The sequence below is a fragment of the Mirounga angustirostris genome, unplaced genomic scaffold (assembly GCF_029215605.1).
Source record: "Mirounga angustirostris isolate CCGP_5_RB_7025 unplaced genomic scaffold, mMirAng1.0.hap1 SCAF_7, whole genome shotgun sequence".
NCBI classification, from domain to species: Eukaryota; Metazoa; Chordata; class Mammalia; order Carnivora; family Phocidae; genus Mirounga; species Mirounga angustirostris.
The window spans coordinates 1,139,285-1,210,983 of NW_026991715.1; the positions used below are offsets into that span (position 1 = coordinate 1,139,285).

At 52.2% G+C, this 71,699-nt stretch overlaps 1 long non-coding RNA gene and 1 pseudogene across 1 annotated transcript; one reads left to right on the forward strand and one right to left on the reverse strand.

Annotated features, from left to right (window-relative positions):
* The first annotated feature begins 9,003 nt into the window (after nt 1-9,003).
* Nucleotides 9,004-10,081, forward strand: LOC135365283 (glyceraldehyde-3-phosphate dehydrogenase-like; annotated as a pseudogene).
* Nucleotides 10,082-36,045: 25,964 nt separating this feature from the next.
* Nucleotides 36,046-48,625, reverse strand: LOC135365230 (uncharacterized). Its single transcript, XR_010412867.1, has 3 exons — nt 48,521-48,625; nt 41,570-41,640; nt 36,046-36,124 (listed from the first exon to the last, which is right to left on the reverse strand). It is a non-coding gene; the product is annotated as an uncharacterized LOC135365230 (long non-coding RNA).
* Nucleotides 48,626-71,699: the final 23,074 nt, after the last annotated feature.

Below are 71,699 nucleotides of genomic sequence, written 5' to 3' on the forward strand. Positions count from 1 at the left end.
AATTTCTTACATACAGTGAAAGGTCTTTCTGGGCTTATTCAGATAGGTTTGCTTATTCTTCAGTATTATATTGTTTAAATTGCTTTTTTATTTAAAAAAAATGGTATTTGGTAATACTATTTCCTCCTAATTACTGTTCACCGAAAATTGTCTTTGTTTTTATCCTTTATTTATTCTTCCAAATGAACTTAAATTTTCTGGTCAAATGTCAAAAGAAACACTTCGGGATTCTGGCACAGTGAATATTAACCAATTTTGGAAGCATGCATATTTTTATTCTGCCATCCCATTCAGGATCATAGTATGACTTTCCATTAAAATTTTCTTTATCTTTCAGTAAAATTTTATATTTTTCTTCATTGATTAGCCTTATTTTTTTCATTAAAGTATTCTTTGATGCTACAGTAAATGGAGCACTAACCTTATCTTTTATCCAATGTCAACTTTCACATGAATTCATATCTATTCTAAGTTTTTCATTTTCTCTTTCATTTCTAGGTATAATCATCCCACCTGCAAATAATGGAAACTGTATCTATTTTTCCATAAATCCTGCTTCTAATTTCTGTTATGTTTCATTATGTTGTCTTGACCTTGGCAAAAACAAAACAAAAAGTGAACTAATGATGGTATTACTGAGGCTTTGTTTTATTCTATTTCTACAGAAATGTCTCAGGCATTTCAATACATAGCATAATGTTGGCTACTGGTTTGATAGAAATTCTTTTTTAAAATTTTTAACTAAAGTAATCTTCATCCTATTAAAGAATAAATACTGAGTTTTATCAAATTCTTTTGGCATTGGTTGAGATAATCATATAGTTTTTCATATTTGACCCCATATACACACACAATTTTTATTCAGTGGAGAAATTCTATCTGATTATGACATTATTCTTTTAATATCCTGTTGAATCTGATTTGCTAGAATTTCATATTGGCTTCCCATAACTGAACTAGGTCTGTAATAACTACTTTTTGGTGCTTTGTCAAATTTGATATTGGCACATAATGAACTGAATAGCTTTCCATATGTATATAGGTATACTATGAAACAGTTTAATATAGAAAATGATTTCCTGAAAAGCTTGGAAGAATGTGTCCATAAACCCGTTTAGTTTAGTTTTGTTTTGTTTGGACAAAATGGGTAATTCTCATAATGAAAGAAATGGAAAAGTTATTTGACCATACAGGTATTTATTCATCCAGCAAGTATTTATTAAGTACCCATCTATGCACTAGGCACTAGAGTTCCAACGCTGTGCCAAACAGCCATCAACGCTACCCTCGAAGAGACTACAGTCTCGTTGGGGGAAAAGAGACACAGATAATCACAATCATTGTTAACACATTAAGTATATGATGAGAAGGCACAGATATATATATAGATAGATAGATAGGTATAGAACTATGAAAACATATGACATAAATACCCAAACCAAGTCTGTAAAGATTAAGGGAGAGTTTCCCCATGGACACGAAATTTTGAATTAAAACCTAAAGATAGGAAGAAATTAACTGCTCAAAACAAGCGTTAACAGCATTCCAGGCAAAACAAGTAGGATGTACAAAAGTCCTGGAGTGAAAGAGGACAGTGTGTGCGAGACGAACAGAAAAATCGGTCTGGCTAGAGTGCAGGAAGCAAAGGAGTAAGGCCACAGGCCTGGAGAGGCAGGCAGAAGTCACACACGATTTGAAGAAAGAAGAAGGTAACTTACCTTGCGAACAATGGAAGCCAGCTAAGGGAATTTCACAGAGGAGTTGATTTTATCGTTTACCACATTTACCATATCTTCTTTATCCATTCATCTGTCGATGGACATCTGGGCTCTTTCCATAGTTTGGCTAATTGTGGATATTACTGCTATAAACATTCGGGTGCAGGTGCCCCTTTGGATCACTATATTTGTATCCTTTGGGTAAATACCTAGTAGTGCAATTGCTGGGTTGTAGGGTAGCTCTATTTTTAACTTTTTGAGGAAGCTCCATACTGTTTTCCAGAGTGGAGGGAAAGAGAGAATCTTAAGCAGGCTCCACACCCAGCATGGAGCCCAACACAGGGCTCAGTCTCACAACCCTGAGATCATGACCTGAGCTGAAATCAAGGGTCAGACATTTAACTGACTGAGCCACCCAGGCGCCTCCCCTGGTATTCCTTTTTAGATTTGTAAATTCATTTCCTTCTCTTTTTCTCTATTAGATTTGCTATGGGTTCCTGTATCCATTCTGGCCACTACTTTTATTTGCTTAATAATGAATAATCAAAGTAAAAATTCCTGCTATATTCTTTGGGGGTAGTGAGGAAAAAAACTCTTTTCGTGTACCAGAGTAAAACTTCCTCACTGAATTTTTCTCATCTTGCGTTTTCTTTTGTCCTATTTTTTTTTTGTTTCTCCCTCATCTTACATTAACCTCCTTACTTTTTGGTCTGTGCCATTTTGCTGAATTGGCACCTCACCCTAGAGGTTGTATAATCCTATGTAAAGCAACAGAGGAAAAAAATATATAACTACAGTGTTTGTGACTCTCCTTGTCACTATAAAATATTAAAGCAGTACTTCTAAGAGATTGTCCTGTATCAGAAGTCACTGCAAAAGGCTTTGGTATACTCTTAAAGATTAAAGAAAAAAGAGAATACCTTTATTGTTGAGGTAAAACTCACAGTACCGCATTTGCATCCTAATGTCTCTTAACAGTATATAAAAAGAGGTCAAATCATTAAAAAATAACATTTTTAGAGGACAATGAGATTTCAGTGCGTGTGTATGTGTATGCACAGAAGCTAAACCAGTATAATTAACGCATCAGTACTTGGATAAATCTCATGTCCTAATGGAATAGTTACGAGAGATCTTTCGGAGAGGTCATCAATCCTCAAAACAGATTTCAAATTAAAATTTTGCAATAAGCCAGTCAATTGTCTCAAAACTCCAAAATGAACTAATGCCAAATGACTTCACTGCACTTTAATTCCCAGATAGAATCCCTTATGGCTACATACTTTGACTACCTAAAAATTGCACACCAGATCTCCAGGATTGACACATTATTGCAGTCAGTACTAACTATACTCAGTTTACCTCCTCTCTTATTCCTCCCTCTTCCTGAAAGGGGCAGTTGGGAGAAGTAAGCAAGGTCCTCTCTTTGCAGGAGAAAGAGAAGTCAACAGTTTACACTTCTGCTCAGGAAAGAAAGACACTGTGATCTCTCTCTCCTCTCTGTAAGCAAAGACCATCCTTCCAGGAGCAAAAAAATGATGATTTCAGTATGTCTATAATTGGCTACTTTATGAAATGGAATACTTCAGAATCCCTGTTGTGAGCTAAGAAAGCAATCATGAAGAAACATTCATTATGCACCCATCCTCATTTTTGCTTAACCAGTCGGGGGACTGACAATGGGGGATGGGCAGAGAGGAAAAACTACTGTGTACAGACCCACTGCCCTGGCAGTTAAGATCACGTTTATTTCTACTACGTGTTTATTTTCTTTGTAGAAAATGAACCAAAATAGAGAAGAAAATGTTACAGAATTAAAACTACCCACAATCCCACTATACAGAGGAAACAATATTTAGGAGGATTTTCTAGTTAAACATTGTTCTTGTAGTGATCTTCATCATGACACTTTCAGGAAGACTGGTATCAAAAAGTGAGCCTTATGGAACATCATAAATGAAAGAGTGATATAACTGCATATATGGGAAATTTTTTTTAAGTCTATAATACCGGGACGCCTGGTGGCTCAGTCAGTTGAGTGTCTGCCTTCGGCTGGGTCATGATCCCAGGGTCCTGGGATGGAGTCCCATTCAGCTCCCTGCTCAGCGGGGAGCGCCTACTTCCCTCTCTCCCTCTGCCTGCCGCTCCCCCTGCTTGTGCTCTCTCTGTCAAACAAATAAATAAAATCTTAAAAAAAAAGTCTATAATACTGTATACAAATTTATTTTAAAGATTTAAAAATCTACAGAGTTTTGGCTCTAGGAAAACATACGTTACAAAAAGTATTTCAAGAAGACAAAGACCATCTGAAGAGACTCAAAGCCAGAGACTGGAATAAACAGTCACTTATCTATATACCCTCAAAGTCATTTAGGATGAGTTCATTTTTAGAAGTTAAAGCCTAAAATAATACATAATCCTTATATAAAGTTAATCAGCTCATTCTATAGACTGACCTAATCCTGATAACAAAATTTAAGAAGAGCCTGCCTAAATACAAAGGCCAAACCAATTTCACTTATGCAGATACATTTTTCTTCTAAAAAACAATCAGCAAATTGAGTACAGATATTAACTGAACTGACTGAAAGAAATAATATATTTGCAGAGAATCTCCCCAGAATTTCCAAGTTATTCTGGATGGAAATCCTTCCAACTGTTTAGAAATTATAACCCTAAAATGTTACAATGACGAAACATGTAGCTCCAACCCCCGAATCTTCTAGACAGGTTATCTTGTCTTTTCTTAACATTGTATGACTTAAGGATGGAAGCCTACACACACACCCCAAATGTAATACAACACTTACAAAGAATTCATTACCTGCCCTAACATGAGCCTGAATGAGGGAAACTCAGGACTCACGCCTCCTCTGCCATGCCACTGTGATGTCACTCTCATCCTCAAGCACGATCAGCTCCTCCTTATCTATTTTATTTGGCCTAGGCACCTATGTTAGCACGGATCCTTTACCATCCAGTATGTCACATTACTGCCATCTGCCCCTGCAAATGTTCTTTTCTTTTAAGCAACTAATGTAACATTAAAAAAATGCATTTGGATTGGGGCACCTGGCTGGCTCAGTCAGTAGAGCATGTGACTCTTGACCTTGGGGTTGTGAGTTTGAGCCCCATGTTGAGCACAGAGATTACTTAATGAAAAAAAGAAAACTTCTTAATGCATTTGGATAATACCATAAACCATTACTTTATTTTTTTGAAGATTTTATGTATTTATTTGAGAGAGAGAGAGTGTGCGCAGGAGCAGGGGGGAAGGGCAGAGGGAGAGGGTGAAGCAGACTCCCTGCTGAGCAGGGAGCCTGACACGGGGCTCAATCCCAGGACCCTGAGATCATGACCTGAGCCAAAGGCAGTCGCTTAACCAACTGAGCCAACCAGACACCCTGTAAATCATTACTTTAAAAGAAACGAGGTTTATCTATATGAAGAAATATCACTATTATTCCGAGCAGACATGTCTTAGTAACCTAAGAGCTATAAGATTAGTTTGCAGGACATCATACCTACTAACAAATAAGGAAAAGAATATAGATGTACTACCACACACAGATTATTTATCAATTAAAACAACTTTTCCTACCCATTATGTAAGAGAATACCGACAATTATGCTCTTACAACCTTAGGAACACTGGTGATTAGTACTATTAAAGGAGAGGCATGGATTGAGGTCTACTTAACTCCCAATCAGCAGCTTGGGTAAAGAAAGGCTCTTTACTACAGTAATCATGTTACCCCATGCACAAGGCCTATTCTAATATTAAAACTTAATCCTTATTCTTACATACATCCTCAAAAAATATTTGAGAAAATTAGTCAAATTAGCTGTATATGCTGCCCCCCCCAAAAAAAAAACCAAAAAAAACAAATCAACAAAAAGCCCAAGTATGACTTTTAGCACAGAGAACCATTCAAAGTACTCTAATTGCCTTCTCTCTCACTAACTGCCTTTAAAGAAGCTTCTTGGCGCTATCTCGGTCCAATTGAAGAAAATGATTAAAAGCATTATTTGCTCATTCTTTACTAGTATTTGTCTACTTAAAATACAGTGAATACTACCAAAACTAGCACAAGACATTTCTTATTATAGCTTATTTTCCTTTCATTAAAGTTGCCTTACCCATTTATGTGAACCTACTAAAATGCAACATTTGCATATTTTTAAAAGGAAAGACTTAAAATGCTATTTTCAATTACACTTCTAATCCTATTTGAATCACAATGTGAATATATTGACAAAAGAATTGTTCTTTCACAATCAACATGAACAATGAAAGAAAAAGCAAGTGTTCTGTGAGCTTAAGCACTTATGCCTTAAGTGTATAAAAATAGTAGTTCTCACATGTATTTAGGTGATGGAGTACCAGAAACATTTATGAAACATTTACATGGGCAACTTTTTATTTTTTTTTTAATTTATCTTTTTTTTTTAAGATTTTATTTATTTGTTTGACAGAGAAAGATACAGCGAGAGAGGGAACACAAACAGGGAGTGGGAGAGGGAGAGGGAGAAGCAGACTCCCCGCCGAGCAGGGAGCCCGATGCGGGACTCGATCCCGGGACTCTAGGATCACGACCTGAGCCGAAGGCAGTCGCTTAACCAACTGAGCCACCCAGGCGCCCATGGGCAACTTTTTAAAGAACATTTAATTTTATGTATCTGGAGCTGGTATAATTAATAGGTTTCAATTATTTAATAATTATAGAAGAAAATGTAAATTGAGTTAGTTTTCTGCAAACTGGAAAATAATTATTGCCTTCATTAATTTAATACTATGTTATAAGGAAACTCACTTATCTTAGATCATTTCTCCCCCACTAGAATGGCTATCATCAAAAAGACATATAATACCAAGTGTTGGTGAGGATATGGAAGAATTGGACTCCTCATACACTACACCACTGGTGGGAATGCAAGATATCGCAGCCACTTTGGAAAACAGTCTGGCATGTTCTCAAATGGCTAAATACAGACTTACCACATTACTCAGCAGTTCTGCTGCTAGGATTATATCCAAGAGAAAGAGAACCTATATTCACATAAAAACTTGTGTACAAATGTTCATAATGACATTATTTGTAATAGTCAAAAAGTGGAAACTCCCAATGTCCATCAACTGATGAATGGATGACCACAATGTGGTAAAGCCATACAATGGAGCAGGATTCCACTATAAAAAGGAATGAAGAACTAATACATGCTATGACATTGATAAACCTTGGAAACATGCTAAGTGAAAGAAACCCAGACACAAAAGGCCACATATTGTGTAAATCCATATGAAATGTCCAGAATAGGCAAATCAATAGGGACAGGGGCTGGCCAGAGACATGAAAGGAAGTGCCTGCTAATGGGCATTGGTTTCTTTGTGGGGTGGTAAAAAAAATCTCCTGGAATTATAGATAGGTGATGGCTATACAGCTCTGTGGATATACTAACAGCCACTGAATTGCACACTGTAAAAGGGTAAATTTTACTGTTTGTGAATTATACCTCGATTTTTAAAAGTCATGAATAAACACACAAAAAATACAGTTATTGACACTTATGGAGATATTAAATGAAGCCTATTTTAAATATTTTATCTATCATGAAAACTTACCCACCTATACATCTGTTAAGAAACTTTTTATGATGTAAACATTTCTATTAAAAAAAGTCACAACTGGCAGCCAATAACTTTTACCATGTTTCAATGTATCTGCCAAAAGTTTAGATTTAAAAAGACTTAAAAAGACGTGTTGCAAATTAAAACAAAACCAAGTATAGGATTACACCAGTTATCTGCATTATCTCTAGGGGTGGTTCATGAATCATTGGTACATTTTGAATACCGTAAAAGATCCTGATTACAGACTTACTTACACAAAGTAAATAACATAAATTTTTGACTCAATCAGATTTCTACCAAGAAGTCAATGACTGTTAATTTTTATTCTGTACCACAATAAATGTCCAAAACCTAATGTGTAAGCTTTTGTTATGTCTCAATTCTGTTAATTCCCTTCTGGAAAAAAGAATTCTACAGGAACTCAGAACAACTGTAGGTAATAACTTGAAATCTGATTAATTCAAATTAATATTACTGGAGGACTATATGAATTATTACTACATGAAAATAATAATGTGTGAATTATTAATATACTAAAATAACCTTACTATAGCTACTACAGAGAGTAATTCATTTTAATTCTAGCAAAGTATTTTCTGAATTGCCAAGCTAAGAACCTGCCTAGGTCTACCTCATTAAGTCAACAACCATTCTCTAAGCAGTTATGTCCACAATATTGCAAGGAATACAAAGATATTAGCCCCCAGACTCAAGGAGTCTGCAGTATAATACAAGATGAAAGTGAGCAGGTAATATAAACTGGGGACAGACTACAAATGTTGAGAATCTTATAATTTAACCTATAGGTAGTAAGGAAAGCATTAAATGATCTGAATCATCTACTCCTATGTTAGGCAAGGAGAGAAGAGGTACAGGAAGACCAAACGGGAGACTCACACAATAGTCTGGATGATGAGGATGAAGAATCTAAATTAAAGTAAGGGCAAGGGAAGGACAGATGAGGAAAGGCTCTCAAGTCTTATTTACGAGGTAGAATCAACAGGACTTGGGAGCTGCATAGAGAGAAGGCAATATCACCTAGAAATTAAGGCTTGCATATGCTTTGAAAACACTCCTGGGTGAGAGGTTTGGCTTCGACTCATTTCAGCTGTGTATGCTGGGCAATGACTTCATCTCTACGGGTTTCCGTTTCCTCTGTAAAATGGAGGTAATAATAGTGCTGACATATCATAGGGTTGTCATGAGGCTGAATTAGAAAAGAATGCATGTAAAGCACTTAGCACTGAGCCTGCTACATAGGATGACAAGGTTAACAGTAATCCCACTGACCAGGATAGGAAATACAGGAAGAACTGTAAATAGGGATAAGCGTGGAGATTAGCTAAGCATACTACATTTCTGCTTCCGGCCCAATCTGTAAGTCTAGAGAATGGTGAATACTACAACAGGATTTGTGAAAGTAAATTAAAATATAACTAAAGATTTCTAGCTATGAAAGGCCTTGAACACCTTGCTATCGGATTTGGACTGAATAAAAAATCTACTGTCTCCTAAATACAAAGTTTAGAGCTCATATAATATATGATGCCATTTATTTTCCAGGTGAGAAAATGAAGACCCACAAAATGAAGAAACATCCCAAAAGTCACACCAGTCATTGATATACATAGTGTGAGCACATTAATAAATTAAATGCTGGCTCTCTCCTCCTCCACATTCGACACACAGTTGCATCTTCTGGTGCAGTGCCAGCCGAGTCCCCAAGACACGACAGTGGAGTTTGGAGCAAATGGATTTGGCCATTTTGAGTGCCTGGTCACCAGGGCTGCTTTTAACTCTGGCAAAGTGGATACTGTCACCATCAATGAGCCCTTCATTGACCTCAACTACATGGTCTACATGTTCCAGGATGATTCCACCCATGGCAAATTCAACAGCACAGTCAAGGCTGAGAAAGGGAAATTTGGTTTTTCTTCGATGGAAAACCCATCTCCATCTTCCAGGAGTGATGTCCGGCCAACAACAAATGGGGTGATGCTGGTACTGAGTATATTGCAGAGTCCACTGGGGTCCTCACCACCATGGAGAAGGCTGGGGCTCACTTGAAGGGTGGGGCCAAGAGGGTCATCATCTCTGCCCCTCCTACTGATGCCACCATGTTTGTGATGGGCATGAACCATGAGAAGTATGGCAACTCCCTCAAGATTGTCAGTAATGCCTCCTGCACCACCAACTGCTTGACCCCTCTGGCCAAGGTCATCCTTGACAACTTTGCATCATGGAGGGACTCAAGACTTATGACTCCATGCCATCACTGCCACCCAGAAGACAGTGGACAGTCCCTCTGGGAAGCTGTGGCATGATGATCAAGAGGCTGCCCAGAACATCATCCCTGCTTCTACTGGTGCCACCAAGGCTGTAGGAAAGGTCATCCCTGAGCTGAAGAGAAAGCTCACTGGTATGGCCTTCTGTGTCCCCACCTGCAATGTGTCAGGCATGGATCTGCATAGAGAAAGCTGCCAAATACAATGACATTAAGAAGGTGGTGAAAGAGGCACTGGAGGGCCCCGTCAAGGGCATCCTGGACTACACTGAGGACCAGGTTGTCTCTTGCAATTTTAACAGTGACACCCACTCTTCCACTTTCAGTGCCAGGGCCGGCATTGCCCTCAATGACCACTTTTTCAAGCTCATTCCCTGGTATGAAAATGAATTTGGCTACAGCAACCAAGTAGTGGACATTATGGTCCTAATGGCCTCCAAGGAGTAAGAGACCCCCCTGGAACACCAGCCCCAGCAAGAGCAAGAGGAAGAGAGAGGCTGTCAGATGCTGGGGAGTTCTTGCCCCAACTCACCCCCTAACTGAGAATCCCCTGACCTCCACAGTTTCCAGTTTCTATCCCAGATTCCTAAAGAAGGGGAGGGGCTTGGGGAGTCCTACCTTGCCATGTACCATCAATAAAGTATCCTGGGGGCGCCTGGGTGGCTCAGTTGGTTAAGCAACTGCCTTCGGCTCAGGTCGTGATCCTGGAGTCCCGGGATCGAGTCCCACATCGGGCTCCCTGCTCGGCGGGGAGTCTGCTTCTCCCTCTGACCCTCCCCCTTCTCATGTGCTCTCTCATTCTTTCTCTCTCTCAAATAAATAAATAAAATCTTTAAAAATAAAAAAAATAAATAAAGTATACTGTACCCAGCCAAAAAATAAAAAAATAAATGCTATTCATACTCTTCATTTGCTTAACAAAACTGAGTCCTTATATAAAACTTCCTTCTATCCCCATCCTTGTGATACAGAAAATTTGAAATTCCTGGGATAAAAATTAAAAGGATTTAATGTAATGTAGTGGTGATAGTTATAAACAGGTTTTCAACAAATATTATTAAAACTCTTCTTTAGGGGCAACAGTCGGTTAAGTGTCTGACTCTTGGTTCGGGTCAGGTCATGATCTCAGGGTTGTGAGATCGAGCCCCATGTCAGGCTCGGGAGTCTGCTTGAGATTCTCTCTCCCTCTCCCTTTGCCCCTCCCACTCCCGTGCACACACACTCTCTCTCTCTAAAATAAATAAATAAATCTTTAACAAATAAAACTCTTCTTTAAAAAATAAGTAACTACAGAACTTTAGGAAAACTCAAATTATTTTAATGATGATATAATTTTTATTTATATTTTTTGAAATTAAAAGAGTACAACTGACATGACAAATTTTAAATATGAAAATTTCTCTTTAATGATAATTTAAAAATTGTTTTTAATCAAGTAAATATATTGTCACTGAAATTTAACATTTATTTTGTTCATTTTGAGAAATAAATTATAGAGACAGTAACAATTATAAGAAGCTTTTTTTATATATGTTTTTCTAAGATTTATTTATTTGAGAGAGAGAGGGAGAGCGTGCAAGAGTGAGCACGAGCAGGGGGAGGGGCAGAGGGAGAAGGAGACTCCCCAATGAGCAAGGGAGCCTGACACAGGGCTCGATCCCAGGACACTGGGATCATGACCTGAGCTGAAGGCACACACTTAACTGACTGAGCCACCCAGGCACCCCAGAAGCTTTCTTTCTATAGTTCTCTGTAAGACCCCAGTTCACAAAGACACTGTATGAATTAATGGAGTATCTCAAAGACCCTGTAGTAAATCTCTAAATGCCAATAATGACCACTACTTTCCCCCTCTTTCCTTTTTCTTTTTATAATTCACTCCTTTGACTGCATGCAGCCTTCTCTGTCCATGTCCAATCTCAGCTTCATATGGTACTACCAGAATGATGTTTAACCAAAACAAAGTTTCTCTCTCAGTACTCAACAATGCAAACATTACCACATTCTGTGCATAAAACATTTCAACTCCAATCAAAAGCAAAGCTATATAGGCAAAAACAAGACCAACCAATGAGCAAAAGTTTTTGTAGATATCATAACCAGAACAATATTATAAATTATGTGGGCTGCCAAGGCCCTCATAATCCTAGCTTTTCGTTTAAAAATAAGTTATATATTGGGGCTCCTGGGTGGCTCAGTCAGTTAAGCATCTAATCTCGGTTTTGGCTCAGGTCATGATCTCAGGGTCATGAGATCAAGCCCTGCATTGAGCTCTGCGCTCAGTGAAAAGTCTGCTTAAGACTCTCTCTCCCTCTCCCCACCCCAACTCTCTCTCTCTCTAAAATAAATAAATAAGTCTTTTAAAAAAATAAGTTCTATATAAAGAAACTTTAATGCTTTAATGAAAGAATCTCCTTCCGGACCCATAGTATTAGAAGAACTATCTTCATTTAGTTCTTGAATCAAAGAAAAATATGTTTTCAAGTTATTGCACACCATTAATATAAGAATATGAATACCAAAGCTTATTAATTTTTGTGCAGCCTAATTTCACCACACCCACACATTAATAAATGTTTGATTATACTTTTTGTTTTCCCTTCAGACAAATTATATCAGCCTCGATTTCTATAAAGTTTTAAGGTATTTCATTTTACTTCTAAGAAAAATCCCATGTTGTGGTTTGCAACATCTCTAATTACTGAGGAAGAAAATTGCTGAGCCAAAAGAAACTAATTACAAAGAGCTGATGTAGTATATAGAAATAATCTATGAGTATAAATTTTCAATTTTTGGTCCTGTAAGAGAAAATGGAACAAGATTATTTTAAGTACTAAAGAGTGAACTTTTAGCTTAAGTAGGCCATCCTACAGACTACCATCTATTCAGTCAAAGGAGGAGGACTTTTAGGATGAGAAAACCCTGCCCTTTCTTACCCGAAGACCATGACAGGAAGGGTCAGTGGCACTTTCCTTTGTATTTAAATGGTTATACATCTAAATTGGGCCGAGAAGCATTTTGATAGAAAATTTTAAAATAACTGATAGATTTGACCTGAAAAAATTCAAACAAGAACTGAACAAGAACAAAACAAACAAAAAAACTGTTTCATAACAGACATACAGAAGTGCCAATATAAAATTATTTAGATTTATATGCACCCAAGTGAAATTTACTTTACTGATATAACATTTTTCACTAATTGAAAGTGCCAAGACACGTGATGCTAATTTGAGAATGAAGACTCTATGGGTTAACCAATTTTTTTTTTTGGAAGTGACCTTGGTATGACTTACCCACAACAAAATCAACTTTTCAGTAACACAGATGGTAGACTAGACACTGCCAATGTTTTAAGCTTAGAAAATGCTTTTAATTTTTTTTTTATTTCCCCATGCTGTGCTTACTGCTTTACATATGTCTCTGACTGCCAAAGAATTGTTAACTAATTGGCATGAGATTCATTTTGTTAGTACACAGCTGGGTACTTTAGTCATACAACATCTGCTTCTCAACATATCTTCTGCCTTTTGTTCATTCTACCTCAAAACAGTTTCTAAAAGTTTTCACAGTAAAGCATATATGCTTCTCAATATTTGGAAGCTGAACTTGATCACCATCATTATGTTTATTATTATTTTACAAAATTATCAGTGGCTTCTGAATAACTAAAAACCATTCAGTGAATCTAAGTTGTAGAAAATCTGGCATTAACATCAATTTGTAAAACATAGTTGAGCCAAAGCATGAAACTATATCTGAGTCATGCAATAATCGGACACTATTCTTTACATATATATCTCTAAGCTGAGTGATGCTCTAATGGAAAAATAACTGAACTCCAAAATACGAATACTAAAAAGAAAAAACTGTATGAAGTATACACAGGAAAGAATCTAGCACATTCTGCATCCAAGACTCAGATTTTCTGTGCCCTTTGCTTTTTCTTATACAGGGACTAATTAACCAGTCTACGAGTTTTCCATTTCCTTAGCTTCTCCTGCTCTTTCACTTTGGACAAGTGTTACTACAGCCTTCTACCAACATGCAGAAAGGTGAAGCTCAAACATAGGCCATTCAACTCATGTTACACACTGTTCCAAGTGTTTGCTTTCAAACTGGTTGGAAATCACAGACTATTTCTGAATAGGAATAACGGATAATGGCAGTTAGATCTCATGTCAGTATATATGGTAACAGTCACCTTACAGGCAATACAATGGCACTAAATTCCTATCTTTCAATAGTTACCCTGAATGTAAATGGGCTAAACGCCCCAATCAAAAGACACAGGCTAACAGACTGGATTCAAAAACAAGACCCATAGATATGCTGTCTGCAAGAGACTCATTTTAGAACCAAAGACACCCCCAGATTGAAAGTGAGGGGGTGGAAAACCATTTACCATGCTAATGGACACCAAAAGAAAGCTGGAGTGGCAATCCTTATATCAGAAAAATTAGATTTTAAATCAAAGACTGTAATAAGAGATGAGGAAGGACACTATATCATACTTAAAGGATCTATCCAACAAGAAGATCTAACAATTGTAAATATCTATGCCCCTAACATGGGAGCAGCCAATTACATAAGGCAATTAATAACAAAAGCAAAGAAACACATCGACAACAATACAATAATAGTGGGGGACTTTAACACCCCCCTCACTGAAATGGACAGATCGTGTAAGCAAAAGATCAACAAGGAAATAAAGACTTTAAATGACACACTGGCCCAAGTGGACTTCACAGACATATTCAGAACATTCCACCCCAAAGCAACGGAATACACATTCTTCTCTATTGCCCATGGAACATTCTCCAGAATAGATCACATCCTAGGTCATAAATCAGGTCTCAACCGGTACCAAAAGATTCGGATCATTCCCTGCCTATTTTCAGACCACAATGCTTTGAAACTAGAACTCAATCACAAGAGGAAAGTCGGAAAGAACTCAAATACATGGAGGCTAAGGAGCATCCTACTGAAGAATGAATGGGTCAACCAGGAAATTAAAGAAGAATTAAAAAAATACATGGAAACCAATGAAAATGAAAACACAACTGTTCAAAATCTTTGGGATGCAGCAAAGGCAGTCCTAAGAGGAAAGTATATAGCAATACAAGCCTTTCTCAAGAAACAAGAAAGGTCTCAAGTACACAACCTAACCCTACACCTAAAGGAGCTGGAGAAAGAACAGCAAATAAAGCCTAAACCCAGCAGGAGAAGAGAAATCATAAAGATCAGAGCAGAAATCAATGAAATAGAAACCAAAAGAACAGTAGAACAGATCAACGAAACTAGGAGCTGGTTCTTTGAAAGAATTAACAAGATTGATAAACCCCTGGCCAGACTTATCAAAAAGAGAAGAGAAATGACCCAAATCAACAAAATCATGAATGAAAGAGGAGAGATCACAACCGACACCAAAGAAATACAAACAATTATAAGAACATATTATGAGCAACTCTATGCCAGCAAATTAGATAACCTGGAAGAGATGGATGCATTCCTAGAGATGTATCAACTACCAAAACTGAACCAGGATGAAATAGAAAACCTGAACAGACCTATAACCACTAAGGAAATGGAAGCAGTCATCAAAAATCTCCCAAAAAACAAAAGCCCAGGGCCAGATGGCTTCCCAGGGGAATTTTACCAAACATTTCAAGAAGAATTAATACCTATTCTTCTGAAACTGTTCCAAAAAATAGAAACGGAAGGAAAACTTCCAAACTCATTTTATGAGGCCAGCATTACCTTGATCCCAAAACCAGAAAGACCCCATCAAAAAGGAGAATTACAGACCAATATCCCTGATGAACATGGATGCAAAAATTCTCACCAAAATACTAGCCAATAGGATCCAACAGTATATTAAAAGGATTATTCACCATGACCAAGTGGGACTTATCCCTGGGCTGCAAGGTTGGTTCAACATCCGCAAATCAATCAATGTGATACAATACATTAACAAAAGAACGAACAAGAATCATATGATCCTCTCAATAGATGCAGAAAAAGCTTTTGACAAAGTACAGCATCCTTTCTTGATCAAAACTCTTCAGAGTATAGGGATAGAGGGTACATACCTCAATATTATAAAAGGCACCTATGAAAAACCTACAGCAAATATTATTCTCAATGGGGAAAAACTGAGAGCTTTCCCCCTAAGGTCAGGAATGCGGCAGGGATGTCCACTATCACCACTGCTATTCAACATAATATTGGAAGTCCTAGCCACAGCAATCAGACAACAAAAAGAAATCAAAGGCATCCAAATTGGCAAAGAAGAAGTCAAACTCTCACTCTTTGCAGATGATATGATACTTTATGTGGAAAACCCAAAAGACTCCACCCCAAAACTGCTAGAACTCATACAGGAATTCAGTAAAGTGGCAGGATATAAAATTAATGCACAAAAGTCAGTGGCTTTCCTATACACCAACAACAAGACAGAAGAAAGAGAAATTAAGGAATCCATCCCATTTACAATTGCACCCAAATCCATAAGATACCTAGGAATAAATCTAACCAAAGACACAAAGGATCTATACTCAGAAAACTATAAAATAATCATGAAAGAAATTGAGGAAGACACAAAGAAATGGAAAAACGTTCCATGCTCATGGATTGGAAGAACAAATATTGTGAAGATGTCAATGCTACCTAGAGCAATCTACACATTCAATGCAATCCCCATCAAAATACCATCCACTTTTTTCAAAGAAATGGAACAAATAATCCTAAAATTTGTATGGAACCAGAAAAGACCCCGCATAGCCAGAGGAATATTGAAAAAGAAAAGCAAAGCCGGCGGCATCACAATTCCGGACTTCCAGCTGTATTACAAAGCTGTCATCATCAAGACAGCATGGTACTGGCACAAAAACAGACACATAGATCAATGGAACAGAATAGAGAGCCCAGAAATGGACCCTCAACTCTATGGTCAACTAATCTTCGACAAAGCAGGAAAGACTATCCAGTGGAACAAAGACAGTCTCTTCAACAAATGGTGTTGGGAAAATTGGATAGCCACATGCAGAAGAATGAAACTGGACCATTTCCTTACACCACACACAAAAATAGACTCCAAATTGTTGAAAGACCTCAATGTAAGACAGGAGTCCATCAAAATCCTAAAGGAGAACACAGGCAGCAACCTCTTTGACCTCAGCCGAAGCAACTTCTTCCTAGAAACATCGCCAAAGGCAAGGGAAGCAAGGGCAAAAATGAACTATTGGGAATTCATCAAGATAAAAGCTTTTGCAAAGCAAAGGAAACAGTCAACAAAACCAAAAGACAACCGACAGAATGGGAGAAGATATTTGCAAATGACATATCAGATAAAGGGCTAGTATCCAAAATCTATAAAGAACTCATCAAACTCAACACCCAAAGAACAAAGAATCCAATCAAGAAATGGGCAGAAGACATGAACAGACATTTTTCCAAAGAAGACATCCAAATGGCCAACAGACACATGAAAAAGTGCTCAATATCGCTCGGCATCAGGGAAATCCAAATCAAAACCTCAATGAGATACCACCTCACACCAGTCAGAATGGCTAAAATTAACAAGTCAGGAAACGACAGATGTTGGCGGGGATGCGGAGAAAGGGGAACCCTCCTACAGTGTTGGTGGGAATGCAAGCTGGTGCAGCCACTCTGGAAAACTGTATGGAGATTCCTCAAAAAGTTGAAAATAGAGCTACCATATGATCCAGCAATTGCACTACTGGGTATTTACCCCAAAGATACAAAAGTAGGGATCTGAAGGGGTACGTGCACCCCGATGTTTATAGCAGCAATGTCCACAATAGCCAAACTGTGGAAAGAGCCAAGATGTCCATCGACAGATGAATGGATGAAGAAGAGGTGGTATATATATACAATGGAATATTATGCAGCCATCAAAAGGAATGAGATCTTGCCATTTGCCACGACGTGGATGGAACTGGAGGGTATTATGTTGAGTGAAATAAGTCAAAAAGAGAAAGACATGTATCATATGATTTCACTGATATGAGGAATTCTTAATCGCAGGAATCAAACTGAGGGTTGTTGGAGTGGGGGATGGGGTGGGAGGGATGGGGTGACTGGGTGATAGACACTGGGGAGGGTATGTGCTCTGGTAAGCACTGTGAATTGTGCAAGACTGTTGAATCTCAGATCTGTACCTCTGAAACAAATAATGCAATATATGTTAAGAAAAAAAAAAAGAAGAAGAAGAAGAAGGTAGCAGGAGGGGAAGAATGAAGCGGGGGAAATCGGAGGGGTAGACAAACCATGAGAGACGATGGACTTTGAAAAACAAACTGAGGATTCTAGAGGGGAGGGGGGTGGGAGGATGGGTTAGCCTGGTGGTGGGTATTGAGGAGGGCACATTCTGCATGGAGCACTGGGTGTTGTGCACAAACAATGAATCATGGAACACTTCATCTAAAACTAATGATGTAATGTATGGGGATTAACATAAGAATAAAAAAAAATAATAATCAGCGAGGTGACAGCAGGACCGAAGATGATGGAAGTAGAGTTCACAGAGAAAAAATGGACAGTAGTTAGTGACTGGCTGGATGCAATTATAGCATCTTAGATCGGTTGTCCCTATAGCTTGAGGATGCTTTCCTGCCTCAGGTCTCCTGGGGGAAGGAGCAAGACTGACACCAAGATTGATGAAGGCTTCAGGACCCACTGAGCAAAGGGTTAGTAGTGCCAATCAGAAACAGGAGAGCAAGGGGTCAGCCTGTTTGCAGCCTACGTTTATGATTGGTTTAGGATGACTTGGGTCAAGGTCACGGATGTAAGACCTCAGCCAAGCACGAGGTTAGAGGACAGATTAGTGTCCAGACAAGGAGATGGGAGGATCTGCCAGGGCAAAGTCACAGGAATAGGTCAGCAAACATAATCAAAACACAAAGCCAAGAAGAAACAATCCCCAGAAATAGATTTTGGCTGGGGAGCTTGGTAAGGATAGGATGTAAAAGGAGCGTTTGGTAGAAGGCCAGGTGTACAAACTGAGTATAACATATGTACAGTCTAGGAATGGGATCTCTGCAGGCATCAAACAGGACAGATGCATGAACCAGAACGAATGAGTGGAGCACTTTGTATTTATTTGTGCAACAAATAATTTTTAAAAGATTTGTTTATTTATTTGAGAGAGGGGATGGGGGGTGGTGGCAGATGAGGAGGGAGAGGAAGAAGCCAACTCCCTGCTGAGCGCGCAGAGCCCACACAGGGCTCAAACCTATGACCCCGAGATAATGACCTGAACCAAAATCAAGAGTCAGAAGTTCAACAGACTAAACCACCCAGGCACCCCTGTGCAACAAATAATTTTTTTTAATTTATTTGAGAGAGAGAGAGAGCACGAGAGGGGGAGGGGGGAAAGGGAGAGGGAGAAGCAAACTCCCCGCTGAGCTGGTAGCCTGACGCAGGGCCCGATGCCAGTACCCCAGGATCATGACCTGAGCCAAAGGAAATGCTTAATGAGCTGCCCAGGTGCCCCAACAAACAAGAAGGTCACTTTCACTAAGATTTAAGCTAATGGAAATTAAATCCAAGGACATGCCATTTCACACATGACAGATGGGCTAAAACTTAAAAATCTGTCAATGCCAAAATCGACAAGGATGTGGATTTGTGAGCGGTGCAGAATGAACTGATTCACTGCTGGTGGGAGTATAAATTGATTTAGTGATTCTCAACAGCCATCTAGCAATTTCTAGTAGTTAAGGATGCATATACTCTACAACCCAGCAATTCCACCCTTGGTGTGTACCCTAGAGCAGCTTGCCCAAGTGTGCAAAGACAAGAACATTCACTGCAACATGCTGCTTTTGCTGGCAGCGGGGAAGGCCATCAAGTCATCTCTAGGAGAATTGGTAAATGATACATAGCTATCCAATAGGATGCTATATGGTAACAAAATGAATAAATTAGTTACATATATCAACACAAATGATTTTCACAAGGTTAAATGAAAAAAAGTTGAATATGGATGCATGCACTGTTTAATTCCATTCTTTTTTTTTTTAAGATTTTATTTATTCATTTGACAGAGAGAGAGAGAGACACAACGAGAGAGGAAACACCAGCAGGGGGAGTGGGAGAGGGAGAAGCAGGCTTCCCGCGGAGCAGGGAGCCTGATGTGGGGCTCGATCGCAGGACCCTGGGATCATGACCTGAGCCGAAGGCAGATGCTAAACGACTGAGCCACCCAGGCGCCCCTAATTCCATTCTTTTAGAGTAAAAAAGAATGCTAAACACTAAATTCAGGAGAGTGGTTGCCTCTGGGTATTGGTGGGGACTTTGATCAGTAAGTAAGGAAGTCAAGGGGCTTCAGTTTTATGATTATGCTTTATTTCTGATGGCCGAGGGAATGTATGCTGCTGTTGTTATATTATTTATGACTTCTCCCATGTATAAAATGTTTGATTACGGAGCTCTTACTGCTGAGTCTGTGAGCACACTCTTGGAAAAGGATGAGACAATGAATGAGCAGCGTTCACTGAGAGGCGTGGAGGGGTCGGGACAATTGATGAGACCTGTGACTGTAGTTTAAGGCGAGCGGGCAAGATGGGACAAAATACAAGGAGTGGCTCCAGGGAGAGGGAGCATCACAGCTGCAGCAGGGAGACAAAGATTGGAGCGCTGGGTAACAGGGGAGTCTTGGGCATGGCTGATCCTTGCGTGCAGGCAGCTTCTTGGGGAGGAGAGGTTGAACGGTGAGGGGCCACCTGGAGAGAAATCCTGAATTGAGACCAGAGGGTGGAGCCTTTGCACTGTGCACAAACCAGTCATTGCACGGCTGCCCCCTGGGAGGGGGGCCCTGCAGCTGCAGGCAGCTCCTCAGAGGGACTTCTCTGAGCCATCAGCAGCTAGCACTCCCGGCCACGGAGGAAATGAGAGCCTTTGTCCCAAGGAGCGCATCTGGGCAGCACACTGTAGCGCTGGCTGCAGTCCACCTTGGCACCACTCGGATCCAGGAGCGTCAGAGGGGTCACCACTGGAAGAACATCTCTAGGATTCTGCCTGCTTCCATTTGTGGAAATTTACAAGAGGAAGGTTGACCCGATCTTGGAGCCCCTCCGCCTGGGTGGAGGAAGGCATGTCACTGTGGTGTTGGCTTGCATTTCCTACGATCTCATGAGGAAAATCGCCCCGTGTGCTCACTGGGTCGTCTGACTATCTTCTTTGGAGAAATGTCTATTATTTTCAGTGGGGTTGCTTAGGTTCTTAAGTTGGAGGAGTTTTGTACACATTCTAGATGCAAGACTCCTATGAGATTTGCAAATATTTCCTACCATTCTTTGGGTTTCTTTACATCCTCTTGAGATTACCCTTTCATTCACAAAAGTTTTTAGCAATGTTGAAGTCCAGTGTCTCTGTTTTCTCTGTTGTTGCTTGGGCTTCGGGTGCCATACAAGAAACACCATATTGCCAAATCCAAGGGAAGGAAGATCTGCCCCTAGGTGCTCTTAGTTTCCTTCTGAGTGTTAAGAATTTTCGCTGTTAAAGTTCATTCTTGGATCCATGTGGAGTTCATTTTTTATAGGGTGGAAGGGAATGCTCTGACTTCACTCCTTCGTATGTGGATATCCGGTTTCTCAAAACCGTTTGTTGCAGACACTGTTTTTGCCTCATTGAATGATCTTGGTCTCCGTGTTCGAAAACAACTGACTGTACATGTATGTATTCCTTGATTCTCAGCACTATCCCATTGATCCATATGTGTTGGTCTTCTCTGCTCATACCTTTCGGGAAATATTATAATCTCGTACAAAGTTTTTCCAATTCTTAGGATTATTTGCATAGAAGATCATGTCCTATATAAATAACCTTTTTCTTCTTCCTTTCCATTTGTGAGCTTTTAGTAACTAATCTTGTATAATATCTCTGACCAAACTTCCATGACAATATTGAAATGAAGTGGTGGACATGGGCATCCTTGACTTTTTGGGGATTTTAAGGAGAAAACTCTCAGTCTTTCACCACAGAGCATGATATACATATGAGTTATTTTTCATAAATATCCTTTATCATAATTTTTAAAGAGTTATTTATTTATTTATTTATTTATTTATTTATGTATTTATTTATTTGAGAGCATGCAAGCCCAAAAGTGGGGAGGGGCAGAGGGAGAGAATCTCCAAGCAGACTCCCAACCGAGTGCAGAGCCCTCCCTGGAGCTCAATCTGAAGACTCTTGAGATCATGACCTGAGCCCAAACCAAGAGTCGGACACTCAACCCACTGAGCCACCCAGGCACCTCTCCTTTACCACAATTGAATCTTCTATTTCTATTTTATTGAGAACACTTGTTATGAAAAGGTTTGGATTTTGTCAAAGCTTATCCTACAACAATTGACATGATCATGTTTCTTCTGGATGTGGTCTAGGACACTGATTAGCTACGTTGAACAGCCTTTGCATTCCCGGTGTAAATCACACTTGGTCATGATGTAGAGTCCTGTCAATGTGCTGCTAGATTCTGTCTGCTAGAATTCTGTTGAGGATTTTTGCCTCGCTCTTCATAATGGATTTTGGCCTGCAACTGTCTTTTCTTGTCAGGTCTTTGTCCGTCTTTGGAATCGGGACAATGCTGGCATTCTAGGGTGACGTGGGAAGTGTTCCCTCCTCTTGTACTTTTTTCAGACTTTCAGAAGGATTGGTATTCTGTCTTCTTTAAACGTGTGGGACAAATCACCAGGGAAAGCATCAGGTTCTGGACTTTTCATTCTTGGGAAGTTCTCATGACTGCTTCAGTCTATTTACTTATTATAGGTCTGCTCAGGGTTTCCATTTCTTCTGGAGTCACTTTGGTAGTTTGTGTGCTTCTCAGAATGATCTGCTTCATCTCAGGGAGCCAATTGGTTGGTATAAAGTGGTTCCATTTTTGTCGCTTTGTCAATTTTGGTAAACCTGCAAAAGAAAGAACTGTTGTTTTCACTGATTTTTCTCACGTGCTCTTCTCTTCCATGTATCTCTGCCCTAATCTTCATAGTTTCCTTTGCTCTACTAACTTTGATCTTCTCCTTCGACTGAACCAGAGGAACCTTCGAACTGTTCCAGATGCCAGCCAGCCAGAGGGCCATTGTCTAGGTCTGGGTTGTTGGGTAGAGAAGCAATACAGACTGGAATGGATCAGGCTACCTGGGCAATTTCTACCCTACCTGGCATTCCAGGTCACTCCCAGACGTTCATTTCAGGCTGAAGCTCTCCTCCTGCCAGGCATGATGCCCAGCAACAGACTGACCTGACTTCCCATGAACCACTCACGACCTTAGGGGCCTTCTGTGCTCTAGGAACAAGCAGACTAGCTGAATTTTGCCAAGGAGCACTGCCCATGAGCAGAAAACCTGCATAGCTCAGGGCACTGTCTTCTGTGTGCTTCCTTCACACCTTCCCATGTGTGGGTCACAGCCACCTGTGCCCATGGACACCCTAGAGCACCCATTCACCCAGGATGTCGGATCAATGCAAAGTCAGCCCTTCCATTCTGCCACCACACCCCCAACACAACACCCAAGACCAAAAGGAGCGCTCACACCAAGTCCTGGAACCAGCTCAGATGCAGCCCTTACCTGCGCAGCAGGGACATCGCCTACCCGCTCTGCATGCTCCTCCAGCCCGATGGAGATGTGGACAACATTAGTGTGGGTTTTGTCCCAGGATTCCTGATGGCCAGGAAAAGGAGGTGACTGTCCCACCCTTTCTCCCTGACAGACATCCCTTCCTTGAGCCTGGGTCCCGACTCCACAGCCACAAGGGGCCAAGAAGACTCAGTCTCTAGAAGCTTCTGGGCTAGATGCTGACCGGGGTTGCCTTACACAGTCTGGTGTTTCTGCTGGCCTTGCCGTTCCTCAAGTTCCGGAGTTGACCTCCCAGTCGTCGCTGGAGACCTCAGGCATCATCTCAGCCTCTGTCAGCACCTCCCCCTCCTCAGCCTCCATCACATCTGTGGGAGCCTCGGACTCACACGAGCGCCGTGTCTCGGGGTCTGCAACCACGGCTCCTCCCTGCCGCTCTCCATGCAGCAGGTGGGCGCCGCTGCCTCAACCCCATCAGCCTGGACATGAAGATCGGCACCATGTCCAAGAGCATCCTCCTAAACTGGGCACGTGGGGCGTCCCTTTGGTCTCCTGACTCAGACGTCTCTGAGGACTGACCTCACTGGAACAGCTAGCTACTCTGACAAGAAGCCACCTCTGGACCTTCCAGGCACCATGCCCAGACCTGGAAGGACGCAGACGACCACCACCGCCCCCACTCTACACAGGAGGAAACTGCGGCAGCCTCCTCACCTCCGGCTCGTGCTTGCTTGGTGATCCATGCTTGGGTGGGGACAATAACATGCCCACCAAGCTCCTTCTAAATCTACGATGCTGTGGCTCTGGTAAGACTGTGCGGATCGTGTCCCCTGAACCCCTCAACCCGCAGTGTCCCCTGACTCCTTGCCCAATATCCAGAGAGCCCTGCGTGATCTGCTCTAGACATGCTCCCCAGTGTGCACCCCTCAGCCCACTCCAGCCTCTGTAAGGCCTTCGTCCCCCAGGGAGCCCGGCAGGAATTTGCCGCTCAGAACCCCTGCCGTCCCTCCCTATTACCCCCATCCAGGATGGCCTCACCTCCAAGCCTGGGCTCAAAGGCTCCTTCCTCCGGCTCCTCTGTAAGCTCAGGCTTTGGGTCAGATTGAGCTGGGTTCAAACCCACAGCAGGGCCATGTCACAGCCCTGTGACTGGCAAGCTCCTGTGGGAACTCCTGGGACCTCAGTTTTCTACTTTGGAGATGGGGCCAGTGCCTCCCACCTCAGGAGGATGGGTTGGGGTTGAAAGCAGGGAGATGAAGGTGTTTGAGTGCCGGATTTTGGGGAGAGGGGCTGCTGCCAGGAAGACAGGGGGAGGGGATGTAGAGGAGGAAAAGGAGGCCTGACCTCCTCCCTGCCACACGTGTCCCCATCACCCTCCCCTGACCCCCCTGCCATGCACTGAGACGAACACTGAAGTGGAACGTGGGGGCCAGGACGGCAGCGGGGGTATATTTCATTTCTCTCTAGTCCCCAGGTCTTCGTGTCCACTCAGTCCAGCGGCCCTGCCTGGCGGGACTGGGGCTGGCCTCCGGCCTAAGAGGACGTGAGGGTCACTGAGCAGGCAGTGGAGATCGGGACACGGAGGACCAAGGCCACAGCCAGCCCCCCGGGGTTGTGCAGGCCTGCTGGCAGGTGGGGTCCCGCGCAGGCGCCGTCTGCTGGGCCGTGTGCGCCTGCGCAGGATCCACCTGCCTCCGACCCACCGTTGGTGGGAGGGCCCCGCCCACCCGGAGTGCACCTGCGCCACGTCCACCCAAAAGGTGGGAGCTGACCGGCCACGCCGAACCACGCTAATGAAGGTCCTCCTCCAGGCCCTCATGGGACAGTCGGCAAACTGAGGGCAGGAGAGGCAGGGACTGGCCTGGGACCCACCAGCTGAGCAGAGGCTAGAGGAACAGGGAGGGTTCCAGCTTCCGAGGCCAAGCTGCACCTCGCAGGGGGTTTCCTTTGGGAACGAGGGCCCCTAAGATCCGGGGGACCCCTGCCAACACTCCCATGTGGGGCCCTTTCCTCTGGTCATCCTCACGCGGGCACACGTACGCACAAGGCTCTCTGCGTGCACGCGCGCGCGCACACACACACACACACACAAACTCCCCAGGGGCGTCCAAGGGGGCGTGGAACCTGGATGGGACAAGGGGGAAAGAAGGAGGAGGTTGGAGGCAGCTGGGCCGTGGGCTGTGGGCATTGTCTCCTGGGAACATGCCCGGGGCCGTAGCATGGGGCTCGGGGGAGACATGCCAGGCTGATGGCCAGGGCGTCCCCAAGATGCCCAAGGGCTGTCACAGGCACCCACATTCTAGAGACAGCCCCCTTCCTACTCAGTTCACTTGGCTAGAGATGCTGCAATCCTGCTGTATCCCGATGTCCCCAGGATGTGGTCTCAGCAAAGCCGACAGTGAGAGCCGTTGCCTCCACTGCAGACCTGGGGTCAGTTCCCACCCCTGACACCTATGGCCATTTGCCTGGAGGGGCCCAAAGGGCACACAGGGAGGCCCAGAGCCAGCCAGGCCAGCCAGACACCGCTGTGATCCGACTGTGCAGCCCAGCGCCCCTCCTGTGTGTGTGTCTGTGTGTGTGTGTGTGCAGAGGTCCCGGGCAGGGTAGCCCACCCTGAGCAGGAGCAGGGTGATGAGGGGCCAGATGCCTGGTGGGTGGATCATGTTGACACCCCGGGTCAAGGCTGGCTGGGTGGGACGGGCTGTGCTGGGGCGGCCTCCTCTCCCCAGGGTTGATCCGGAGCCCTGTCGATACATGTCACTGCACCCCGGGCGCAGGGCTGTGCCCGCACGGGGCTGTGTCTGATCTGGGGGCAGCAGTGGGCCTGGGTACGAGGACGGTGAGGACGGCCGGGCAGGGCTGTGATGCCTCCGGGCCGGGCGCCGCTCACTGTCTTCGCAGAGCCCCATGGAAGAAATTGGGGACAAACTGGTCAATAGGAGCCTCACTCGACGGCTCCCCAGCGTGGGGCACGTGCACCAGGCAGTTGGTAAGGGCTGGTGCGGGCTCCGGGGGAATGTGGGGATGAGGGCGCTCCAGGACCGGGCTCGGGGAGGGCCGGGAGGGTCTCCTGCCCCGACGCCATCCGGGACACTGACGACCCGGGGTGCCACGACGGCTGTGCCCCTTACGTGGCCATGATCTCAACCCAAGGGGTCTGGGCTGCTCCCGTCACAGATACACACACACAGACACACACGCTAAACACACACACACACCCAGTCCTTCAAACACACACACACACACCTGGTCCTTCACGCACAGACACACACACCCGGTCCAGCCCCATCCTTGGCCAGGTACAAAATCACCCTTCACATACGTGGAAGATGATCCGAACCAATTTGGATATTCTGTTGCACTTCAGGACACGGACAGAAAGAGTTTTGCAGTTTCTGTGTTGTGAACTGTCCCTCCATTATCCAAAGATCAACCCCACCGTGAACCTGAGTGGGCCCTGCCGCTGGGGGCGAGCTAGAGGCCGTGGGCGGTCCGTGCTGACAGCCTGAGGAAGCTGGTGGAGCCGGGCCATGCCCTCTCCTGTGGCCCCTCTCCCGGAGCACCTCCCAGAGGAACGCCTCCCCAGCCCTTCCCACACCTGCTGCTCACAAAGGTGAGCAGGGCCCCCCGTCCTGCCCGGAAACTCCCCCTCACCTGCGGGCTGTGTGTCTCGGGCCTGGCACGGCCCCTCTCCGAACCTCAGGTGTCTCCTGGGGACCCTGCGTGCCACGAGGCCAGGCCCCACACACGGGGTTGCCGTCGGGCCTGTTGGGACCGCTCCCCGACCCTGTGGCCGGCCCACGGGGAGGGTGGCCTGGGGCTGAGGCGGTTCCTCTCCACCGTGAAGGAGCTCTCTGCCCCAAGCCTCGCTGTCCTGTGTCCCGGGCAAAGCCGCATTCCTGGCTGTGAGGAGGTTTCAGATTCCCTCTGGGGCTCCCATCCTGGGTGGAGCCAGAGCAGGGATCCCTGGGGGCTGGCAGAGGGGCCCCAGAGCCACTCAGATATCTGAAAGGTGCTGGCTGGGCTTCATCGACTCCACACATGTACAGGAAGCCCCTTCTAGACATTTTCCATACTTCAGGGAACAGGGCAGATGAATGTCCGTGCCCCGCGGGCCTCTTTCTAGGTGGGGGTCCTCCGCTCAGCCTAGACGACAAAGCAGAGTTGGGCACACGACGTTCCGTGGGACGCCCTGCCGGCCTCCTCTACATACGGATCCCTCTGCTCTCATTGTCTGAAGGATGACGGGCCCTAAGACGAAGAAGAGCCCTTGTCTCCGAGGTGGTGAGGGAACGCGGGGGACCGGTCAGGTGCGGAGCCATGGGTCTCGTGCACATCTGCCGCAGGGCTGGGTCATGTTCCAGGAGCTGTGGGCAGGTCATCTGTGCACACATGGCCATGACACACCTGGCTGGCCCTCTCGGTGGGGAGGCCTGTGTGCCTGGTGCACCTGTCCCCCACCTACCCCTGGAGGAGCAGCCACGTTCAAGCCTTTCCATGTCCGACCCTCAGGGACAGTTGGGAACCTGGGTCAAGAGAGGCAGGGACTGGCCCAGGACAACTGAGGGGTGCAGAGTCCAAGGAGCTGCTCTCCAGTCCTAGGCCAGTCCCAACCCTCCCATGAGGTTTGCTTTGGGGGTGAGAGGCCCTCAGATCCTCGGGAAGAGCTACCCACCCCGTCCCATGTGGGGACATGACCTTGGCATCCCCAGGCACGTAGAGGCACGTGCACTCGCACACCCACCCCCCCACACACACCCACACCCACACACACACCCCTCTGACTGCCCAACTGGGGGTCAGAAGGGGAGGACACCCTGGGAGCGAGGTGGGTGACAGGGGGGAAAGAAGAAACAGGTTGCAGACAGCTGGGCCATGGGGCAGGGCATCAGGACTCCTGTCAAGGACCCAGATCCATAGCATGGGGAGGGGAGACAGGCCAGGCTGAGGGTCAGGGGTCCCCAAGGGGCCCAGGGCGGTTGCCAGGGCACTGGGAGAGGACAGGGTCTGGGTTCCGGTGTCCATCACCAACCTGGGTATTTGGAAGCAGGAAGAGATACCCACCCCCAAGTCCAGAGGGGCTCCAGCACAAAGGCCTCAGATTACTCTTCTGTCACTTGGGCTGTAGAGATGCAGTGTCCCTAGGGTCCCACAGGCTTGTGGAAGAGCCTGTTGGCCTTGGATCTCCATCACCGACCCCCTGTGCTCCCAGTCCTTGGAAAATGCTTTGTACTCCCTCGAGGTCCTTCGGAGCAGGGGACAGACTGGGGGCTTGGGGGGCTGAGGACCTGGGTACGCAGAACGTGGCAGAGCACTGACCACTAGCCTGGGGACCAAGGCCAAGACCCTCCTTGTTGCAGCCTCCAGGTCTCCATTTGGAAGAGGTTCCAGATTCACTGCTCTGGTCCGGGTGACAAGGCCTTAGGAAGGAACCGAGCCCCAGGACAGAAGAGGGAAACACAGACAAGAGAGGCTTCTGAGGTTTCTCACATCACCCCTGGAGTCCACAGATCCTGCTCCTGTGAGAGACACAGAGACAAAGACAGAAACAGAGAAGGAGATGGAGAATGAACACACGACAGAGGGAACCAGAAGAAGTCACAGACTTTCCTCCATCAGCTTGGAAATGACATCCCAGCATTTGTCCCCATTCTCTTCCTGAGAGCGCGGTCACACAGGCCATCCACCCCGGAGGGGAGGGGATTCCACAGGGATGTGTGAGCAGAATGCGGGAATGCCCAGGAACCACTGTGGGGACTGCCCAGCACATGGGCGCAGACGAGGCCCCGGGCCCTGAGCCTCACCTAATGGGAGCCCCTGGAAGTCTGTGCTGTGAGAGGACAAGGTCAGAATCAGTTCATTACAACCTTCCCACGGGGGCTGGGACACATGCAGGAGGGGGGTGGCCTTGCCCAGATCCCAGAGCAGACCCAGGCCCCTCTGAGCTGTGCTCCATGTCCCGCCCAGCCCCTGGCTCATCCTTGCATTGCCAAGTGTGCACCAGCCTCCTGTGATAGCAGGTCCGGAATGTATGTAGAGGTCCTACCCCTGATGGCGTCCCTAGGAGTAGAAGCCAGAACACCCCACTGTGCAGATGGGGAGCCTGGGGAGGCCCTGAGAGGCACAGGGTCTGTCCAGGGTCACAGCCCTGGGCACGCACGGGAGCCCAGTCTGAAGCCAGCTCTGTGTCCTCACAGCGGGGACACCAGCTGCACCCAGGCCTTAGGAAGGCTGTGGGGGGGCTGTGAGGACGTCACTGTATGGATGGGGCATGGGGGGAGGGGGAGCATTGAGCAGCCGGGGGAGGGGGCCCTCGGGGGCGGGGGTCTTGTGTGAGGAGGAAGTTGGGTAAGGGGACCCCAGGCAGTGGTGACCTCACTTCCCTGACAACAGAGTCCAACAGAATTTGGAACCCAGGTAACAAGGCACCCACATTCCAGAGACAGCCCCCTGCCCAGCTCATTTCGTTGGAGATCATCCAACCATGAACATGTGGGCTTGTTGCCTCCCTAAGTCTGGATGCTGCAGGCTGAAGAAAGCCCGCCCTGCAAACGCTGGCCCCCGCTGGGGATGTCCGATCAGGGCTCCCCACCGCCTCTGGCCGTTTGGCCGGAAGGCCCGAAAGGTGACACCAGGAGGCCCAGAGCCGGCCACCCAGCCCCACACGCTCTGATCTGACCTGTGCAGCCCCAGGCCCCCCTCCGTGTGTGTGTGTGTGTGCGTGTCTGTGTGTGAGTGTGCGTGTGTGTGCGTTTGTGTAAAGAGGGGTCATGCAGGGTGGGGCCACCCTGAGGAGGAGCAGGCTGATGAGGAGTCAGATTCCCAGTGGGCAGGTCATGTTCAAGGTCGAGGCTGCCTGGGTGGGATGGGGTGTGCGGGCGCTGCCCCTTCTACCCAGGGTTTATCCCGATAGCCCTGCAGGGATGGGTCAGTGCATCCCGGGTGCAGGGCTGTGCACTCACAGGTCTGTGTCTTATCTGGGAGCAGCAGGGGGACTGGGCAGGAGGACAGTGAGAATGGCCGGGCAGGGCTGTGATGCCTCCAGCCGGCTACCCGTCCCTGTCTTTGCAGAAGGCCACGGATGACCTCCCGAGGCGGCTGGCGGACATGCCCTCCTCCCTGACGGAGGGGTTGACCCCACAGGCATCCCCAAAAACAAGTGCTGGGGATTGCCGGGCAAGACCTCCAACACCACCCAGACCACTGTCCCAGGTGGTTGGTCACCGGACAGTGGTCCAGGAGCCGGAGCCCACGGAGACCGAGCCCGAGTGTGAGAAGGCTGAGGCTGGGTGTTTGTGGTGTGTGGGGATGGGTCGGTGCTGGCCCCACAGGGACGAGCCCCCAGAGGCTGGTGTGGGGCCTGGAGCAAAGACTGGGCTCAGAGCGCCCAGCGGGTGGACTGCGGTCGGGGAGACGGCCCGGGGAGGGCTCCTTCCTGGCTGCGGCTTCTCTGGGAGGCCCTGGGCTGGGTTCTGTCTCCACGGAGAGCAGGCTCGGGGTGAGCTTTTCTCCTCTCACAGCTGCCCCACCACCTGAGGAGCTAGAGCCGGTTCCAACTCCATCGGTAGCTTTGGAAGGAGGGGTGGTGGCTGCGACTTCAACAGGAGACCAGGAGCCGGCAGGTGACCCGGCACCCACCCACGGACAGCCTGACGTGGACCAGGAAGAACTGGCACCTGCCCCTGACCCAGCTCCTGCCCTGGATCCTGCCCCTGACCCAGCTCCTACCCTGGATCCTGCACCTGCCACTGCTCCAACCCAGCTCCTGCCCCTCCTCCTACCCCTTCCCCTGCCCCTGCCAGAGCCACTGCCACTTCCCCTGCCCCTGCCCCTGCCTGAGCTCCTGTTCCTGCTCCTTCTCCTGCTCCTGTCCCTGCCCCTGCCAGACTCGCTGCCCCTTCCCCTGCCCCTTCCTGGGCTCCTGTTCTTGTCCCTGACCCTGCTCCTGCCCATAACCCTACCCCTGCCAGACCTGCTGCCCCTGCCCCTGCCCCTGCCTGAGCTCCTGTTCCTGCTCCTGCTTCTGCACCTTCCCCTGCCCCTGCCTGAGCTCCTGTTCCTGCTCCTTCTCCTGCTCCTGTCCCTGCCCCTGCCAGACTCGCTGCCCCTTCCCCTGCCCCTTCCTGGGCTCCTGTTCTTGTCCCTGACCCTGCTCCTGCCCATAACCCTACCCCTGCCAGACCTGCTGCCCCTTCCCCTGCCCCTGCCTGAGTTCCTGTTCCTGCTCCTTTTCCTGCTCCTGCTTCTGCCCCTTCCCCTGCAAGACCTGCTGCCGCTGCCCCTTCCCCTGCCCCTGCCTGAGTTCCTGTTCCTGCTCCTTTTCCTGCTCCTGCTTCTGCCCCTTCCCCTGCAAGACCTGCTGCCCCTGCCCCTACCCCTGCCCCTGCCTGAGCTCCTGTTCCTGCTCCTTTTCCTGCTCCTGCTTCTGCCCCTTCCCCTGCCAGACCTGCTGCCCCTGCCCCTGCCCCTGCCTGAGCTCCTGTTCCTGTTCCTTTTCCTGCTCCTGCTTCTGCCCCTTCCCCTGCCAGACCTGCTGCCCCTGCCCCTGCGCCTGCCGGAGCTCCTGTTCCTGTTCCTTACCCAGGTCCTGCCCTAGATCCTGCACCTGCCAGGACTGCTGATCCTATCCCTCCCCTTGCCCCTGCCCATGGCCCTGCCCTTACACCTGGCCCTGCCCCTGGCCCTGCCCCTATCCCAACCCCTGCCCCTACTCCTGCTCCCGCAGGGCTCCCAGAGCCACATCCAGAGCCCACAGCCCTGCGGGGAGAGCTCCTTGTACAATTACCCTTAGGTCCATCGCCGGACCCCGACGCCCCGCCAGATTGTTTCATCCCCTCCCCCTATGTTCTTTCTCTCTGGTTCATATTGTTCTGGTTCATATTGTTCATTTTCATGTTCTGTATACTGTTTATTATTTGTTTTAAATAAAATTACTTGTTTTCAACTGAACATGTAATGAGCATAAGTACATTCCCAACGCTGTGCCACCACACCACAGAAGATTGCTGCGGAATATCTCATGTCTCAAAGGAGTCCCCGAACCAGAAGCCCCCCTGCCCATTTCTCCCCCAGCCCAGACCCTGGAAACCCCTAAGCTGCTTTCTCTCCCTGTTCCTTTCCCTGTTCCGGATGTTTCTGTAAGTGGAATCACACAATAGGTGCCTTTGTGTCTGCCCACCTATTTTCAAAGGGGACTCGTTTTCTTCTGTTTATTTGTCATAAAATTTCCCTTATTCGATATTGAAATCCCCGATTGATTACAGATCAGATGTAATCAGAGAGGCCACTTTAGGAATTATGGGCACAGGGGCGCTTGGGTGGCTCAGTCATTAAGCGTCTGCCTTCGGCTCAGGTCATGATCTCAGGGTCCTGGGATCGAGCCCCGCATCGGGCTCCCTGCTCGGCGGGAAGCCTGCTTCTCCCTCTCCCACTCCCCTTGCTTGTGTTCCCTCTCTCGCTGTGTCTCTCTCTGTCAAATAAATAAATAAAATCTTTTTTAAAAAAAGGAATTATGGGCACAATCTCGGGGCGGAGACCCCTGTTCCTGCTGGGACACCGCAGCCTGACCCCAGACAGGAAACGGCTGGTTACTCCTGTGACCCACAGAGAAACCAGGGAAATGCAGAAAGCTGGAAGAGACACCACAAAGCAAGGCCAGAGAAAGGTTTCACCTGACTCTGGTCCAAACCACGCTCTGAGTCCCACCCAGGAAGGCACGTTCATACCAAGAGGAGCTGACATGCACCCGGATACAGACCTTTCTTTTCCCTTGACCGGGGGGTTGGCCAAGGTGGAGAGCGGTTTGTGGACCTCCGTGGTGTTGCTCACAATGACCACTGCCCTTTTTGAGCAAATACCATGGGCCAGGAGTGGGCGGTTGCTTGACCGACCTCCAGTGGTTCGGCTTCACTCACAGAGAGGGAGGGCCTGAGGCTCAGAGCACAAGAACTCAAACCCCAAAGCTCCCCTAGCTCCAGAATAGGCCTCAGTGCCAGCTGCAGCCCCTAAGCAGCCCCTGAAGGCCCAGGGTCCCACCAGTGAGGGGCTGGGGTGGGCGATGAGGGGCCTCATCCAGAGTCTCCCAACAAACGGCAGCTGAGAGTCCGGCCAAGGCAGGCGGTGGGACTGCCGCTGGCTCCTGCCAGGCTCCTGGCAGCATGAGCGATGGCAGGCTGAGCGATAAGAAACTAATAATTTATGTTTCCAGCTCCCGCGGCCCGGCGCCAAGGGAAGGCTGGGCCACAGCCTCCTCCTCACACTGAGCGGCTGCAACCCTTTATTGCACAAATTATTAACGACCAAAGAATGAATGACTCTGTAATCCGATCAGGGCTGCCAGCACTTCTCATTTCGTTTATTTGTATAAACTCTGAAGCCAGGGTCTAGCCTGTCCTCAGAAAGTCAGTCTCATGCTAGACGGGTGTGCAGGGCCCCACCTAAACAGAGCACACCCCTCTCTCACCCTCACCCAGGACTCCACGGGGTGCTGAAGACAGAAGGTGTCGAGGAGGGGGACAGGGAGGTTGGTCTGACTGAGCTGGGCCCCAGGGCCAGGGTCGGAACTCTGTCCTTCAGCCTGCCTCAGGGCCATCTCCTACCCGTTCTCAGGGCCAGGGTCTAGCCCAGGGCTTGGTGGCGAGAGAAAGCTCCCCTGTCCCTGCATGAAAGCCTCTGATCCCTACCTGTCTTTACCCTTCTTCCCCAGTGCCTGCTTTGTCACACTGATGGTCCAGGCCAGCAGCAGCCCCAGGCTCCGTGCCCCACTCTGTCCGCTTCTCCTGCCTGGCCTCCCATCCTCTTTCCCCTTCTCAGGCTGATCTCTCCCCTGCCCTCCCTTTTCCTGTCCTGCTGCTGGGCTGTGCTGTCCTCCCTTGGGTGCAGGGACTCAGGCCATGAGGTTCCTGTGGCAGCGCGGAGGACTGAGCTGCCTATGGCTCTCTCACAAGCCCACTTTTAATCCCACTGACCTCTCGTTATACTACAGAGCATAAATTCAGATTTGGAGAGCTTATGTTCCATCATAAATTGGGCTGGCAGACTTCCAATCAACAAGATAAAGCTGTCTCCTGGGAGGTGGGTGTTTTATTAGTCTTGGCCTCAGTGCTGCAGGCACTGGGATTGGGGGAGGGGGGTGAGTCCTCTGCTCTGGAACCCTCCCGTGCTGTTCAGAGCAGCCTGATGGTGCCCAGGGATCTGAGTGCTTCCTATCATCATGGGCAGGCACCAGGAACCTAGTCATCCCCTGGACCTGGGCTGTAAATGCCCTTAGACCCCCATCCCCACCTCACCAATCTGAGTGGCCACTACTCAATCCCCAGGCTGGGCACTCGAGGGTCAAGACGGAGGCTCGGTGTGCACCCAGGCATGTGCATGTCTGTGCCCCACCCTCCCTGGTAGACCTTTGAGAACCTGGCCAGAGCCAGAGTAGGGTTGGGGGATGGGGGGAGCAGCTGGACCTGCCTGGAAACCCTGGGGGCAAAATGGCTGGAGGAGGGGGGCCCAGAAAGAGGGAAGTCAAACCCCTGGCTCCAGAGATGTGATGGCCTGGTCCAGCTTTACTTGCAGGTGTAGACACAGGCAGAGTCCCTACAGGCAGAGATGGGGAGGTCTTGGCAGCTAGGGCCACTCTGGGCCTGGTCTCCTGCCACTCACCCAGAACTGGGAGTGATGTCTGCTGGCCTTGCCTGCCCCTCCCTAGAGGTCAGGTCTTTCTTCAAAATCCCAGTCTCTGTCAACACCACCTCCCTCTGCCACTGCCACTTCCAGCTCAGCTTCCGTACCAGCCTGCCAGAATCACTTCTCAGTGAAGTCACCCAAATCAGCATCCCCAGGGGGGCTCCACTTGGCCCTTCTGAGCACCCTCGTCTGCCCAGGGCCTCAGCAACACAGTAAGAAACCTGTGGGTCCAGGGTATGTGCTGGTGTTCTGGGGTGCAGGACACCCTGACAGGAAAGGAAGGCAATCCAGGGAGGCTTCTTGGAGGAGGGGTTGCTGCTGTAAGTCTTGAAGATAAGCAGGTAGGAGCAGGGCCAACATCACCACCAGGCACAGAGAGCATAGAACCTGGATCCCTGGTGCCTTTAGAGACGACAAAGACATTTTACTTTAATTCCCCTTAAAACCAGAAGGAAAAAAAATAATATAATAATAATGAAGATTAAATAATATATCTACCATGGATTATATTTGTCTTTATATCAATAGGGTTATAAAATATAATTTAAAATTTTTCAATGGAGGAAAGGACTCCCAAATGCAGAAGTTGCTACACAAGTGGTAACGGGGCCACAGAATAGTGATATTAGGGAGTGACGCTCCTGGGCAAAGGCAACAACTCAGCCATGCTCAGACACTGAAGAAGACAGGGAAACAGGAAGTTGAGCCCAGGGGCGGAGGCAAGGCCTGGAGGCCAAGGGTCCCAGACTGTTCCCAAAGGAGCCCCTGGAGAGCAAGTTGGCCAGATGTGCCCATCAGGTACTGGACGAGTGGGGGCAGAGTCTGGGAGTATCACAGAAATATCATAGGTGAGAGGGGCCAGACTAGGTATTTGAAGGAAAGGGATCTAGAAGGGAGCACATATGAGGTTTGCTGATTGGCTAATGGGGAGGAGTATGGTGCCTGCTCTCTGAGGGACTGCGAGTGAGATGGGGATGACAGCATGGCGGTAGGAAAAAGCCTCAGGGGGCTGTGGGGTGGATGCACAGGGCAGGCTATTATATTATTTTCTTCCTTCTGGTTTTAAGGGAAATTAAAGTAAAATGTCTTTGTCGTCTCTAAAAGCACCAGGGATCCAGGTTCTATGCTCTCTGTGCCTGGTGGTGATGTTGGCCCTGCTCCCACCTGCTTATCTTGAGTGTCTGGACTGAAGCTAGAGACTCAGGTTCATAGTCTGTAAAGGTAACCACAGAAGTCTTATGAAAGAGAAGAGTGCCTAGTGTAGAACCCACCCACTTACCCAGTCACCCATCATCCACTCATTCACCCGTCAGTCCATCCCCCCACCCATCTACCCCTCAACCCAGCCTATGTTTGAGGGGTGGGTGAGGCAGGAATGAGAGGCGAGGCTGATCTGAGGGGATGGTCTCAGGGCATGTGCCCATGAGTGAAGCCCATCTAATACATAGCAAGGCGTCAACTAGAAGCACTAAGAAAAATCCCAATGTATTGAGGCCAAAATCACGCTATCAAGCAGAAGCTGACAATTCGCTGAGGACCATGTTCCTGGATGGAAATGGGATAACCCAGCAGGAGTTCTGGCTTTGCCCCTCACCAGTCATGAATCACCCTGTCACGTCTCTGAGGCCCCGGGAGCTCAGGAGCCCACATATACCTGCTGGACCTTAGACACACAGTTACTCAACTGCCAACATGTGGCAGACTCATATTTTGGCAAGGCCACCCAGTCTGGAAGAATGGTCTGTCTGTTCTCCTGGGAGGGGTCTATAGCACGCTGACCTCTGTTAGCATCTGCATGTACACAGAGCATCAAAGGTCAGGATCCTTTGTCCTGAGCAGGGCATGAGGACTCCACATTTGGGGATGCCCATATTCCTCTATGCAGAGGTAAAACCCCCTCAGACCAGCCCCAGTCCCTCTGGTTGCCTCTTCTGCTCCCACTTCCCCCAGGCCCCCAAGCAGCCTAGCCAGTCTGCAGGTGGGAAGGCCCCCAAGGCCAACCTGGGACTATTAAATGCCCCGGAGAAAGTGCCAGGTTGTGGCCTTGGACAGAGCCCTGGAATTGCTGCCCCTCCCCTGCCGGAGGTAGGTGTGGGTCTGGCCTCTGCCGATGGGCTCTGCTCAGGGTCTCAGCCCGTACCAGGCTGTGCTCTTCAGCCTACCCACTTCTGAGACTGCACCTGGGGCACCGTGCATAACTTCACACGGTTGGGCATCACAGAGTTCCTGTTCTCATGGCACAGTGTGCGGGGCCACTCCGCGCAGAAGGTGAGTTGACCCCATGGAGGACTTAGTGGGTTGCAGTAATAAAGGAACCCTCACACCCAGGGGTGCCTGGGTGGCTCAGTTGGTTGAGTGTCTGACTCTTGGTTTCGGCTCAGGTGGATCTCAGGGTCATGAGATTGGGCACCCGCATTGTGCTCCCCACTCAGCATGGAGTCTGCTTCCCCTCCCCCTCTCTGTCTGTCCCTCCCTCCACCAAATAAGTAAATCTTTAAAAATAATAAAAATAAAGGAAACTCACACCCAGACAGGCACTCACAGATGTCAATGCATTCGGGGCACCCCACAGGGATGTCACCAACTCAACCAGCCCTTGGAGGAATGGGCCCACTGGCAAGGAGGACCGGGCCTTGGATGGGGTCAGGCTAAGTCGATGACCTCAAACAGCCAGCCTGGGCTGGACTCGTGAAATCGTGAATTCACTGACCACCTCGGCTTGCTACTTCTTGAGGCGACAAATCCATGCCGTCAAAGTGACTGTTGGTCTTCCTGGTGAGCCTGACGGTGGGACTGCGTGTGAGGTACACCCAGACCACCCCTCTTCCCAGCGCAGGCAGGTGCAGAGTTGCAATCCTGCTGCAACATAGTGGATGAGGCCTTGCCAAGAGGCTTGAGGACTTTCTCTCTCTCTCTCTGATGAAGAGGATGACTGTGGCCAAACTCTTGAGAATCTTCTGGGGACAGGAGGGTATTCAGAGTCCTGCCTGGGCAGAAGCCCAGTGGACAGGTGCTGGGAGAAGAGGTGAGCAGGGATGGGGCTTCCCCAGGGCAGGAGGCCAAGCTGGGCTGAGTGGGCCACACCAGGATGGACCCCTGTATGCAGCCCTCAAATGCTGACACGTGGGTATGTCAGAAAACAAAAGTCCTGCTCATAGGGAGCTCACACTCTGCAGGAAGTCCAACGTATTAACAGTTGCTCCCAGAGCCAGTCTGGGCTCCCTGTGCAGCCTGGGAGTCTTTCAGAGCTGGGCCTGGAGACAGCAGCTGTAGCCTCCCACCCTCCTAGCCCTCCACCAACTGACCCCTCACCTCCCGTTTCCCTCTGCCTCCAGGCTTTCTGTGCTGAGGGTCCCCACCTGAATGTCCCCTCTTCTCCTTCAACTTCCACCTGGCAGTCCTGGCAGAGAGCCCACGGGAGCCCATTCTGCCCCATCATGCTCATCATGCTCTACTCCAAGGCCCCTCCCACATCCAAGCCCACTCCTCCCCCAGTACCCACTCCCCGCCATGGGAGCCTGACAGCTGCCCTACGACTCTGAGGACAGCACATCCTAATGTCTCTATCAGGACTGTGGTCACAGGTCTGCCCAGGCCAAGACAGCTGACCATGCAAAGAGTAAACATGTGACCAGCCGAGTTGGGATTGACCCTCCAGGGCCTATACCCCCACAATGAGGAGCGTGGGTCCCTAAGGCCTTCATGTGGGATCTACGCTGACTATGAGCTGATGTGGACAGCAAGACTGTGGTCACAGGAGGAGGGAAGCACATTCACATATAAGCACACAGTATGGACACACACGAGCACATAGGAAACCCTACACTCTCAGGTAAGGGTCTCCTCGTCTCTCATGCTCAGCCCCTGCTGGCACATTCCTGGGACGTAGGGGTGTAATGGGACTGGAGCTGAGTCTGCGTGCTGCACCCAGCTCTACTACTCCACTCTGGTCATCTCCCTGACCTGACATCTGAAAGAGGGGGTGACTGGTGCTGCAGAGGCTTGTGCCATGAGGGATGAGGACCACGTGGGGCTTTGGCACCCACATCCACCCAGCAGGGCACCAGCTGCGTCCGGGGGTCCCCCCAACCCCGTTTCCACCCCAAGCCATGTCCAGGCAGTAGGCTGGCAATGTCGACAGGGAGAGAAAGGGGTGACACCAGCCCTCATGCCCATTCACTGGGATAGATTCTTTTGTCCCTAGGGGCCCTGGAAGACTCTGCTCCTGCCCTTTACTTGGCCCTACCTTGGAGTGGACCCCCCAGGTCCTGCACTCTGGGCCCATTTATGGAGAAAGCATCTAGGGTGTGCCAGGCCTGCCTCACCGTGCTGACCAGAGCACATGTAGCCACATCTTACCCTGACTGCTCTCCTCTGAGCCAAAGGGAACCCACAGATTTTGAGCCCCTATCTCATTTTTCAGATGGAGAAACTAAGGTCCAAAGAAGGGCAGAGAAGACTGGGTCCTTCAGTGGCTAGCCAGGAGGACCCAAATCTCAGGCCCCTGCAGAGTCTGCCGTCCTTACCACCTGTGTCAGCCTACCTCAGCATAACCCTGGCCAAGAAGGGTCCACAGCCCCCGGCAGGCTGCTCTGGGGCAGGTGCTGCTCTCTGTCCCCAGTGATGCCAGCAAGTGGGTGTCTTCGTCCCTCCTCAAGAGGGGCCAAGCAAGCAGAGCCAGTGGTAGCCAGACTCCGACCCATGTTGCCAGACCAGCAACTTCCTCTGTACGACATCAGTGTACCCAGCGCACCCTGTGTGTTGAGCTCATTTGTGTCTGAGAAAGTGTGTGTGTGTCCCAACTTCTGTGTAACACAGCAGGTGAGTATCGTGCAACCAGTGCTCTCCGGCAGCGTGTGCCCTGTGGGTGCCCCAAGTCTGCACACCCACGGGAGAACGTAAGGTTGACCCTAGGTCCTATCTCTTTCTCCTTTAAATGGCATATGTTAAGGTCAGTGAACAGACTGGGCTCGGAAACATCTCTACTCCTGAGACGGAGACGGCATGGCCTGCCGCCAGCTCGGGACTGGCCAAAGGTAAGGCATGTCCGCGCAGGGCAGCCCCTCCTGTGTCTGACCTGCAGCTGGAAACAGACACATTCCTCCCGGAGGGAAGCTCTGGCCACTCTTGCAGGGAGTCTGGGGGAGCCCCAGCTGACTCACCACTGACCTTTGACCTCACAGGTTAACCCTTCCTAAACCAGACACTTGCCGCAGCCATGCTGTCTTAGATATGACAGCTGTATCCAAATGGAGCCCATGGTGCAGGCCTGTGTGTCTACGGATGTTTTTGCACAGGTCTTGGTGTCCTTCCTCTTGCTGTGCTGTAAGTGAACACATACACTGTCCGTGCACGTGTGTGGTCAAGATGTCAGCATCCGTGCAAGCCCCTGTCCTGCGCATGCGCTTTTGAGAATGTACCCTGTCGTACGTATCTGTTGCGGGCTTCGGGTGCTTGCCTGAGGACACGGATGTGTACACAAGGATGTACTTCCTCAGAGACGTGTCAGCTGGGCTCACACCTGTGTGGGCTGTCCCTGCATGCCTTTCCGTGCCTGGCATGTGTGGGCCTGCTCTCCCACCCTGACAGTCACCCTGGATGAGCTCAGGAAGACCAGGCTGAGGGAGCAGGCCCAAGGATGCACCTGAGATCCAGAGACACACTGCTTTCCTCTGCAACTCCCAGTCTCACCTCTGGATCCCTCTCCCTGGGGCTGCACATCTGGTGCTCAATAAATGACTGGTGAAGGAATGGATGAAAAGGGGCTCTAAGGGGCACAGTCTGGAGATGGGGGTAGGCAGGCCCTCCAGGATGGGAGGGAGGCTACTGGCAGGAGCGCCAGTCGTGGACTGGGTCGGAGAGCTCCAGAAGAGGCGGTCAAGGCTGGCTGAGCCCGGGTTGGGGGCAGCAGGGTCTGCGGGCCGCCCCCGCGCGCTCCCAGGGGACGTCTTGGGTCGCTGTCTGCACCGCCGGGGCCGCGCTGCCCCGCGGGTTATTTATGACCCCCTCCCCCTCCCTGGTGGCGGCGGCCATGGCGGGGGCTCCTGCCTCGGCCCAGCGGCAGAGGGCCCCCAGCGGGGGGACCGCGAGCAATGAGGGTGCCGCCATGGCTGCGAGGAAGGCAGGGGCGGGGCCTCTGAGGGCCGGAGGAGGGGTTTGGGCAGCCGCTCCCACCGCCGTTTCCCAAGGAAGGTGCCGCCAGGCCTGAACTCCAGGCGGGGGGAGGTTCTAGAGCCAAAATTCTGTCCTTCTGACCTCTGGCTCCAGTCAAAAGCGCAGAGCAGGTGCCAAACCAGGACACAGGTGGACAGGAGGAAGAAAGTGAGCAGATCCTTGTGGCAGGGGTAGAATGCCCAGGAGTAAGGATGCCTGATCCCTGTGGGAAAGTGGCTCTGATCCTGTGGGCAGAGACGTCTACTTCCCATGAAGAGGGGGAAACAGGTAGGGGTGGGGGTAGGGGTGAACTGATCAGCCAAAGCCCTAGAAGGGGGTCTCCTGAAAGTCAGGGTGTGGCCCTTGGAGGAGAAGGGGTCCTGCAGGGAGCTTTGAACCCAGTCATGGTCATTTTAGGAAGCCCCTTGATCCTCCAGAGAGAGGTGGAACCATCTAGTAGCATGGAGGTTAGGCTGGGTGAGCTAGGTTAGTTTAGCCCCCTTACCTTGCCAGCTGGGTTCCACTTCCGAAAGCCAGAGTTGGGGCCTTCTTTGCCCCTCCTTCACCACTGTGGGCCTGTTCAGGATGAAAGAAGTCAGGGGTGAGTCAAGGGTGGTCCTGCAGTAGGGAAGGGAGGCCCCCTCCACAGGCTACGTGGTACCTTCTCAGATCTAGAGATAAACTTCACTAGCCTTCCCTCCCCAAACCTCAGTTTACAGGTCAGGGGTTAGGAGGCCTAAGGGTCAGTGAATAGGTGCAGGCAAACATGAGAAGAACTGAGTGGAGGGGACCATCTCTTGAAAGCAGTGTCAGGGCTGTAGCCAGACAGTTGGCCTCACGCTGAGCCCTGATAACCTCTCCACACTGTGCCATGACCACAGCGTAGCATGATGGCTCCTCTGTGGGCCTTGGCTCTTGGGCAGGAACAGCCTCCTGCATCCATTAGACATGGAGGCAGCACCCCTGAGAGGAAGACGCGGACCACAGAAGGTGAGTGTGCACCTAGGGTCAGGCATGTGCAGGTGTCCAGTTTGCACGGAGGGCAACCGGGCTGAGGGTGGCACACCATAGAGGACCACTCACTTTCACACCCACATTCACACCTGGCCCCTTAAATCCCAGCAGGCAGATGTACAAAGAGTAGAGCAGAAGGGGGATACAGAGGTTTGGGTGCATAGGTTCCCAGACACGTTCCTGGTCTCAGCCCAGACCTTGCTCCCCAAGTCAGTCTTGGGGCTGGCTGGTGCCTCAGTTGCAGATGATCTTGGCAGTGTGCATCAGCAAGGGAGAGCAGAGCAGGAGCCAGGGGTCAGGCTCATGCCCAGCTGGTGCAGGTGCCTGGGAGGAGGTGGGTGAGGGTGGGGTGCTCCCTCACTTCCATCACTCCCTTGCACAAGGTGCTCATGCAAGCACGCCTGTGGTCCAGCTCAACCCCCCAGAGCCTGGTCAGAGAGATGCCCACAAAAATGCCATGCCAAATGCATCTCAGTGGGGGTCTAGGCGCTGGGATGGGATCTGAGGCTACTTTCTAGCTTGTTCAGAATAACACATCAGAGAAAGACAAACCTGTCTCATCAGCTATTAGTAGGATTCTGTTTCTCTTCCTAATGCTTCTACTGCAAGGCCGGCATGCTGGGCTGCTGGCCTGCAGGGAGATGGGAGTTGAACACCAAGGGACAAGCCACCCTCATGCCAGGACTGGGCCAAGGCTGACCTGCTTCCTCAAGGCACCAAAGTGGACATGAGTGTAGAGGGTTCCTCTTCCCCAGACTGGCTCATACTAGGGAACAGAAATGTGCTCAAGTGTGCAATCTCGCACTCATCAGCCCCTCATCCTCCCCACATCTTCCATCCCTCAACCAGACTGCGTCTAGCCCACCTTCCTGCCCCACAGCATGGCTCAGATATTGTTTGTCCTGGAGTCAGAGAGCCTGGATTTAAAACAGCTGTATGACATCAGGAGAGTTACTTGACCTCTCTGTGTCTCACCCTCCTCATCTATAAAATGAGAATAATGAGGAAAACTCATATTGAGACGATCAAGTGAACTAAGGCATGTAAAGTGCAGAGTAGTAAGGCGGCGGTAGTTGACAGCATCCTTTTCGTGTTGTTCACAGAACATGAAACCTCCCCAACACATTTGCAGAGGCCACACACCACAAACCCACAGCCTCACACCGTGCAGATGCAGAGGAGACCACCCACGCCCGACACTGATGCCCACCACCCACCGCCGCTGTGAAAACACTCCTACCCAGAACCGCCAGGCCAGCGGGCCGCTCCTAATCACAGGTCCCTCCTGCGCCAGGAGCCCACTCTCGGTCCTGGGCCCGCCCCCTCCCCAAGTGTAGTCCGGGGCTCCCAGCTGCGCCCCATGACTCCCTCAATGATGGCGCGGTCGGTGCGCGCAGCTTCTCGCTAGCGTACGCTCCTTCGCACACCCTCGCGCACTTGGAAATAGGGCAGGGGCGCAGCCCTGTCCCACCGCCCCCGCCGCCAGCCTTGTGAGCCCAGTCGGCCGTCACGCACCCCCTGCTGGAGCCCGCGCCCGCCCGCCCGCCGAGCCCGGGCCATTTAAATGGGCCAAGTTGTGGCGGCGGTGGCGGCGGGAGTCTCCCAAGTCCCTGCCAGGCGGGCGCGCCCCAGTGTACGCGGGTGCGCAGCCGGGGCGCCGGGGCGGCGAGGTGGGGCTGGGGCCTGGGACCCCCGGGCGGTGCGGGGCGCAGGGCCAGAGACTTCTGGACTCCACTGCCCGGCTGGGCCCTGCGGGCGGACCAGCGAGCGGGGCCGCCCCAGGGGGCGCGGGCGCAGGTGGCCCAGGGTCCTGTGGAGCCCTGGGGCCCCGGGGCTGCGGCGCTCGGCAGGTCGATAGGGGATCGAGAGGAGCTCCCGCAGCACCATGTCTCGGGCAGCCAAGGCCCCGGCAGCCGGCCGAGAAGCGGCCCATGGTGGCCCGGCGGGCGGCGCGGCCGCAGGTGCTTGGGCGCAGTAGCGGGTAGGGCGGGCGCGCGGCCGGGAGACTCCCGGGCCCCCCGCCCTCGAGACCCAACGCCAGCCCAGGTCCGAGCAAGTGGCGCCGGCGGCGGAGAGCCAGGCTACAAGGCCACAGGCCCGTCACGCCAGCGGTCAAGAAGGAGCTCCCAGGCCGCGAAGACCTGGCCCTGGCTCTGGCCACCTTCCATCCGACCCTGGCCGCACTGCCACTGCCGCCTCTCCCAGGCTACCCGACACCGCTGCTGGCCGTGGCCACCCTGCCCCAGGCCGCCTCGCTACCCGCCGCGACCGCTGGCTACGAGGCGCTGTGGGCTCCACCACTCCGCTCCCCGCGCGCCTACCTGAGCCTGCACGAGGCCGCCCCGCACCTCCACCTGCCCCGGGGCCCTCTGGCCCCCGAACGCTTCTCAGCCACTGCGGCCGCGGCCCCAATTTCCAGCCGCTGCTGGACAACGGCGAGCTGGGCATCGAGGTGGAGCGCGGCGCCAATCGCGCGCTGCTCTCCGTGCGCAAACTGGGTGGGGGTAGGGGTGAACTGATCAGCCAAGGCAGCAAGGGTCCGTCCATCCGCCACCGCGGCGAGTGGCTCACACCCAACGAGTTCCAGTTCGTTCGTCAGCGGCCGAGAGACGGCCAAGGACTGGAGGCGCAGCATCCGCCACAAAGGTGCGGCCGCGGTGGGGGTGCAGGCCGCTACGGTCCCTCCCCTCTGCTCCCCGAGGACCCCTGGGTCCGGACCCCCTCATTCTGCCACCTGGGAGACTCCATCTCCGCCCGGAGAGGGCGCTGCGACTCTGGGGCTGCCGCGGGGACACTCCCCCCCCCCACCGCCCCCAGCACGGTCGCCTTGGTGGACCCGAGCAGAGCGCCCTCGGCCTCCACCGCCACCTCAGCTTGAGCCGCGGTGCTCTGGGCTCCCGGCTGCACACGAGCCGGCCCCTCCTCCCACTCGGAAGGTCTTTGCGGGCTTCCTGGGCTGTGTGGCCCAGGGGAAGTTTAGGGGAACTCGGGAGACGGCGGGAGGCTGGCTGGGCGGGACCCAACTTCCCTCCCGGGTCAGGGAGCCACCAGGTTCCAGCGGGAGTAGAGTTGCCCACGGGCGGCCGGGGTGCGGGTGCGAGTTGCTGGAAGGCAAGGGAAGGTGGAGGGGTGTCGTGGGCAGGTGGGGGCCGCGGGGGCGCGCGTCGAGGCGGGGGCGCGCGCGGAGCTGGAACGGCGGCGGGGCTGGGAGCAGCCTGCTCGGAGCATTCAGGAGTCTGGCTCCGAGGGCGCGTTGCGAGGGCGCCGGAGCAGGCAAACGGGGGAAGCGCAGCGAGCGACAGGGGCGGGGGTGGGGGATCCTTAGAAAGTTGGGGACCGCGTCGCGCTGGGCTTTGAGGCTCGCGGCTCTGCTGTGGCCGCCCTCCTCCCGCTGAGGGCTCAGACACAGCCCTGGTCCCGGCGGCGCCGCTCACCGGCGCGCAGGCTCTACCTTAGTGAACCCTGTTCCCAGTTCCCCCGGACCGGCTTGGAGAGAGGGTAGAGAGCGGGAGGAGGGACGCAGGGGGCGGGGAGGAGGCCGCCCTTGGTCAGGGGCCGGCGCTTGCCGGGATCGTGAGTTTCTGAGCCCCGCAGATCCCCGCGGCGTCCGCGAGGGTGTGGTGGGCGGCAGGGCCAGGGAGCGGGTTCAGAAGTTGGATGTTCCTACACGTGCCAGGAGGGGGAACCGGCCTTGCAGCTTACTGCGCCCCGAAAGCGCACCCGTGCGTGCCGGCTCTACCTGTGCCCCAGCCCTGCTCTCTCACCGGTCCTGCCTCGGCTCTCCTCACAGGAAAAGTCTGAGGACGCTTATGTCCAAGGGGATTCTGCAGGTGCACCCTCCGATCTGCGACTGTCCGGGCTGTCGAATATCCTCCCCGGTGGTGAGATGTGGGAGAAAAGTTGGGGCTTTGGGTCTTCCTTCTCCCCTGTGGAGCGTGTGCCTGTTTTCTAGGATGCAGAGTCCTAACCTCAACCCTGCCAGTGTGCAGGAGTGAGCCCCCGCAGGGGCAAATAGGGGAGACTTTGCTTTGGGTGGGAATCCTGGGGCAGCCCTCCGCTCTTTGGATGCAGGACCTGACCATTCCCTATCTTGGAGCTGCTGCTTCTCAGGTCTTGGGGACAGCCTAGGCTGTAAAGGTCTCCTCCCTGGACAGTGCCATCCACCTGGGGCCTGGGACCCTGCCCTGTCACAGGTCTGGGGTGGGGGTGGGGGTGTCACTGTGTCAGCTGGCCTGGCTTGGGAGAGGGGCTGGTCCTAAGGTGACACTTGTTCTGGGATGTGACACTGTTGGCTGGCCTGGATGTACATTCTGGGGTGGTCACAGCTTGGAGGTGAGTAACCTGTGTCTCTGGGATGCCAAAAGCTAGAACCCTGCTGGGCAAGGCCCTGGATGTCCAGGAGAGTCTGAGGATACAACCCAGTTGGGGGCAGAATCTGAGCAGTGTGGGCCTTTGGTGTCAAGATCTGGAGGTGGAGGCTGATGTGGGACCCCCAACCCAGTGTAGACATGTATTGACGCCCTCTTTGGCCTAGGGGAGCAGCAGAGATCGGGGTGCTGGGCCTGCCCCTGAAGCACTGTCTTCCACATCCTATGTCCTCCAGGCAGCCATAGTTGGAGGACTGATCTGAAGAAGAAATTGCATCTTGAGAGGAACCAATTTTGAGCTGCTCGGGGAGAGCCGGTTAGGGCCCTGGCTGCTGGTGGTGGTTGGGATTGTGCTGTTATTGCTGGCGTCTGCAGCCCCCCACACAGGAAGGGGTGAGAGAGGACCCAGGACACCACCTTCAGCTTCTTTACTTTGGACTGGAAGTAGGAAGGAGGAAGGGATGTTTTGGTTTCCTCATGGATCCTGGAGGCGGGGAAGCCACAAACACACCTGTGAATACAGACACCAGATCAGACACACAAGTTGGACAGGGGGACGGGGATACAGCCATGCCTCTCCTGTGTGCCTACCCCACACACCTGTCTGCCATGAGCTCGTGGTCAGAGTATGTGCGCACAGGCAGCCCACCTCTTACCTGCTACTACGGTACCTGCCTGGGGCAAGAAGCTGAGCTCCCGCTCCACTTAAGGCACCTTTTCAAGCAGCTGGTACTGGAGAAGAGTCTTCTGGGCACCCTCAAGGCTAGCCTGGGGTTTCTGTTCGGCTTGGATGGTCCCAGCCTGTCTTAGCCCACCCTTCCAGAGGTCTCTCACACGAGTGTGGGGTTCAGGTGGCCTGAGCCCAGTATCAATTTCCCCGGGACATTGCTTGGATTGGAGAGGGGTGGGGAGGTCTGGCAGGGATGAGGCCACGACCTCGAACTGCCTACCTGTCTGGGGCTCCCGGGTACCTGTCCTGCATGAGGGATGCCTCAGACCTGGGCCTGCCTCTCCTGAACCTGGTCGCTCCCAGGCCCATCCCTGTACCCTTCCCTTAGGAAGGAGCTACACAGACCCCCTTGTCTTTCCAGCCCCCGCTTTCGCCACATAGAGATGGTCTTCCTCCATCCCCCACAGCCAGGCCTGAAGGTACATACACACCTCACAGCCACAGATACCCCAGGGGCACAATGTGGGTGTGCATATTTGGTGCAGGGATCGTGCAGACATGCAAGATGGCTTTCCTGTTCCCCTCCTTGTGTTCTGAGGCGCCAATCGTTGACTAGCAACAGAGGTTTGTCACAGAGTTTTCAAATCTGTGCGCTGCTGAGCAGGGGTGAGTGGCTGAGGTCTTGGGTGTGCGTAGGAGGAAAGTATGCTCCCTGTCCTTGGTCGGGGTCAGGGCTGCCCATCCTGGTCCCTCTTCCTCAGCTCCCCTCCCACAGGAGCACCTCCAAGAGCCACCGCAGGCCAGCATAGCTGGTCTGGCCTCATCCCAAGTGGTGGTATTACTGCCCTCATTTTCCCCTCCTCCTCGCCCTACAGATGAGAAGCAGAGGGAAATGCATTTCCTTTTCTTCTTAAGAGAATAGTTCAATTAAAGCAGAAAGACAGGAGAGGAGGTCCTGGTGCTTGGGCCACAGGCTAGAGAAGGGCAGACCGGAGTGGGACTTCCCAGCAGTGCACACTTCAGACAGGCCAGCGGTTGTTGAAAACACTGCCCTTGGCGCCCAATAGCTGGACCAGACAGGCCCTCGCACCTGCGGCTCAACCACTCTCTGCTCTTGCTGTTAGAGCACAGGGCCAAGGCCGGGATCTCAGAAGGGGCCACAAAGCAGGCCATTTCATCTCTCAGGCCTACCCTCAGACTCCCACCCGGCCCCAGTGCTGTCCAGGGTCTCTCACTGAGTATGTTGCAGAGAGGAATACGGAGGGTGTCCCAAGTGGATTCATAAGGGCAAGTATGGGGGAGACTGTGGCTCGCGGTGGGGGGCCTGGAGAGGGGGGCAGTTGTGGTCCCCAGACCAAGCAAGGGGAGAAGACTAGGGCCCCCTGACCCTGTTGGGGCCACTGACCAAATCTGGAGCTGGGGTGGGCTGGGTCTGAAGGGAAGGTCCCTTATTCTGGAGGGCAGGACGATGGTGGCTGCTTAGCAGTCCTTCAGGTCCAGGATGACACGGGTCCAGGGTGAGGCGAGACCCTCCTCTACACTTTCCTCCTCAAGCTCGTGGGTATGATGGCATTGTCCTTGCAACAGGAAAGAGGATGTCCGAGGGTCCCCAGGTGACTGAAGAGATGAGAGAGAATTAGATAATCCCAAGGTCCCTGCCACCCCCCTGAAACAGCAACCCCTTATTAAATGAGAAAAGGGTTCCTGCCCACCCGAAAATAATCAGTAACTTTTCTTCTTCCACTGGGGCAGCAGGACCTAAGGACACTGTAGGGAGCCTTGGTGTATAGTGACCTTGTATAGTGTGCTCTGAGCACGGACAAGCTCGGTGTGGAGTACCCTCCATGTCTGTGCACAGGACATGCCTTCCTGCTCTGATCTCCCAGCACACAGCACACACATGAGCTCCACATCCTCACAACATGGGTGTAGGGAGGGGAGAAGGAGGTGCTGTGGAAGAAATGGAATCTCTGTTTCTGACCCAGAGGGTAGGCTCACTAGGGGCCCATGGGACACAGGGTCTAGGTTGGTAAGGGCTCCCCATCAAGTGACCTGTGAACCCCGGGCCTGCAGTTTGCAAGGGGTCAGCAGGATCAGGCCCCAGACTCAGGCTCCAAACAACCCTGAACTGGACCCTGCGTGGCACTAGCAGAATAGAAGACAGGACTTGGCAGTGGCTGGGGGTTCATGCAGGAGCTTGTGGGACGGTCCAGCAGACACAAGCACACAGAGGTACCTGCACGTTGAACACGTGGCAGAATGCAGACATGCTGTGTTGTGCACACGTGGTCCCTGGGGCTCCCTGGGGCCGAGAAAGCTGGGGTCTGCCTCCAGGTGGGCACCCCCACACTCCGGCTAGAGTGCAGAGTCTGGACGAGGCAGTGTCACGAGGAGCCTGGCCAGGGCCTACAGCCCTTCACTGCACCCCGCTCCCCGGTAGCAGACCCGGGCCTCATCTTTCTGCTCTTGTCTTCAGCTCCAGCCACTGGGACCCATGTGGACCCTCGGGCCTGTCCTGTGGGCTAGAAGCCCTGTAGCGGGGCCAGGGATGGTGCCTATTTGATCTTAGCAGCTGCTCTGAGGGCTTCCGTCACCTGCACCCTGCCTGAGGCTTGGGCCTGGAGTGCACAGCTCCCAGGACCCTGAGGGTCCTGGCTCAGCCTAACCTTCCTCTCTTCCCTCCCTGCCCAGAACCGGGGGCGGCTGGCAGACAAGAGGACAGTTGCCCTGCCCACTGCACGGGTCCTAAAGAAGGAGCTGACCCCCAGCTTCTCGTCCCGTGATGGTGACAGCGATGGGAGTGGCCCAGCCTGTGGGCGGCAACCAGGCTTGAAACAGGGGGACACCCCACATGTCCCTCTCATGAGGAGAAGGTACTTTTACTGGGGGCCAGGCTCGGGGGAGGCACCCGGGCTCTGGTCGGGACATCAAGACTGGTGTCTCCAGGTAGCTGAAGGCCAGGCCAGGGCGAGGACCCTTTGCCCTGGGGACAGGGCCCAGGTTGAGCTTGTCATGTCTTGGTATCTGCCGAAGCTGGAACAGCCTGAACCCCTGACACCACAAGACCATAGTGAGAAACTACACTGCCCCCACTTGGAGGGAGGGGGTCGACGAGGTTCCATGTGGGGAAGGAAGGAGGCTCTAGGAAGGGCCAGGGGCTCTCGGAGGAGGGCAGTCAGGGAGACCCAGCAAGGGAGGGCCTGATACCAACACGGCCAGGCGGAGAGAAAGGAGCTGAGCAGCCCCCTTCCTGGAGCTGTCCCTGAAACTCTCAGGCTCATTCTCCTTGGCAGGAGGCAGCTTTCCTGGCTACCCACTGTCCCTTCCCGGCTCGGGGCCACTCTTCCTGACTTCCCACCATCTCCTCTCCTGGCAGAGACACCTCCCACTGTCCACTCACCTCTTCATGCCTCCATCTATCTGTCGTCGGTCCATTCATTTGTCTGTCCATCCAGCACATGTTACTCACCCCCAGAGTTTCTAGGCCTTTTCTCTTCCCACCTAGTCTTTCAACGTGTTCCAACATCTCCTGCCCTAAAATAACCCTCCCAAACCCCCAACACCCCCACTTCCCAGCCCTCCTACCCACGCTTGCTAAGGTGACACACCCACACAGGCTTCCAACCACCATCCCTCAGCCTGAGGGTCTTTCTGGGAACACGGCTATGAGTGAGGGGACAGGCAGAGGGCAGAGCTGTTTCCTTACTTGACCTCTCGTTTTGGCATCCCTCCTACCTACAAGTGCGGTGGTTGCTTTCAGGAGGCAGACTGGTAGCAGCTGGGACCCAGGAAGCTGCACCCACCTGGGCTGACTCTGGACCATCGGTGCCGGCAGCGGCCATGGGGCTTGCTCCCTGACCTGTTCCAGCCTGGCTGGAGCAGCTCTAGCAACTAGGAATTTGGTTCAGTTGCATGGCTGATCGCAGAAGAGGCTGCAGCTTCCCTCCCCACCCCCGCCCTCAGCACAATGTGGCAGCTCTCCTGGGTTCGCTGCAACAAGAAGGACAGGTGTGGCAGCCTCATTTCTGTCCTTCCCAATTCCTTTGTCTGGTGAGACCAGGAGTCGGCTCCTACCCCACGGCCCTATCCTGGTGGCAGCCACTGGCTGGTTGAGCTGGTACCAGATAGCACTGGAGACAAATCCGAGCCAACCCAGTTCCCTTGGGGCCAGCGCTCTGGGGAAGATGAGGGCTATGCCATACACACACCCTGCTGTTCAGGTACCAGATCCTGGAGGCCACTTTGACCCTCCGCTTCTTTCCTTGCAGAGTCCACACCCACTGGGACGTGAACATCTCCTTCCGAGAGACGTCCTGCAGGTAGGGTCTGGGCTTATCCCCACACATCGTGCGTGGGCAGGATGGAGCCTTGTTGCTCCATTTCCCGTGGGTCTGCTTCTAAATCTTTCCAGCCTCCCTCCCTTCGTCCCCTCCCTAGTCTGTGGTCTGTCGGTCGGTTTGTGCCCAGGCCCTAACAATAGCACAGGTGGGTTCTGGGCAGCCTAACCCTCCCACATGGGACTGACCATTTGAGTCAGTCTGCCCAAAGATGAGGCCACGACCTCCCCCTCCACCCTCCCAAAGACCCACCCAGAGATGAGGATGGTGATGTGTGCCTGGGGTCTCATAGGATGTAGAGACATTCACTAGGGAAAGAGGATGTCTGCAAAGATGTGGAAGAACAAGGGAAGGGGATGTGGGGCTGCGGGGGGCTGGCAGGTCTGGCCCAACTGAATGCTAAAGGACTTTGGATGCTGAGCCTGTAGTACACGGTGCTCCAGGCAGTGAGGAGCCACCCGAAGTTCTTGGGCAGAGGGGTGATAGAGTGTGTGTTTTGATGGGGTCCTTCTGGAGGCCCTGCCCAGGAGGTTGGAGGTTTGCTCCAGTCTGCAGTGGTTCAGGCTGTGGAAGCATGATGGAAGGCAGGGGGCGGCGAACCCAAGACATAGCAAGGAGATAAAAATGAGGGGACCTGATGAGGAAGTTGGGAGGGCACTGGGGAGACCCAAGTTCTAGATTCCAGATGAGCAAAGGATGGTCAGTCTGTGGATGGAGCCCAGGCTGTGGCTTCTGGTCAGTGGGGTCAAGTCCTACCACAGGGCTTCCAGGGAGGGTACAGGAAGGGCCCAGCCTAGGAGACAGTAGGCACCCAGCACAGGCCCAGCTTCCTCAGCCAAAGCTGAGGGGCCAGCCCCCAAGGTGGGAGCCTGTCCTCCCCACTCCCAGCCTGGTTCTGTGCCATATGTATTATTATTTACGTCTCTGAAAATATCTGGGTCCTAGAGCCGAATTACAGTGAAAACATCTTTAAACTTATTTCTACCTCATTTTGAAGTTGCCTGCTCAACTGATCATTTTTATGAACCGTTATGAACATTGATGACATTTTATGAGCCTTTTGCTTGGGAAGCTACAGGATGAATTTGTCAGTGAAGCTTATAGCGAACCCAAGGGAGGTTCCTCCACTCCTGGAATGACTCCTCCTGCCTCCGGTAGCCCTTTCCTCACCCACCCCCGGCCTTGTAAAGTGAGAGAAGGTCCCAGGTGTCCAGACAGAGGGTGCCCCAGGTAAGGGGCCAAGTCCAAGTGCATGTGGGCTCCTTCAGTCCTGCACAGGCACTAGGGGTGTCTGGGATGATTTTCTGGATTTTACCAGAGAGGAGACTGCGGTTTCAGGGCAGGGGTGTAGCGTGCCAGGGGACTTACAGGCTATCTGCCCCCACCTGCTGATGCGGCACCTCGGCTTCGGGCCAAGGAGGGCTGCAGGCAGCCTGGCTTGTCTCTTCCTGGCTCCTTTTGACGCTGTCCCTCTGTCCTTCATCTGTAGTCTCCTGTCTGTTCTTTAGCCTCTGTCCATTCATCTCTCTGCTATTCCCATCCTTTATGTCTCTGCGTCCATCCATTCAGTAGTGCCTGTCTGTTCTTCTGTCATCATCTCTCACTTTGTTTGTCCCTCTCTCTCCACCCATTGGCCTTCACCTGTCTGTCCATCCATCTGTCCATGGGTTACATCCATTGGCCCACTTGCCTGCTTGGAGCTCCGAACCAATTTGGATATTCTGTTGCACTTCGGGACACGGACAGGAATAGTTTTGCAGTTTCTGTGCTGTGAATTGTCCCTCCTTTACCACAGATCAGCCCCACCGTGAACCTGAGTGGGCCCTGCCGCTGGGGGCGAGCCAGAGGCAGTGGGCGGTCCGTGCTGACAGCCTGAGGAAGCTGGTGGAGCCGGGCCAGGCCCTCTCCTGTGGCCCCTCTCCCAGAGCACCTCCCAGAGGAACGCCTCCCCAGCCCTTCCCACACCTGCTGCTCACCAAGGTGAGCAGGGCCCCCCGTCCCGCCCGGAGGCTCCCCCTCACCTGCGGGCTGTGTGTCTCGGGCCTGGCACGTCCCCTCTCCGAACCTCAGGTGTCTCCTGGGGACCCTGCGTGCCACGAGGCCAGGCCCCACACACGGGGTTGCCGTCGGGCCTGTTGGGACCGCTCCCCGACCCTGTGGCCGGCCCACGGGGAGGGTGGCCTGGGGCTGAGGCGGTTCCTCTCCACCGTGAAGGAGCTCTCTGCCCCAAGCCTCGGTGTCCTGTGTCCCGGGCAAAGCCGCATTCCTGGCTGTGAGGAGGTTTCAGATTCCATCTGGGGCTCCAATCCTGGGTGGAGCCAGAGCAGGGATCCCTGGGGGCTGGCAGAGGGGCCCCAGAGCCACTCAGACATCTGAAAGGTGCTGGCTGGGCTTCATCGACTCCACACATGGACAGGAAGCCCCTTCTAGACACTTTCCATAATTCAGGGAACAGGGCAGACAAATGTCCCTGCCCCGTGGGCCTCTTTCTGGATGGGGTCCGCCGCTCAGCCTAGACGACAAAGCAGAGATGGGCACACGACGTTCTGTGGGAAGCCCTGCCGGCCTCCTCTACATACGGATCCCTCTGCTCTCATTGTCCGAAGGATGACGGGCCCTAGGACGAAGAAGAGCCCTTGTCTCCGAGGTGGTGAGGGAACGCGGGGAACCGGTCAGGTGCGGAGCCATGGGTCTCGTGCACATCTGCGGCAGGGCTGGGTCATGGTCCAGGAGCTGTGGGCAGGTCGTCTGTGCACACCTGGCCATGACACACCTGGCTGGCCCTCTCGGTGGGGAGGCCTGCGTGCCTGGTGCACCTGTCCCCCACCTCCCCCTGGAGGAGCAGCCACGTTCAAGCCTTTCCATGTCCGACCCTCAGGGACAGTTGCGAACCTGGGTCAAGAGAGGCAGGGACTGGCCCAGGACAACTGAGGGGTGCAGAGTCCAAGGAGCTGCTCTCCAGTCCTAGGCCAGTCCCAACCCTCCAATGAGGTTTGCTTGGGGGTGAGAGCCCCTCAGATCCTCGGGAAGAGCTACCCACCCCGTCCCATGTGGGGACATGACCTTGGCATCCCCAGGCACGTAGAGGCACGTGCACCTGCACACCCACGCCCCCACACACACCCACCACTCTGACTGCCAAGCTGGGGGTCAGAAGGGGAGGAAACCCTGGGAGCGAGGTGGGTGACAGGGGGGGAAGAAGAAAGAGGTTGCAGACAGCTGGGCTATGGGGCAGGGCATCAGGACTCCTGGCAAGGACCCTGACCCATAACATGGGGAGAGGAGACAGGCCAGGCTGAGGGTCAGGGGTCCCCAAGGGGCCCAGGGGGGTTGCCAGGGCACTGGGAGAGGACAGGTTCTTGGTTCCGGTGTCCATCACCAGCCTGGGCACTTGGAAGCAGGAAGAGATACCCACCCCCAAGTCCAGAGGGGCTCAAGCACAAAGGCCTCAGATTACTCTTCTGTCACTTGGGCTGTAGAGATGCAGTGTCCTAGGGTCCCACAGGCTTGTGGGAGAGCCTGTTGGCCTTGGATCTGCATCCCCGACCCCCTGTGCTCCCAGTCCTGGGAAAATGCTTTGTACTCCCTCGAGGTCCTTCGGAGCAGGGGACAGACTGGGGGCTTGGGGGGCTGAGGACCTGGGTACGCAGAACGTGGCAGAGCACTGACCACTAGTCTGGGGACCAAGGCCAAGACCCTCCTTGTTGCAGCCTCCGGGTCTCCATTTGGAAGAGGGTCCAGATTCAGTGCTCTGGTCCGGGTGACAAGGCCTTAGGAAGGAATGGAGCACCGGGACAGAAGAGGGAAACACGGACAAGGGAGGATTCTGAGGTTTCTCACATCACCCCTGGAATCCACAGATCCTGCTCCTGTGAGAGACACAGAGACAGAGACAGAAACAGAGAAGGAGACAGAGAATGAACACACGACAGAGGGAAGCAGAAGAAGTCACAGAATTTCCTCCATCAGCTTGGAAATGACATCCCAGCATTTGGCCCCATTCTCTTCCTGAGAGCGCGGTCACACAGGCCATCCACCCCGGAGGGGAGGGGATTCCACAGGGATGTGTGAGCAGGATGCGGGAATGCCCGGGAACCACTGTGGGGACTGCCCAGCACATGGGCGCAGACGAGGCCCCGGGGCCTGAGCCTAAACCTAATGGGAGCCCCTGGAAGTGTGCGTCACCAGGGGACAAGGTCGGAATCCATTCATTGCAACCTTCCCACAGGAGCTGGGAACAGGCAAGAAGGGGGTGGCTTTGCCCAGACCCCAGAGCAGACCCAGGCCCCTCTGAGCTGTGCTCCATGTCCCGCCCAGCCCCGGGCTCCTCCTTGCATTGCCAAGTGTGCCCCAGCCTCCTGTGATAGCAGGTCCGGAATGTATGTAGAGGTCCTACCCCTGATGGCGTCCCTAGGAGTAGAAGCCAGAACACCCCACTGTGCAGATGGGGAGCCTGGGGAGGCGCTGGGAGGCACGGGGTCTGTCCAGGGTCACAGCCCTGGGCATGCACAGGAGCCCAGTCTGAAGCCAGCTCTGTGTCCCCACAGCGGGGACACTGGCTGCACCCAGGCCTTGGGAAGGCTGTGGGTGGGCTGTGAGGGAGTCACTGTATGGATGGGGCATGGGCGGAGGGGGAGCATTGAGCAGCTGGGGGAGGGGGCCCTCGGGGGTGGGGGTTTTGTGTGAGCAGGAAGTTGGGTAAGGGGACCCAAGGCAGTGGTGACCTCACTTCCCTGACAACAGAGTCCAACAGAATTTGGAACCCAGGTAACCAGGCACTCACATTCCAGAGACAGCCCCCTGCCCAGCTCATTTCGTTGGATATCATCCAACCATGAACATGTGGGCTTGCTGCCTCCCTAAGTCTGGATGCTGCAGGCTGAAGAAAGCCTGCCCTGCAAACGCTGGCCCCCGCTGGGGATGTCCGATCAGGGCTCCCCACCACCTCTGGCCCTTTGGCCGGAAGGCCCGAAAGGTGACACCAGGAGGCCCAGAGCCGGCCACCCAGCCCCACACGCTCTGATCTGACCTGTGCAGCCCCAGGCCCCCCTCCGTGTGTGTGTGTGTCTGTGCGTGTCTGTGTGTGAGTGTGCGTGCGTGTGTGTCTGTGGGTGTGAGTGCGTGTGTGTGTGTAAAGAGGGTTCATGTGGGGTGGGGCCACCCTGAGCAGGAGCAGGCTGATGAGGGGTCAGATTCCCAGTGGGCAGGTCATGTTCAAGGTCAAGGCTGGCCGTGTGGGATGGGGTGTGCGGGCGCTGCCCCTTCTACCCAGGGTTTATCCCGATAGCCCTGCAGGGATGGGTCACTGCATCCCGGGCGCAGGGCTGTGCATTCACAGGTCTGTGTCTGATCTGGGAGCAGCAGGGGGACTGGGCAGGAGGACAGTGAGGATGGCCGGGCAGGGCTGTGATGCCTCCAGCCGGCTACCCGTCCCTGTCTTTGCAGAAGGCCACGGATGACCTCCCGAGGCAGCTGGCGGACAGGCCCTCCTCCCTGACGGAGCGGTTGACACCACAGGCATCCCCAAAAACAAGTGCTGGGGATTGCCGGGCAAGACCTACAACACCCCCCAGACCACTGTCCCAGGTGGTTGGTCACCGGACAGTGGTCCAGGAGCCGGAGCCCACGGAGACCGACCCCGAGGGTGAGAAGGCTGGGGCTGGGTGTTTGTGGTGTGTGGGGATGGGTCGGTCCTGGCCCCACAGGGATGAGCCCCCAGAAGCTGGTGTGGGGCCTGGAGCAAAGACTGGGTGCAGAGCATCCAGCGGGTGGACTGCAGTCGGGGAGACACCCCAGGGAGGGCTCCTTCCTGGATGCGGCTTCTCTGGGAGGCCCTGGGCTGAGTTCTGTCTCTGCAAAGGCCCACGGAGAGCAGGCTCGGGGTGAGCTTTTCTCCTCTCACAGCTGCTCCACCACCTGAGGAGCTAGAGCCGGTTCCAACTCCATCAGCAGCTCTGGAGGGAGGGGTGGTGCCTGCAGCGACTTCAGGAGGAGACCAGGAGCCGGCAGGTGACCCGGCACCCACCCACGGACAGCCTGACGTGGACCAGGAAGAACTGGCACCTGCCCCTGACCCAGCTCCTGCTACTCTTCCTGCCCCTGACCCAGCTCCTGCCCTGGATCCTGCACCTGCCACTGCTGCAACCCAGCTCCTGATCCTCCTCCTACCCCTTCCCCTGCCCCTGCCAGAGCCACTGCCCCTTCCCCTGCCTGAGCTCCGGTTCCTGCTCCTTCTCCTGCTCCTCTCCCTGCCCCTGCCAGACTCCGCTGCCTCTTCCCTTGACCCTTCCTGGGCTCCTGTTCTTGTCCCTGACCCTGCTCCTGCTCATAACCCTACCCCTGCCAGACCTGCTGCCCCTTCCCCTTTCCCTGCCTGAGCTCCTGTTCCTGCTCCTGCTTCTGCCCCTTTCCCTGCCAGACCCGCTGCACCTTCCCCTGCCCCTTCCTGGGCTCCTGTTTTTGTCCCTGCCCCTACTCCTGCCCCTTCCCCTGCCAGACCTGCTGCCCCTTCCCCTGCCCCTGCCTGAGCTCCTGTTCCTGCTCCTTCTGCCGCTGCCCCTGCCCCTGCGCCTGCCGGAGCTCCTGTTCCTGCTCCTTACCCAGGTCCTGCCCTGGATCCTGCACCTGCCATGACTGCTGATCCTGTCCCTCCCCTTGCCCCTGCCCCTCGCCCTGCTCTTACAACTGGCCCTGCCCCTGGCCCTGCCCCTATCCTAATCCCTGCCCCTACTCCTGCTCCTGCAGGGCTCCCAGAGCCACATCCAGAGCCCACAGCCCTGCGGGGAGAGCTCCTTGTACAATTGCCCTTAGTTCCATTGCCGAATCCCGATGCCCCGCCAGATTGTTTCATCCCCTCCCCCTATATTCTTTCTCTCTGGTTCATATTGTTCTGGTTCACATTGTTCATTTTCATGTTCTGTATACTGTTTATTATTTGTTTTAAATAAAATTACTTGTTTTCAACTGAACATGTGATGAGCATAAGTACCTTCCCAACGCTGTGCCACCACACCCCAGAACATTGCTGCGGAATATCTCGTGTCCCAAAGGAGTCCCCGAACCAGAAGCCCCCCTGCCCATTTCTCCCCCAGCCCAGACCCTGGAAACCCCTAAGCTGCTTTCTCTCCCTGTTCCTTTCCCTGTCTGGATGTTTCTGTAAGTGGAATCACGCAATAGGTGCCTTTGTGTCTGCCCACCTATTTTCAAAGGGGACTTGTTTTCGTCTGTGTTTATCTGTCATAAAATTTCCCTTATTCGATATTAAAATGCCTGATGGATTACAGATCAGATGTAATCAGAGAGGCCGCTTTAGGAATTATGGGCACAATCTCGGGGCCGAGACCCCTGTTCCTCCTGGGACACCACAGCCTGACCCCAGACAGGACAGGGCTGGCTCCTCCTGTGGCCCGCACAGAAACCAGGGAAATGCAGAAGCTGGAAGACACACCACAAAGGGCAAAAGCATTGCTCACAACCGAAGGCCAGAGAAAGGTTTCCGATGCCTCTTGTCCAAACAACACACCAAGTCACTGGGTTCCACAAGGACAGACACCAAACGCACGCAAGTCCAAGGGGGGAGGACAGGCACGTGCAGAGTCAGAGATGAGGGAGCTCCCGGGGAAGGACTCTGGCAAAGGAAACCCTATGGAGGCAGCACTGGTCACCCTCAGACTGGCAGGTGTCTGGTCTGGGGAGAATGTGAGGAAGCGGAGATCCCCTGCAGGTACCCTGGAGAGAAGGGTGACAGGCACCCCTGTCTGGGAGAACAGTGAGCAGCACCCATCCCAGGCCACAGGAGCAACTGGAATGCTTGGACTCTGACCAACCCCTAGAAACTCTCACTCAGCTTTTCACAGATGTGTTTTCCGGAGTGTTTATCACAGCAGTGGTGGAGAGAGCAGGGAATGGAACACGCTAATGCCCGAGGAGATGGATGGGATCCACAGTCCCAGTCCTCATGATAGAATGTCCTGTTGCCACTGTCACATTGTCATTCGGGGCACAGGATCCGGGAAGCCCCTCCTGAGACCCCTCCTGCCACCCTGTTCCTGGGAACATTCAGAATTGGAGGAGGAGGAGGTGGAGAGGATCCAGGATGACAGAGGGCCAAGGAGAAGGAAGGTCAGCACTGGGAGGACCTGAGCCACCATCCAGGGCCCGGGCTGTGGTGCCCTCGGACCTCACCCCAAATAAGGGCTCCTGATGGATGGACCCAACTTCTGTGGTTTCCCTCCCTCCCTCCTTCTCTCTCCCTCCCTTTCTCCCATACTCCCTCCTTCTCACTCCCTCCCTCCTTCCCCCCTTCCTCCCTCATTCAGCAGAGGACCGGGGGTCCCTGCTGTGTACTGAGCACTGGGGCTTCATCAGTGAGCACCCCCCAACCCACATGGTCACGTCCACTGTGGGAGGTGACAGGTGTCAGTCCTCACGGCTAGGAGTGGTGATGAGCACCAAGAACCTGCTCCTGAAAACAGAGGCCAATGCTTAGCACTTCCTCTAGAAAAATCGAGTCCTGAAAAGTGATGAAGAGTGAGTATATCCTAGACTTCCTGCAGTGTGAGTTCTAATGGCAGGTACGCACTGATTCTTAGAACAAACAAAGTAAATTACCCAGTGTCGACTGAGGGGTTGTGACTAACTTTTCTGACCCAATGACAGCATTTCAGCCAACATCTCCAGGGCTTCCAAGTTGTCCCAAGGGTCTCTGCGATCCTCTGATCCTTCCATTGACCTCCTTGGGAAGCTCTGTTTTGTCATCTCCCTTGTCTCCTGTCCCTTCTGGGACCCTTCTCTGGCCTCCCCGCCAGGGCCACCCCAACCAGGAGTTCCTGTGCCCCGTGGCCTGGCGCCCGCATCCCATGGGGGTCCTGTGAGCCCGGTGCATTGTGAAAGCCTGTGCGCTCCCTCTGGGGTCACTTGGCATCTCCCCTGCAGCTGCCTGCATCTTCCTGCACTGGGTCTCCTCCAAGCATTCTGTGAGGCCAACCTGTGTCCGTGTCACGGGCACGGAAGCGAGAGTCCAGAAGGTCCAGATGACCTGCTCCCAGTCCCAACGTGTGGAGCCTGGGCCAAGGATGGTCAGCGAGCAGAGGAGGACTTGAGCCTAGGAAGCCTGAGGGAGGACATGGCACAGTGAGCCTGCAGGAAGAGAGTGAACACCGTGGGGACCTGGCGCTCAGGCCTACTGGGAGACCACATCCCACCCTCACTGGCTCTGTCCCCAGGGCTGGAGGTCGTCCAGGTATCCACCCTCCCAGCCTGTAAGCTGCCAGTGGCTGCCAGGAGAGGAGGCACCTGGTGTAGGAGAGAGCCCTCAGGCAGAGAGGAGGGGACAGGTGCTCCCCCAGCAGCTGGAGGAACTCGGGGTATCCACCCTCCCAAGCTGCAGGCTGGCAGTGGCTGGCAGGAGAGGAGGCACCTGGTGCAGGAGAGAGCCCTCAGGCAGAGAGGAGGGGACAGGTGCTCCCCCAGCAGCTGGAGGAACTCGGGGTATCCACCCTCCCAAGCTGCAGGCTGGCAGTGGCTGGCAGGAGAGGAGGCACCTGGTGCAGGAGAGAGCCCTCAGGCAGAGAGGAGGGGGCAGGCACTCCCCCAACAGCTGGAGGAACTCGGGGTTGCCACCTTCCCAGGCTGCAGGCTGGCAGTGACTGGCAGGAGAGGAGGCACCTAGTGCAGGAGAGAGCCCTCAGGCAGAGAGGAGGGGGCAGGTACTCCCCCAGCAGCTGGAGGAACTCGGGGTAGCCACCCTCCCAGACTGTAGGCTGGCAGTGACTGGCAGGAGAGGAGGCACCTGGTGCAGGAGAGAGCCCTCAGGCAGAGAGGAGGGGGCAGGCGCTCCCCCAGCAGCTGGAGGAACTCGGGGTATCCACCCTCGCAGGCTGCAGGCTGGCAGTGGCTGGAAGGAGAGGAGGCACCTGGTGTGAGAGAGAGCCATCAGGCAGAGAGGAGGGGGCAGGTGCTCCCCCAGCAGCTGGAGGAACTCGGGGTATCCACCCTCGCAGGCTGCAGGCTGGCAGTGGCTGGCAGGAGAGGAGGCACCTGGTGCAGGAGAGAGCCCTCAGGCAGAGAGGAGGGGGCAGGTGCTCCCCCAGCAGCTGGAGGAACTCGGGGTAGCCACTCTCCCTGGTTGCAGGCTGGCAGTGGCTGGCAGGAGAGGAGGCAGCTGGTGCAGGAGAGAGCCCTCAGGCAGAGAGGAGGGGGCAGGTGCTCCCCCAGCAGCAGGTGCACTGGGTCGGGCTGAGGGGGCATCATTGGACAGCAGTGCCTGCAGCTGGGGTCTCCACACAGACCCTCTCCTTAGGCTCAGCACAAGCTTGTCTGGATGGCCTTTGTCCCCCAAATACAAACTCTGGTCCAGGGCCCCCCCACCAAGTCCTGACTCCCAATCCTTTGTACTCAGCTCAAGTGACAAGAAATGGCCAATAGTTTAGGTGGTGTTGGGTGCACAGGCACATTTGTTTTTCTGGCACATGCTGTAATGTTGCTGGCATATTAAAGATCTCAGGGCTTTGATTCAAATACAGTAAGATGCCGGGGACCCCAGCTGGCTTTCTGGAAACCTACCTCTGTGCCTTGCAGCCCTCCCATCCCACCAGCTCTGCTCAGAATCCCTCCAGGCCACAGACCCACAGTCTTGGGTCCCAGACAATGTGCCTTCAGAAAGTGATCCTGGGGGGCACCTGTGTGGCTCAGCCATTAAGCGTCTGCTTGCGGCTCAGGTCGTGATTCCAGGGTCCTGGGATCGAGCCCCGCATCGGGCTCCCTGCTCTGCGGGAAGCCTGCTTCTCCTTCTCCCACTCCCCCTGCTTGTGTTCCCTCTCTCGCTGTGTCTCTCTCTGTCAAATAAATAAAATCTTTAAAAAAAGAAAAAAAATGATCCCGGTGGGGCAGTAGGACACACTGCAGATTCCAGCAAATCCCCCTCCCAGAAACTGAGGGTACTGCAGGATGAGCTGTCTGAAAACAGCCAGGTCAGGGTTCCAGGAAGACACCAGAGGCACAGGAGTCACTGAGGGGCATCTGAAGGTCAGGTATGGGCAGTCACAGCTTCCAGGCCCTTCTTCCCTAAAGCTCCTCATTCCTCAGCCTTTATTCCAGTGATTCTGTTCGGTTTCTATCTGCCCCAACTGTTATCCATTGCCTAGGCAGTCTGGTCTTGGTGTTTCCCTCTCCTGAGATGGGGACACCTGTGGGATGAGCAGGTGGCCAGCTGGTGGGGGGTGGGCAGGGACCTGACGTGGACAGATGGGGTAGGTGAGGCCCGAGGTCCCCGGGGTATGTGCCTGGCATCTGGACTGAATAGGTCTTCAAAGCTGCAGATTGGCTGGGATCATCTTCAGGCGGAGGAGGAAGGTGAGGGGAGCAGAAGGGACTGAGGAGGCTTGGCTTAGACAGGAGAGGGCTGAGACACTCCTTTGGGGGGAAAGTGGGTCAGGTCCAGGCTCACAGGGACAGACCTTGAGGCCATTGGGCTATGTGAAATAAGCCAGTCCCTAAAGGACCAATACGGGAGGACCCCACTTGTGAGGGACAGAGAGCACTCTGATTCATAGAGGTGGAAGGAGCTGCTGGGTGCCGGGGCTGGGGAGGGGAAATGGGGTGTTAGTGTCTCCTGGGTAGAGGTTCAGTTTGGGAGGATGACAAAGTTGTGGCAGTGGATGGAGGCGGCAGGTGCAGAAGAGTGAATATACTTATTGCCACTGAATTGTACCCTGAAACGTGCTTAATGGTATCAGTTGTATGTCTATTACACAATAGGAGAGTAGTGAGTCAGGAGGACGGGTCCATTGAACGTCCCAGGAAGGCCCAAGAGCAGGGATCCTGTATCTTAGTTCTTGCTCTCATGCTCTGCGCCTTCTTGGGTGCCTGAGCTCACAGTGGCATCACTAAATGCTTGCTAAGACACAGTGCAGGCAGATGGTCCAGAGAGAGTGCACAAACCATCTGTGGGCACTGAGGAATCCCAACGGCACATGCATCCAGACTGAGTGAGTGCCCACATTTCACAAACACCAGCATAAATAGCCATTTAAAACGAAGGCAGACGCCACTCTGGAAAACACTAGGGAGGTTCCTCAAAAAGTTGAAAAAAGAGCTACCTTATGACCGAGCAATTGCACTACTGGGTATTTACCCCAAAGATACAAATGTAGGGATCTGAAGGAGCATGTGCACCCCAATGTTTATAGCAGCAATGTCCACAATAGCCAAACTATGGAAAGAGTCTAAATGTCCATCTACATATGAATGGATAAAGAAAATGTGGTGTGTGTGTATATATATACAGAGAATATTATGCACCTATCAAAAAAATGAAATCTTGCCATTTGCAATGACGTGGATGGAACTACAGTGTATTATGTTAAACAAAATAAGTCACTCAGAGAAAGACAATTATCCTATGATCTCAGTGATATGAGGAATTTGAGGAACAAGACAGAGGATCATAGGCGAAGGGAGGGAAAAATGAAACAAGACGAAACCAGAGAGAGAGACAAACCATAAGAGACTCTTTTTTTTTATTCTTATGTTAATCCCCATACATTACATCATTAGATTTAGATGAAGTGTTCCATGATTCATTGTTTGTGCATAACACCCAGTGCTCCATGAAGAATGTGCCCTCCTCAATACCCACCACCAGGCTAACCCATCCTCCCACCCCCCTCCCCTCTAGAATCCTCTGTTTTTCAGAGTCCATCATCTCTCATGGTTCGTCTACCCCTCCGATTTCCCCTGCTTCATTCTTCCCTTCCTGCTACCTTCTTCTTCTTCTTTTTTTTTCTTAACATATATTGCATTATTTGTTTCAGAGGTAGAGATCTGAGATTCAACAGTCTTGCACAATTCACAGCGCTTACCAGAGCACATACCATAAGAGACTCTTAATCTCAGGAAACAAACTGGGGGTTGCTGGAGTGGAGGGGGTTGGGAGGCGTGGGGTGACTGGGTGATGGACATTGGGGAGGGTATGTGCTATGGTGAGCACTGTGAATTGTATAAGACCGATGAATCAAAGACCTGTACCCCTGAAACAAATAATATATTATACATTAATTTAAAATTCACTAAAATAATAAAAATAAAACAAAAGCAGGTGACCTCAAGCTGTATTACAAAGCTGTGATCATCAAGACAGTATGGTACTGGACAAAACAGACACACAGATCAATGGAACAGAATAGAGACCCCAGAAATGGACCCTCAACTCTATGGTCAACTAATCTTCCACAAAGCAGGAAAGAATACCCAATGGAAAAAAGACAGTCTCTTCAATAAATGGTGTTGGGAAAATTAGACAGCCACATGCAGAAGAATGAAACTGGACCATTCTCTCACACCATATACAAAGGTAAACTCAAATTGGATGAAAGACCTCAATGTGACACAGGAATCCATCAAAATCCTAGAAGAGAACACAGGCAGCAACCTCTTCAACCTCAGCCACAGCAACTTCTTGCTAGACACGTCTCCAAAGGCAAGGGTAACAAAAGCAAAAATGAACCTTTGGGACTTCATCAAGATAAAAAGCTTCTGCACAGCAAAGGAAACAGTCAACAAAACTAAGAGGCAAGCCATGGAATGGGAGAAGATATTTGCAAATGACATTACAGATGAAGGGCTGGCATCCAAGATCTATGAAGAACTTCTCAAACTCAACACCCAAAAAACAAATAATCCAATCAAGAAACGGGCAGAACACATGAACAGACACTTCTCCAAAGACATACAAATGGCTAACAGACACATGAAAAAATGCTCCACATCACTAGCCATCAGAGAAAAAGAAATTAAAACCACATTGAGATACCACCTTCACCACTTAGAATGGCAAAAATCAACAAGGCAGGAAACAACAAATGTTGGTGAGGATGTGGAGAAAAGGGAACCCTCTTACACTGTTGGTGGGAATGCAAGCTGGTACAGCCACTCTGAAAAACAGTATGGAGGTTCTTCAAGACGTTACAAATAGAACTACCCTATCACCCAGCAATTGTACTACTGGATATTTACCCCAAAGATACAGATGTAGTGAAAAGAAGGGGCACCTGCCCCCCAATGTTCATAGCAGCAATGTCCACAATAGCCAAACTGTGGAAGGAGCCGAGATGCCCTTCAACAGACGAATGGATAAAGAAGATGTGGTATATACGTACAATGGAATATTCTTCAGCTGTCAGAAAGGATGAATACCTACCATTTACATTGACATAGATGGAACGGGAGGGGATTATGCTAAGTGAAATAAATAAATCAGAGAAAGACAATTATCATATAGTTTCACTCCTATGTGGAATGTCAGGAATAGCACAGAGGACTACAGGGGAAGGGAGGGAAAACTGAACAGGAAGAAATCAGAGAGGGAGACAAACCATGAGAGACTCTGGACTCCGGTAAACAAACTGAGGGTTACAGAAGGGAGGAGGGTGGGGGGATGGGGTAACTGCGTGACGGGTATTAAGGAGGGTACATGTTGTGATGAAAACTGGGTGTTATAGGCAACTAATGAATCACTGAACACTACATCAAAATCTACTGATGTACTATATGTTGGCTAATGAATTTAAATTTAAAAAATTAAATAAAATTAATAAATAAAAAATAAATCCACGGCAGGAAATGGAAATAACCCAGAGGGCGCCATGCTCCTGGAGGCTGAGCTAGCGGTCACGGCCAAGGCCTCTGGCGGTGAGCGCACCGGGGTTCTGAGAGGTGGCTCGGTGCACCCCTGACCCTGAAACCCCATGGCCATGGCAACATGCAAGGACTGGGAGGGAAGACCCAGCCAGGACCTGTTCTGGCTCCATGGCTGCTACAGGACTGTCCCAGCCCCACCAGGCGGTGTCTGTTTACAACTAGAGAGAAAACCATTTCCTTCAATTGTTCTTTTTAAAAATGGTTGCTCAGCATTGACAAAGAAAAACATCTGATATAAAACTGGAGCCGTTCACAGCTGCAAATGACCCAGAAGTGAAGAAAATGTAGTGAACGCAAAGAGAGGACGCTGTATCCCCAGGCAGGCCTCCTGTGAGCAGGTGCGGCTGGGGCACTGGACTTGCCCGTGCAGACAGTACTGGACTCCACAGTGTCCCTCGAGGGGACAGAAGTAGGAACCCTCTCTGATGGCTCCACTGAAGTCAGCACCCTCTGCTGGAGACGGGGACAGCCCCTCATGAGTTCCAGGTGTCCTGGTGATTCTTGGGCATGGCCCAAATCTCAGCTTCTTCATGACCCGGGACCAGCCCAGCAGCTGCACACAGGTCCTCCAGGGCCCACCCAATAGCTGTGGGTCCTGCAGGTCCTCCAGGGACAGCACCTTGGTGGGCTTGTGGTCCAGCAGGTACCTGTTCAGGTGGCTCTTATCGTACCACATGGCCTCGATCCCATTGGCCCAGTTGACCACCATCACCTGGTGACAGGCTGAGGTCAGTCAGTGAACCTCCGCCACAACACCCCAAAAAAGGCCCCCATGTAGTAGAAGTCACCCTTGTCCTTGGGGATGTGGGCCTGGGACTGGGACCAGCGCTCATAGCTTAAGTCCTCATGGGCCACCCAGTAGAAACCGGGGTGCAGGGTGCCAAAGCGGGGGGACAGGATCTCCATGCCCACGTGGTCACAGAACTTCATGTCCACATCCCCGCACACCATGTCATCCACCTCATAGAGGAAGCACTCCTCATAGAAGCAGCTCATGATCGCCATGTGCTGCATGGACACATCCTGCCAGTGTGGGGCACCGCGGACCTCAAGAACCACCACCCTTCAGTGCTCCTGGAGGGGCACACGGGACACAGCAACCAGCTGGTCGGTGAAGACATAGTAGATGACCCTGTGTCCACCATGAAGTGATTCTGCAGGAACAGCTCCAGGAAGACCCCGTGTCCACAGGGGCAGGGGACAGGGCAGGAAGAGGGTCACTGCCAGAGGCTGGCAGCAGGACCCCAGAGCTGGGGGTCATGGACGTGTGCACCTTCTTCATGGGGACAGGCCCTGGGCTGCTTTAAGCAACAGCCACCTCCTGACCTGTCCTGAGTGAATCTGCCGGCAGGGCCTCTCTACCTTCTGCTCCCAGAGATGGGGGCCATCAGCGCCCCATCTTACAAAGGGGAGCCTGAGGCTTGGGAGGCTGGAAACCCATGCAGCCGCACAGTCAGCATGCTGGAGCCAGGAACACTCCCCCGTGCTGAGCTCCTGGGCAAACCCTGCAGGTGCCCTCCCCTAGCTGCCCCCCTGTAGGTTCTGTCCCCACCTGCCATGATTTGAGCACCTCTGGGCACAGCCCGTGTTTCTATGTCCTACAGACTGGGTAGAATCAGCAGGGCCGGCCAGCTGCCCCACTTTACTTTGAGTGGGCTGTCGCTGGTCCCCAACAGAGCTGTCTCCACCCCCTATAGGGTCCTCCCTCGAAGGCTACTGGGCCTCTGGCTGACAAGGTCCATCAGTAAACCACTGGTATTCCTAGGAGGGGTCATCCTCGAACTCCCCAGATCAGGAATCAGGTTCAGCCCATGGGCAGGGAAGGGGAAAGATGACCCCTGGAAAAAGGGGGCTTGCTTAGGCCCCAGCCTTGAATCCAAGGGTGTGAGCTTCTGGTTCCAGGTCTACGTCTCCCTGGCCCCAAAACATTGGAAGTCTTGTCCAAATGCCTCACATGCCTGGTCCCCCTTTGAGGGGACTACCTGCCCCTCACTGTGGGGACAGCAGCTCCCCCATTGTCAGCAAGTGTGGTGAGCCCCTCTGAGACTGATTTTTTTTAAGATTTTATTTATTTGACAGAGAAAGAGACAGCTAGAGAGGGAACACAAGGAGGGGGAGGGGGAGAGGGAGAAGCAGGCTCCCCGCAGAGCAGGGAGCCTGACATGGGACTTAATCCCAGGCCCCTGGGATCACGACCTGAGCCGAAGGCAGACGCTTAAGGACTGAGCCACCCAGGCGCCCTGAGACTGGCTTTTTTACACAGGCACTAAGACTACTTCCCTGTGCCTACCCCATACCTTGCAGGTTAGTAAATCGCTCACACAGGGAAGGTGGATACTACATTTAAATATGGGACGAGCACATACACCCAGCAGACATGAGTCAGGTCACCAGGGGGCAAGTAGAGGCCCAGCCAATGGGAGAACAAGCCAGACATGATGCAAGGGGAGAGAAGAGTGCTCCTGGCAGAGGGCACAGAGAATGTAAAGGATTGGAGTCAGGCCCAAGGAACATGTGGGACAACCACACAGCTTGGTGGCCCACAGAGGGGGGCTGCAGTGGGAGAGGTGAGGCTGGAGAGGACAGACAGGTGGGGAGCGGTTCGCAGAGAGGCTCAAAGGTTATGTTCTGAAATGATCAATCTGGTTACCGGACGAGAATTGTCTCTATACAGCAGAGGACAGGGAGACCCTAACCCTAACACTAACCCTAAACCTAACCCTAACCCCTAACCCCTAACCAACCCCTAACCCCTAACCCTAACCCGTACACTAACCCGTACCCTAACCCTAACCCTAACCTTACCCTAAACTCTACCATAACCTGTACCCTAAACCTAACCCTAACCCTAACCACTAACCCCTAACCCCTAACCATAACCCTAACCCGTACCCTAACCCGTACCCTAAACCTAACCCTCGCCCTACCCTAACCCGTACCCTAACCTGTACCCTAAACCGTACCCTAACGCTAACCCTAACCCGTACCCTAACCCGTACCCGTACACTAAACCTAACCCATACCCTAACCCTAACCCTAACCCCAATCCGTACCCTAACCCGTACCCTAACCCGTACCTGTACCCTAACCCTATCCCTAACCCATACCCTAACCCGTACCCTAACCCGTACCCTAACCCGTACCCTAATCCTAACCCGTACCCTAACCAAGACGTACCCTAACCCGTACCCTAACCCGTACCCATACCCGTACCCTAACCCTAACTCGTACCCTATTCCTGACCCTAACCCGTACCCTAACCCTAACCCGTACCCTAACCCTGACCCGTTCCCTGACCCGTACCCTAACCCATACCCATACCCGTACCCTAACCCTAACCCGTTCCCTAACCCGTAACCTAACCCTAACCCTAACCCGTACCCTAATTCTAACCCGTACCCTAACCAAGCCGTACCCTAACCCGTACCCTAACCTGTACCCGTACCCTAACCCTAACCTGTACCCTAACCCTGACCCTAACCAGTACCCTAACCCTAACCCATACCCTAACCCGTACCCTAACCCTAACCCGTACCCTAACCCTAACCCGTTCCCTGACCTGTACCCTAACCCATACCCGTACCCGTACCCTAACCCTAACCCATTCCCTAACCCATACCTAACCCGTACCCTAACCCTAACCCTAACCCATAACCTAATCCTAACCCGAACCCTAACCAAGCCATACCCTAACCCGTACCCATACCCGTACCCTAACCCTAACCCGTACCCTAATCCTGACCCTAACCCGTACCCTAACACTAACCCATACCCTAACCCTAACCCGTACCCTAACCCTAACCCGTTCCTTGACCCGTACCCTAACCCATACCCATACCCGTACCCTAACCCTAACCCGTTCCCTAACCCGTACCCTAACCCTAACCCTAACCCGTACCCTAATCCTAACCCGTACCCTAACCAAGCCATACCCTAACCCGTACCTAACCTGTACCCGTACCCTAACCCTAACCTGTACCCTAACCCTGACCCTAACCAGTACCCTAACCCTAACCCATACCCTAACCCGTACCCTAACCCTAACCCGTACCCTAACCCTAACCCGTACCCTAACCCTAACCTGTTCCCTGACCCGTACCCTAACCCATACCCGTACCCGTACCCTAACCATAACCCATTCCCTAACCCATACCCTAACCCGTACCCTAACCTGTACCCGTACCCTAACCCATACCCTAACCCTGTATATCCTCCCCAGGGACAGCGAACAAAGTCAACGCATATCTGCACACTTTGAAATGTGAACAGAAACCTGCAAACTCAGGTTCTCACAGGAGCTAAATGTTAATGACCAGGTGACAAAAAGGTGACGCAGATAGCAAGTAACCAAAAGAAGATGTCATGTGTCTGTGAGCTGGCCACCTTCTCTACCTGTCGGAAGGAAGCCATGCCTGACAGGAGGGAGCCACACCTGGACCTGGTCTCTCTGGGCTGCCCTTGAGCAGAGCAGAGGATGTGCTGAGCTGGGTGTGGGTGTCGGGGGAAGAGATGGGCAGCTGGCCACAGATGTTACCTGCCAAGTACCTGTAGGACCAGCTCCCGGTCCTCAGCTAAGGTTAAGCAATAATTATGTTTAGTTACATATTTACTGTGACAGGAAAGGTGCTCAGTGCTTTGAGTGACTATATTCTCTCCCGTTTTATTTCTTAAAAACAGTTTATGGACGTATGACTGACCTACAAAAAGCTGTACATAATTACTGTATTCAACTTGACCCTGAACCTAACCCTAATATCAAGTTAACATATACTCTGATTTAGAATATAGCTCATAAATTATTTCATGATTATTAGGAGCTAGGGGATCCAAGGACAAACCTTCTTCTATCTTATTCTCCCTTGAATTTGACAGGTTGGAACACATTCGGCCACATGCTATCTGGAGAGTGGCCACACGGGGGCAACAGGGAGTAAACATTAGGGCAAACCCGGCCACAAAGCCAATTCTTCCCTCATCCTGTAAAACCTTGCTCATTCAATGTTTACAGATCATTCTATAGAGTATTAAAAGTGTGACTTTCTGGAATTTTTTAAAAACCAAACTAATTCTTTGAAACTGTTAAAAATATAATGTTTTTAAAAATCTCAGCGTTGGTGAGCAGATGAAGACCCAGGGGCCTGGGGAAAAGCTGTTATTATTGAATATGTTCAGATCTAATTAGGAAACAAGTAGGATTTATACTCCACTTATTTTCACAAAGAATTTGTGTCAACTAACAGTACTGAACCGACACAAAATAGTGCACTTCAGAGGAAAATAAAAGGAGATTCAACAGCCTCAAGAGGCAGAGAAAGAGCCACACCCAGGAGCAAAGAAGACATACCACGGATGCTAGGCTCAGGCTGATTTGCAGCCTGTAGGTCCTCTGGAGCTAGAATGCCCCCAATGCCTCTGGGGGTCGTGGGTCAAGCAGAGCTCAAACCCTGATGCTGCACTGTTGTAACTGGTGACGGGTCTCCTTGGTCACTTCCTCCATGAGCCACCCCCCACCCCCTGACTACTCCAGCCCGCCTCTGGGAACTCCCATTC